The 72,089-nt window shown below is 38.5% G+C and overlaps 1 protein-coding gene and 1 pseudogene across 1 annotated transcript; both read left to right on the top strand.

Moving 5' to 3' along the window:
• Positions 1 to 48,495: 48,495 nt before the first annotated feature.
• On the top strand, positions 48,496 to 48,876 carry LOC129884307 (60S ribosomal protein L16, mitochondrial-like). The gene has a single exon (XM_055958627.1). The coding sequence runs from the start codon at positions 48,496 to 48,498 to the stop codon at positions 48,874 to 48,876; it is 381 nt and encodes a 126-aa protein (XP_055814602.1).
• Positions 48,877 to 49,107: 231 nt separating this feature from the next.
• On the top strand, positions 49,108 to 50,270 carry LOC129885043 (ATP synthase subunit a-like; annotated as a pseudogene).
• Positions 50,271 to 72,089: the final 21,819 nt, after the last annotated feature.

The following is a 72,089-nucleotide window of genomic DNA, read 5'->3' as shown; positions in this document are numbered from 1 at the left end:
GAAGATTGAGCAACTGATAAGTTTTCTCTATTTTAATCTTTATTTCATTTTTAGTAGATTCTTGAGAAAATTGAATACCATAAAAAAATAGTGGTTTTATTTATAATAGTTTTATTTTTGTTTTGAAAGGAAAAACAAAAATGATAAAAATATGATCTTTAATTTTCTTACACACACATATATATATATAATATTTGGTAGTATTTTATTATTGGCTGTTTTCAAAAGAAAAATCGAAAGATCGAACCGAATAGCATGTTCACGCATGAAAATTTTCATCCCAATCTTTATCAAAAACATAACACATTTGAAAAGGGAATATTTCACTCATCCTCCCCTATTTATTTTTGACCTTATCCAAAATCTATAAGGGCATTTCAGAAAGATTAGACTCAAAAATACACAACACTTTATCCTAAATCTGATCTATAAAACTAAAAGAAGAGACTCTAAGAAAAAGAGGAGCGGTCGCAGCTAGTCCAACAAAAATTCCTCAGCCACAATTACATAGCCATGTAGAACCATTTGATCATCCCAAAGAGACCATTTTAAAAATGTTTTGAAATTATTATTTAACTCTAGCTCCCCTAAAACTAAGACGCAACACAATAAATCTGGTTGCTCAAGATCTGAATGGAGGTAGAGTCGAGTGAGCGAAGTGGTTTGGTCGAACTCCGGACAAATTTTTGTTTTCTTTTCAAGTTTAACTGGCGATTCTCCTATGTAATTCTATTCTTGGAGATTTTTACTAATACAATGAAGAAAGTTTACTCCACTCAAGGTCCTTTCTCACCTTTTAATTCAATTTTTATCCATCTGTTTTAGTTGATTTTATGGATAGTGTATATCTATGTCCATGTTTTTATTTTAGCTAGTGTTAATGTTTGATTGTTCCTTCTTGAATTGCAATTGTTATTTTGTTTTGTATTTTTGGGTCTCATCACGTGAAATTTCCTTTTTATTGATCCATTTATTGGTATTTGCTCATGTTGGATATCAATTTCTTAAACTTTGTTAAGAGTACATATGTGCTCGAGCTTGATGTTGTATTTGTCTTTTATTTAACATTAAGTTGGATACCTTAAAATAATAACACTACAACAAAATAGATATTTAGTGGCAATAGATTTTCCTTTTAACGGCAATTGAGTTAATATTATTGCATCCATAATCGCTAACATTTAACGACATTTATATGAAGTGTTGATTATAACTACTTATATTTATTATTGGCCATAAATATAATATAGCAGAAATTACATTATTGAATCTTAATCATTCATCAGTTGTGTTGTAACACAATTGATTCTTGTCAAATCTTATATAGATACGAAAATAGATAGGGCAAAAACCGTACTTTCCATTCTATTATGACATATATATATAACATTTCTAGGATAAAGGTGAAAGAAAGAGAAAATTAAGAGGATAGACCTACTCTGAGTTCCAAGGAAACAAGGATGGAACTTTAAAAGACAAGTAAAACACTAATACAAGTGAAATAAGGAAAAAAAGACCCCTTTTGGTTGCAAGAGGAACCACATCAAAGAACAAAATCTACATATAAAATAAGAGAAAGTAATTAAAATATTAAAATCTCCTCATTCATAGATACAAAGGGTGTACACTAAATTAAAGATTACAATTTGGAACAAATTGAATCATGAAAATATTAAAATCTCCTCATATCCAGTTGCGTCTTGTGGGAGCACAAGAGTCATTAGCAGATTTAGGCATAAGATGATAGTCAACCATTACGTTCCTTCTATTGCCTTCCCTTTGCTCAACTAACATTTCCTCAAATTTTCTCTTGCTTGATTCAAACTTCATCATTATGTCTCTAATGCATTTTGTTTCTTTTTGCATTAAAATTTATGTTGTTTTCTGCATTGGTCTTGTAATTTAATTCTCTATCTATGGTGAACAATAAAAAAAATGTTGTTTTGATGAGGAGTACGCTTGGTGGCCACATTCTAAAATGTGTCTACTTGGCGTGCACCACATAAAAAATAACTTTGCTCTGATTTTTTCACCACATAAATAGGGCTCACTTCCAAGACGAATGTAAAAAAATGGCACAAATTTTTGCATAGAAAAAAGAAACACCAATCATCTGAGACGTGATAACGAAGTTTAAATCAAGCAAGACGAAATTAGAGGAAAGGTTAGGAGAGCAAGGGAAGCCAAAATAAGGATCATGATGGTGGTCTTTCATCATATGTCTAAACCTTCTAATGACTCTTGTGTTCCCATAAGACGTTGCTGAGATACAAGGAGGTTTATCCTCTTAGCTTGCTCTTTTCTTCTTACTTTTTTAAGATTTGACAAAAATCAATCTTTTTATTACTTTTTAGGTAACTAACTTTTGTATTCATCAACATAAGTCAACAATATAAACCCATAACTAGCATGTCACAACCTAAATCATCGCATATGGCACCAACACTAAATCCCTGTTGGGAAAACCAATTAACCAAGTCATCCTGTAACAACCCAAACAACTAAAACAACAGTTTTAAATAAGTAAACCAAGTTTTATAGTGAAAATCATTATACAAAACATTGAGAAATTAAACCACTCCCTCAAAATCTAAGTGTCATGTACAGTAAATCTACACAGTCTAGAATACAGGGATGCGATGCAAAATAAAAGAATAAAAGAGTCAGAGTCCAAACAGATGAACTAAGAATAATAGATGAATCCATGACAACCCGGAAGAAACAACTCACCCTTGACGTACGTTTCACAATTGAGGTTGAGTAACATCCGCTTGAATATATTTTGTACTCAATAAATAAAGAGCAAGTGCAGTATTATTATACAAAGTCAATAGTGTAACACCCTAAAAATATTATAACTTAGATCAGTCCCGAAGAAACTCGAGAAAACCTGAGTTTTTACAAGTTCCACTTATGATCCGTAGAAGCTTCTATGAACCATAGAAGGGAATAGTAGGTCACCCCATACTTAATGAAATTCTATGATTTTTGATATCCTTATACGGATGGCTTCTAAGGCCCTTAGGAAGTGTCCATAAAGGAGGTCCTAAGAACCGATCTCAGACCCCTTCCATGAGCCAATTCCTACTACCCGTAGAAGATACTCGTATACCCAACTGTACAATACCAATAGCCATTGTTAAGTTACCTAATTTCTAAGATCTATGACCCGTATGAGGCTCTAGGACCTGTAGAAGGGTATGTAGAGCCAACCCTCCAAGAATCTTAGTGCTTTCTTACGAGAAGGGTCAATGAATTATTGAAGGGTCTACGACATGTAGAAAGGGTCCGTAGAGCCATCTTGAAATTTCCAGTGAGTCCAATTTTGTGCACCCAGTTTCCACAAGGGTCTTCTACGGTCTGAGATCGTCCCGTAAATGGCCTAAGTTTAGTTTTAATGAGGGTTAGTTTGGTCCTTTCTCACCCTTTCCAAATGAATACCCTAATATTTTGGGACTAAGTTAAGTCCCTTCTCAGTAACCTACCATGTTTTTTTCTCTCATTAACACTTCAAACACTTAAAGAAAGGGTTGGAGAGGAGAAAAAACTAGGTTCAAGCATATTCATATAGTTCTTTGAATTTTGACAAAAACATCATTTTTCTAGATATGTAAGACTAATTATAGAGTTGGTTTGAGTTCGTCCTGGTGTCCTACATCTCCATTCAGTCAATATTATTTCAAGCTTGAGTTTAATCTTATTGTATTTTTTTGAACGAGTTCAATTCATTTCCTTGAGTTTTATGTATATTTATTTAAGATTGTGATCATCCCCATAATTCAAATTCTTGAATTTACTGTTCATGCTTATATTCCCATGAGCCCTACTTGAGTATTTACAATTGCTTTTTATTATGCATTATTTTGAGTTGAAGAATGATGTATTTTTATGTCTATATTGAGAAAAGTGTTTTGAGTACATCCTATGACTTGAGTTATGGAACTTTACATTACTGATTTTATGCATGACTTTTCTAAGTCTAAATGGGTTAGAGTATTAAGTATAAATGACATTTTGGTAAAGAGTTTGAGGGGACACGAGTAGTCTTAAATTCACATTGATTTTAAAAGGGAAAGCATAAAGAGTTGAGAAGAGTTTGAGTTTATCAAAGTAAAGTCCAATGAGACTAAATAAGATATATCTTGAGTATTTTCAATCATCTGAGTATATGAGCATTATTGCATATTTTTGAGAGTACTATTGAGCACTGATTTGGGTAAGTGTTTAGATAACTCAAATCCCATAATTATGTAGCCAGTGTATGATAGGATCATATAGTTAGTTCAGGTGACTCCTCACTTTAGTTTTGGTACAGACTCTTATATGGATCCATGAATTGAGTTTTCGTCCCTTATACTGTTAAGGTAATGGACGGCTTTAGCAATGTTAGTAGTACGTTGTATTATGACGAGGCTCATAGTAATGGTTGTCAGATAGAGAAACACCCCAAAGAGAAAATATTACTTTTACTTAAAGTTACATATACTATCTTATATTTTTGTAAAGCTTTGACACCTTATCGTACTTGCATGCTTTACTTAGGTTCATTTACTTTCAATATTTGTTCATGAGCAGTCAGTTCTATTCATTTCCCTTAAGCTATTGTAATACCATATATTCCATGAACTAACGTCTTTTGATGCTACATCATTTATGATACATATACAGGTGTTAGAGATCCTCAATAGGAGCATTGTTGAAGATCACTTTCATCCGACTTTTTGTGAGATCTTCTTGCTTTTGAAGGAACTCAGTTTAGTTCAGTTATTCTTTCTTTATTAGCCCTTTTGATGTAGTCGTAAGCCTATCTCGGTACGTATTTTTAGTAGTTTGAGGATTCATAGATAAAATATCGAGTTAATTTAATTTCCAGATATTATGTTTTAAATATTCCTTTATATATTTCAGAGTATTTTTGATATATATTTGAGGAAGTAATATGTTTGTACTTTTGCATGCCCTTCTTGTTAAGATATTGTATCTAAGTTGAGTCTTCCACTAAGTGGTTAGCCCGTCCAAGGGTTCACTTGGGACTAGCACTAGATCCTGAGTGCCATCCATTCCTAGGGTGTAGACTTAGGATCCGATAAATAGTGTACTGGTAGGATCATCAATCAGCTCCAAAGATATGAATGTAAGCAAGTAACTAGATTATAGTAAATAAAGGACAATTCATGTATCAAACAAGTCAGAAAATAACAAGACTCTCAGTCACTAACTGTCTTAACAATTACATGAAACATGTCCAACATGATCATGAATAAGAGCAGTTCACTAAAGGAACTAACATACCTACCCACAACCAAACATATATCAGGCGTAGTACACGAGACAACTGATAATAGATTCTATATCAGGCGTGGTACTTGAGCTAACCAATAAATTATATCAGGCCTGGTACTCGAGCCAACCAATGAATAGAAAATATCACACAAAATCACATTCACAATGAATACAATCACACATGTAAAGCCCAAAGCAATTAAGATAAATTCATTGCATGATATTGACAATAAGATATCATTTCACACTTAACATTTATGCTTCCCCAAACATGTATTGCACAAGTAATACTATAGAAATAATTAACATGCACATATTTTATAATTTGAAAAACAACAACCATCACCTACCTCGGATCAAGCCTGAGTGCTATATTGAACCTAAGCCTTTTCTTTTTGTTATGCCTTGGTTTGATCTTGAACACAAGGACCACAATCAATAACAAATGGCCCAAATATTCAAGTATTATAGCTTAATCAAAGACCCAAAGCCCAACTATCATGACCCAATTTCTCAAATCGTGATAACACCTACTATAAACCACAATAGATTAGCCTAACCCCAAGCCTAAAACCAAAAGTGATAGGATATTCAACGTGATGGAAACAAATGAAGCAGAAAACTATAATAGTGAGAAGAAGAGAAATAGCATAATTACATCAAAGAACAACTCCTAAGACCTGACATCAGCGGATATTTGAGCATCTAATCAAAATAAGAGTACAAGGCTTTTACAAATATATGGACAGTCTTCGAAGGCAAGTAAATACTAGTTCTAGCCCATGTAAATGGAAATCAGAAACTTCAGACGGTAGGAGTTCACAAAATCTCCAAATCAAAAGTTTCTCTACACAAGTCCGAATCATCGGCAATAACCCGTTTTATGATTTACAGGGTACAAATGTGTAGAATGTGGACCAAATGAATGGTACTCAGTAGGCATAGGAAAACTGAGCTAAAAAAATAAAACAAGTATAAATAGCATATAAACAAGTTAAGAACAACATAAGTAACCATAGCAGAGATACGACATGATAGACAAGAAATATGAGTGAAGTAATAGAGTACATTGAGAAAGGAAACAAAGTCAAGGAGAAAATCTAAAAGCGCAAGTCCAGCTACCTACTCGCAATAGAGAAGTACTCAAGAATAAACAAAACAAGGACATATCACTGATGATCAGCACTAAGTAACATAAAATCCTAGAAACTAATCCAACTCAACCTAATAGGGAATGCCAACAAGTCATAAATAATTCATACAACTAACAAACTATCAAGAAACACAAGGTAAACAGAGTTATAATTAGATAATAACCTATCATATACACGTACCCTTGGAAAGTACAAACACACAAAAATAACCCTTGGCCTCGATAAAACTTGTGGTTCAAAACAATAATCAATTATACTAGTAATAGGCGATGCATATGAATACAAGTTTGTAGTAAATCCATAGTATCATCTATATCCATCAATAACAAGTGCCATTTGTAACTAGGGCCTTTAACCCAAAGCTTATAGACCTACCTTGACCTGTGGCCAGCCAGGTAAGACCCATGCAGCTTCCTCATCCGGTACTGTGTTACTCTCATATAGAGGAGCTGATAGGGGATGCGGGTAGTCCGTATACACTGCCTAGGACCAAACTAGATATTAGATCAAGTCATCTTTATTGTGGTACTGGATGAATGAGTAGCCAAATCAAGTAGAAAATGGAGATGATGTACCACTAGTCACATAAAAGTTTAGTGCATCCCATATGCCTCTAGTCTCTTAAATTCAGTTTATGAAATGAAGAACTTCCTTGACGCCTTGTATACTTCAAAAATTAGTGTGTCGATGTAGCTTAGGTTGTATGACTCTCATTAAAACTAGTTTAATAGATAATTATTGTAAAAATATCATTTCTCAAAAATAGTAGTGAAAATCCAATGTATGCACTAGGATCATATCACAAAACACATGGAAATGCTCAAACAATACAAGCATGCCATCACCAGTATCCAAAAAAGTCATACACAATCAAAATTACAATACCAATCTGACCACGCTACCAAGGTAGAGGGAACTAACCTAGGATCCAACTACTCACTGAATATGGCCTCGGGACCAACAATATAATACTAGCTCAATAATAACATAACATTTCTAATAAAGTATAATAGGTCTACCCTTAATCGATAAGAGAAGGCATCAAGAGGAGCTCCAAAATCAATAAGGGAAGCCACATAGCTCAACGGTCGATGCCTTACTCAAAAAATATCATTTTATCCTATAATCAAGCATAACTAAGCCAAACATATGGCTACGACAAGACACTAAGGTCTTAGGCACTAGTAGAAGGCACATCATCTGAAACAAGCCTTACTAAAGGTTGCGCTAGCTAAAAGGGAAAGGGAACATATGGTAAAACACCTAAGTCTCAAACCTAGCCTAGATTTATAAACATCAATCCTAAATAAAAATGATCTCACTAATCCATACGGCAAACAAGGCCACAAGCCTAAACTAGGGATTTCAAGAGATAACACTAGTCTAAGGTTCAATTGGAGTCAAGAAAATAATATAGAAGGAAGATAATGTAAAACTCGACAATGACAAACCTAAATCAAATGTAATTCATACTAGACAGTATCTAATAAAGCTCACTCAAGATAGGGGACCCTAGCCTATCTTGAAGACAATCACGCGTGCTTTAGATCCATCAAAATTGAAGTTGCACCTTTATGAATCCCATCCAATCGCCATCACACTGTAAAATTATTTATCACCATGTTATTACAAATATTTTGATAGAAAAATCTCATTAATTGGAGACAGACTCAAAATTGGGTTTTAAACGAGATTGTAGGACCTACCCTGAAAATACAAAAAATGACTACGTAAAAAGGTTCATCTTGTCTTACTAACCTTGTGTCCCAAAATGGGACACTATTCGATTCCTTAAAATGAAGAAATCAACCCATGCAAGAAAAACTTCATTAGAGCTAAAGAAAAGAAGGATGGCAACCTATTCACGACAAATTTTACCTCAAACGATGAGTCCCTTTATGATCACCAATCATCCAATGTGTAGCCATAAACTTCATGAACAAGTTGTTATTCAAATTACCCAAATGGAGATCTATAGATCCCATATTAGATTTTGAAAATGGGGAAGAAAGCTTAAAATCGTAGGGGAGTGATCTTAAAAGTCTTGCTGTCACGAGCCCAATGGGTCGTGGCCACGATGACGAATAATGTTTTTTTAGAATTTTTTCATCACTATCGCACAACTAAGGGTCACAATCACGATGAAAAAAATGCTAGGCACCATCAAAGCCTAAAAAACCAGCTAATGGTCTAATGTTCGATTAGGTGCTTCAGATTATCTGAAGCACCTGTTACACAAACCATATATGGTATTCTATTGCAAACCTTACTTCTACCAAGGTAGGATGACTGTTTTCGAGAGACTCTCGACTCAATTGAAGCATAAAAAGAGGTCAAATAAGGCTAAGAAGTATAAGAAGTTCAAAGCATTATATGAAAACAAATAAAGAAAAGCAAATAATGAAAGCGTAATAAATAAAATAGAGTAATCAAAGTACAGAGAGTAGTAGATAGTAACAGAAATTAGAGCACAAGAAATTATAGTGTGCTAATGTGCCTACTAATAAGGAAGAATAACGAACCTTTGTACTATCCTTCTACACTAATATGAGTCCTCCGCACCCTCCTATCTAAGGTCATGTCCTCGGTAAGCTATAACTGCGCCATGTCCTATATAATTACCTGTCCCAAATATTTCTTCGGCCTAACCCTACCTTTTTTGAAACCATCCATGGCCAACCTTTCATACCTCCACACTGGGTATCTGTTTCTCTCCTCTTCACATGCCCAAGCCATCTCAGTCGCACTTCCCTCATCTTGTCTTCTATTGAGGCCACTCCTACCTTGTCCCGAATAGCCTCATTTATAATCTTGTCGCTCCTGGTATGCCCATACATCCATCTCAACATTCTCATCTCAGAAACCTTCATTTTTTGAATATGAAAGACCTTAACTAGCCAACATTCCGCCCCATATAACATAGTTGGTCTAACCACTACTTTGTAGAACTTGCCCTTAAGTTGTGGTGGCACCTTCTTGTCACATAGCACAATGGAAGCGAGCCTCTATTTTATCCACCCTTCCTCAATACGATGTGTGACATCATCGTTAATCTCCCCGCTACGTTGCATGATAGACCCAAGATACTTGACACTACTTTTCTTTTGGATGGCTTGGTTACCAAGCCTAACTTCTGCGCCAATCTCCGGAGGTATCTCACTGAACTTGCACTCTAAGTACTCTATCTTTGTCCTACTCAAGTTAAACCCTTTAGACCCCAAAGTATGTCTCCAATCCTCCAACTTAGCATTAAATCTGCAATCATGAGATAAATAACAAATCAAATAGGAAATGAATAACAACACAATGAAGTCACACAAATATAATCAATACCTGGAGATTCAGTGTCATGACCCGTACTAGAGCCTAGTCATAACATGATAATTAGAATCTTAGAGGACCCCAATATAGCCTCTTAGCATGTCATTCATGTGCATGCATAAGGTAATAAGAAATAAAGCTAACTGAAGATCCGGAAGTAAAATCTCAAATAGAACATAAGTCTCGAATGAGAAAATGACAACATAGACTCTTAGGATCTAACATGCCTCTACTAACTTGATAGGTAAATATAACAAGCTCCTAGCTCACCCCAATAGACAACATAAGAGTAATGAAATAACAATTCTCAAATATGAAATAAGTGTCACGTCCTCGAACTGTGAGGACTCACCAACAATAAGCTACCACCAAGCACTATCCATGAGTGGGACGAAGGATGAGCATGATCATCAGGCCCTACATTGTGATACAATATAGAAAAAAGTATGGATTAGTTCATGGAATTCACTAAGTATGTGAGAATATGCATGATCAATAAACATAGAACATAATCAATATGAATCATGGGATGCAAGACCAATATCTTTAATACATGATTAAAGTCATAAAAATATTAAAACATATAACTCATTGGTCAATGCATCAAAAACCTCATTATCATAAGAACTTAAAACATAACTAAAACTGGTGTGAGATAGGATCCTTGACCGATATATAAGATCATGTGAGCTATTATATGGAATTTGATGACTCATACATCAAGACGTGGAAGGCTAACTTCACAGCACATACACCATTAGTAACTCATATAACTTTTCTATGTGGATCAACTAGCTTCGCCATATTGGTAGCTGTAAAACTATACAGATAAGTAGGTTAGGACTAAAAGGCTTCTACTAGAATTCCCTTGGGGAGCTTCAATAGCATACCGGACCGAACCCCACCTAAAAGACCTCTATTGGAATCTTTTTGTTGACGACTTGGTCAGGGCGGTTCAATTCATGATTCCAGTTCAGAATTCATTCAATCGAAGAAAAGAAGGAAGCATTACGAACAGATAGGCCTATTCGAGGTTAAGGTCGATATTGTCAGGAAAATGGCGGTCCTTGATCCAGAAAGAGATTTTTCCTATCCTTTCTGCATAGACTTGCTTCGCACCTGTGTCAAAGTTCTTGGGAGTCATCATCCTGTTATCCTCGGTGTACCTTTGATCTGTTGAGCGAGAGCCCTTCCACACGGGATGTATAGTCATTATCCCAATGAAACTCTCATAAAACATGATCATAAACATCATAGTAAATATGATAATAGATATCAATCTACCTTTATAAAATAACATAAGAATAGATCATCTATCATGTAATCGTATATATTTGATCATAAAACATCTTTAGGGACTTAAATTTCTCTATCATTAACTTGCTTGAAAAATCATTGAATACTCATTCATAAACTTCTTTGCATAAAGCATTTTAAACTCACTCATAAAGCTTTCATTTAAATAACTTCAAAATCATGATCATATCTTATAAATCTTACTTGAAACAAGCATGCAACATGGGTCATTTAAATTCAACTTAAAATTATGCAATATGATGTGAATTATGCATAATTAGGCTAACAACATTGAAGTATATCATAATTAACAAGACCCAATACAAATCATGAAATTGGGGCTTTTACTTTCAGAAATCATAAGGGAAATTTAAAAGAAATCTTTCGGAATCCAGGGGTGAAAGGTACCCATAGATGAAATCCCACATACCTTGACCTTTATGAGTCCAAAATTGAAGAGAATGGAAAATTGACCTTGAAGAAATCCTTTGAAATGCTTGAGGGAGAAGAAGACTCTTGAGAGTAAACTTGGAAGAGAAGATTTTCATTTGGGAGTGTTTCAGCATATAATAAGAGGGTTAAAAGACTTTAGGATAGTTAATAGGTGAGAATATAGTTCCAAAAAACATCTATATTCATTAATAAAATATAGAGAATGACCAAAATACATTCATTAAAACTAAAAATTAGAGTTGCACATAGGACCCACTGTGGTGTGTGCATCTTACCATGTTCTCTGGTAGTGATCTTGGAGTTAGAAGGTATTGAAAGGGGTGTCCTCCATGAGACACACCATGGTACATTATGGGATCCACGGTCTGGGGTAGTCTTCTTTGGTGATAGGCTTCAGCTTGAAATTTAAGGATTTTCAAGGAAGGTTTCGGGAGTTCCTCCACGGAGACCTTCACAGTAGATGGAGGACACTATGGTCCATGGATCATAGTGGAGGACCTGATTGAGGCCTGCAGGGGGTGTCCACCACGAGAGCCATAATGGCCTGTGGTCCTCACCATGGCTGGTGGGGGGCCTTCATTGTCATCACTTCTGAAGCCTAATTGACATAACACGTACCAAGGTAGCTCTTCATGACCATAGTCCTCTTAACGGCCTAAAAAGGGTCATGCAATGACCACATGGTGAAAAAAATATGAGTTTTCTGAGAAATTATCCTTTGAACCTTGTTTTTTTGAATTTCTAACTTTTGGGGTCTTACAATATCTCCTCCCCCTTGGGAACATTCATCCTCGAATGTGACTTAAACTATCTTGAATAAAATAGGAATGGAATATAACATCCCAATATGAATGCAAAACATCTCAAAAATACATAAATCATGAAATTTTTAATCTCAAGCTAAAATATGACTTTAAAACTCATTTCATGAATTTGGATTCACATGAAACCATGAGAACAACTAAAACACATGATTAGGACTGATTGAATCATGAAGGCACTAAATACCTCAACTAGGCACGAAATAAAAGAGATAAGGATATCTCGATATTATATCGACTTCGGTTTTCCATGTAGCACTCTCAACCTCTTGGTTCCTCCATAATACTTTAACTAAAGCTATTTCTTTATTCTTTAACTTTCTAACTTGCGGGTCCAAGATTTCAACCGAAACCTCCTTATATGAAAGACTCTGTTTAACGTTAATGCTTTCTAAGGGCACAATGGAGCTAGAATAACCAACAAAGATTCTCAATAAAGACACAAGGAACACCAGATGCACCGATGCAAAATTAAAAGGCAAATCCAACTCATAAGTCACCTTACCAATATGTCTCAAGATCTAATATGGTCCAACATAGAGGGTAATTTGATTTCCCTTCTTACCAATGTGCATCACACCCTTCATGGGTGAAATTTTCAAGTAAACCCAATCATTAACCTCAAATTCAAGTTCTCTTCTTCTCACATCTAAATAGGATTTTTGTCGGCATTGGGTTGTTTTCAATCTTTCTCTAATGAGTTTAATATTCTCCATAGCCTCAAATACCAACTCGGGTCCTATCAAGGAAACTTCACCAACTTTGAACCAACTAATAAGAGACCTACACCTTCTACTATACAAAGCCTCAAATGGATCCATCTCAATTCTAGAGTGATAATTGTTATTATTTGCAAACTCGATCAATGGAAAATGATCATCCCAATATCCTTTAAAATCAATAATAGATATTGTCAAACTATCCTCTAGAGTTTGAATGGAATGCTTAGCCTGTCCATCCGTCTAAGGGTGAAAAGTTGTACTATGCTTTGAGTACCAAGACCCTTTTGGAAAGACCTCCAAAACTGAGATGTAAATTGAGTACCTCAATCCAAAATGATAGACAATGGAATACCATGAAGCTTAACCAACTCTCGATTGTACAACCTAGTTTAATCCTCAGTTGAATATGAAGTCTCAATAGGAAGAGAATGAGCAGACTTAGTCATTAGGTCAACAACCACCCAAATAGAGTTATGTCACTTATAAGTATAAGGCAAACTAGAGATGAAGTTCATATTCAAGGCTTTCCACTTCCTAATAGGAATCTCAATGCTTGAACCAAACCTCCCAATATTGTTGGACTTCGAAAGTTGAAAAGTTGGATGAAAGTAAACTCAATGGAATTTGGACAGTTCTTAAGTTCACAAGTGATTCAATGACTCATAGGTAACTTTATGAGTCATAGAAGCGACTCCTGACATTGAGTCTACGGCTGGAAACTTTAATCAGTAAAGATGCTAGTCTATGAGTTGTTTGACGACTTATGAAGGAGTCTACGACTCGTAGAAACCATTCATAGTGCAGGGTCTAAACCTAGACACTTTCATGGCCAGGTTTAAAGTCTATATTAGCTTAATTCTTTAAATTCCCCCGTATTACATTCATTCTTTAACATTTCCCTAAGGCTAGACACTAAATTCTCTCTCAAGCTTCTCCTACAAATTCAAGCTAGGGTTCCAGGTTCATCAAGGTTTCCTCTTTAATTCTAAGTCAATTTTACCATGGTATATGGGGATTGATCCATGAGTTCCTTTCACCCATGGAGTCCCAGGGTTTTCCCCAAAAATCTCATAAAATTTCATTGTCTTTAAACTTTAATTTTAATAAATTATGTTGGGTTGTTTCAATATATTTTTAACGGTCAACAATGACCATTATAAGTATGATTTGACATTAATAACATGATTTCAAGTTGAATTATGAATTTCCATGCATGAAGCTATTTATGATTTGGCATTAATAACATGATTTCAAGTTAAATTGTGAATGTCCATGTATGAAGCTATTTTCAATAATAATATACATGAATTATGATTATGAAGTTCAATGATTTCAAAGTATTTTCATGATTTTCAATAAAATTGACAATGTATATGAAATTTACTCTAAATTCAATATATGAATTATCATCATGGATTAAAATTATGTTCAAATTATGAATTCCATGCAAGTTATGAAGAAAGGTGACTTAGGATTCTTAATTTGTCATCTAAGAACCTAATGATATGAATTATGCAAGTATGATATTGTGATTTTGAAAGTCTTATACTAACATTTCAAGTATGACATGAAAATGAGCTACTCTATGTATTATGAAGTTTATGAATAGGTTACGATATATGTTAAGTATGATTAATATGTTATGTATTTTGTGGAATTTCACTTTGTCGCTCTGGCGGCCCCACTTAGGAGGCTCTGATCTAGCAGGATATATAGAGACAGTAAGCTCGTAAATAGTCTCCAAGTCTTCAATATCACAACATACCACACCCCAAGTCACCTTAAAAAATACCTTCCACGCAAGCCCAATTTTGCGAGTTCTACTCACCCAAATATGATTCCATAAAGCCTTAAAGGCTTTGTATCCTCTTGGCTAACAGCTAAGTTAGTCATATTTCCAATTTGATCCTCCACCAATAACAAGGTTACTCTAGACATGAACTGACTCAGAATTTATCTAAGTCTGGTCTAGGCTTAGTTTTTTCGTAATTACTACCCAAAGTTTTCTGGCCAAAATTCCTTCTCTATTGGATTATTATAACAATGATATAGGTCATTACAATTGATACCAATTAACCCATCACTCATCCTTGAGTGACCAGCTTGGAAAAATAGGGCTAAAGCAGAGATAGAGTTATACCTAATTCAATGAAGAACTGGATACTTATTTCGTATGTCCTTTTTGGTCTCCCAAGTACCTTTTTCTAGCAGACGATGCTTGCATTAGACTTTCACAAAGTTAATTTCCTTGGTCCTCAGCTTCCAGATATTATAATCTAATATTGCAATTGCCTCTTTCTCGTAATAAAGATCCGTTTCTAATAAAACTAAGTCCCATTTAATGATGTACTCACCAACTCCATGGTACTTCTTCAATATTGATATATGGAAAACCCAATCTACCCCCAAAAAGCTAGGTGATAAGGTCAATCTATACGCTACTAGACCTACAAAGTCAAGAATCTCAAAAGGGCCAATATAGAGAGGACTGAGCTTCCCCTTTTTACCAAATCTCATTACCCCCTTAATAGGTGACACATTTAGAATCACTTAATTACCTTCATGGAAAGACATAGCACTTATTTTATGGTCAACATACTCCTTTTGATGAGTTTTATCTGCTAGAAGCTTAGCTTAGATGCTTCTTGCCTTATCCTGAGCATCCCTCACTAAGTCTACCCCTAATGGCTCCACATTTCTGACTTCAAGCCATCTTATGGGAGATCTACACAACATCCAATTAAGTGCTTCAAAGGATTCCATCTCAATACTGGAGTGGTAACTATTATTATAGAAGAACTTACACAAGGGCAAGAAATTGTCGCAATATCCCCTAAATTTGATCACACACACTTTTAACATATCTTCCATCTCATGGATAGTCCTCTCGAATTATCCATCTATCTATGGATAGAAGGCCATGCTGAAACTGAGTTAAGTGCCCAGCTCTTCATGCAACGTTCCCAAAATATTTAAGGTGAACTGCATACCACAGTCTAAAATGATAGAAAGGGGCACCCCGTGTAGCCTTACTATCTCCTTCACATATATGTTTGCTAATTGGTGTAACCGAAATGAAGTGTGCCAACTTTGTTATCCTGCCAACCACCACCCAAATAGAATCATACTTCCCCAAGGTTTTGGGAAGTCCAACCACGAAATCCATGGCAATTCTTTTCCACTTCCAATCAGGAATGGGCATTCTTTAAAGTAAACCTGCATGTCTTTGGTTCTCATATTTCACATGTTGGAAATTGGGGCATTTAGCTACATATTCGGCTATGTCCTTCTTCATACCCAACCACTAATATAGACGCTTTAAGTCTTGATATATCTTGGTTACTCCAGCGTGAATAGAGTACCGACAACCATGAGATTCAGATAAAATGTTCAAAATTATGCGATCTACCCCGAGAACACAAATCCTACCCTAAAGTTAAACCCCTCCTACATCAATGACTAAATATTGGGCCTTACCCATCAAAATTTTTCTCTAATCTTACCCATAAAAGTGGGTTTAAAATCAACACTATCCACCCCCTCACCCTTCTCTAAGATTCATAATCTCTTGAACCTAGCCCCCAAGGCCTAAATCTCTCTTGCTAGGGACAGGTTGCAAGCTCCAAAATAGGCTTGACTACCCATGCTAACCGGTTTCCAGCTTAATATGTCCACTACCACATTAGCCTTAATTGAATAATATTGGATGGTAACATCATATTTTTTTACTAACTCCATCTATCTCTATTATTTCAAATTTAAGTATTTCTAGGTGAACACCTGCTGCAAACTGCAGAGATCAGTAAACACCTCACACTTGACACCATAAAGATAGTGTCTCTAGATTATTAGGGCAAACACTACCGCTTCTAACTCCAAGTCATGATTTGGGTTATTTCTCTTATGCACCATTAACCTTTGTGAAGCATATGCTATAACATTCTTATCCTGCAATAACACAACACTCAAATGTGAATGTGAAGCATCACAATAAATAATAAAATCTTTATGTTTGACTGGTAGGATCAAAATATGTGTTATGATCAGAAGGCATTAACTATATCATTGAGCGGGGATAAACATGAAACAATAAAAAGGCATTATTAATATCATCTTATTTAGTAACCAAACATAGTGTATAGATAGGTGTCACAGTCATTCTATACACGAATTATTCTAGTCAATTCTAGGACAAACATGCTCCCTATATTCTAATATTCTATCTCATTTCCTTCTTCTGAGTTCCTGGTGGACAAAAAATTTGTTCTAATGGTGATCAAGCATTAAAGCAATCAAAACAAGAATATAAGAGTAATCACATACAAAAACCCATTTTCAGCCAAATAAAATAAGATTTAAACCTTCATCTTGTGGCTACAAGAACTAGGTGATTTAGCAACTCATCATTTGTAACATAACTACATAAATCATTACTAACATAAAAGCTTGAAGTCAATTGAAAGAAAAGAAGAAAATATCACCAAAAGAAGTTCTTCCTTCATCTTCTTCAATCCTTTTTCTCGACAATCTGATCTACTTTTTAATAAAGTATGTAAAGGTGCTATATATAGAACCAAAAACACAGAGTTAGGCGCACTAAAGTACGCAATGTAAACTTGGTTCAGTTTAGTATAATATTTTCATTTTTTATGCCAGTGGAAATTTGTTCTATCCAGAACTAGGTCCGTGTCACAGACCTGGCGCGCACCACACCGTTGAGTCAAATAAATTGTAATATTTGGAATTAAATCACTGAAGCTCAGTGCGCGATGTGGACACACTTTATTATAGTGTATTTTCTTCACATTTTGTTCCCAACTTCTCCTTTGGGCTCCACTTTCAATCCGATCATATTTCGAATGTCCATTCTTTCTCAATTAACCCTGAAAGTGTTTAATCATGTTGGTTGGTTACAAAATACAAAAATATAATAAAATATGAACTAAACTTTAGGAATTTTCTCTCAACTTAACTAATGAATTATGGATTTGTTTGCTATTAGATACATAAATGTACCCAAGATCCCCACCCCACACTTATAACTTTATTAGTCCTCTAACAAACTCCCAGTCTTATTCCTAAAATAACAAATACATGATATATAAAACAATTCAACCAAACTGTAGTGATTGCACAATTATCTTACAATACACACACATCTAATTTTGTTCAAGCAACTGACTAACTCAGTACCACATAAACTAGAAAGTTGACTATGTAATGAAACAAACTCATATGGCTAGTTAAATTAAAATTCATGCAGAATTATCATTTCTTCATTAATCATGTGCTCTCACCAAGAAAGAATTACCCATAATCTCGCAATTACATTCCTTGTCAACAATAATGGGTATTTAAAGAAAATTCGCTCACTCTCTCAAATAAAATCACAAGTTTCTCAAGATGAACCATAGGCTTGCCCTTAATTTATTAAGCAGTTCTATTAAGGTAGCTAAGACTTAAGCTGGAAAATACCCACTAGGATTCATCCGTGTGGTGAATGAAAGAACATTCATTGAATAAGTTGACGCTAAGGATCACTTAGGAATTTTTCAAGTTGTAATGTGGGCTAGGAGATGCGTAGGTAGAAATTTTCTCATGTATAGTGACTTGGTTTCCAAGCGCTTTCAACCCACTACATTCATTAATTCCTTGCAGGTACTTCATAGGCTTATTCTTACCACTTTTTTTATTTCGTTAGTTTATCCTTTCAATTCATTTATATGTGTAGAGGAATTCTTTTTTTCTTTACGCTCTTCAACCATAATGTGGTTGGCATTCTTTCAACTTTTCACAAGATTTTTGTCATGACCCAACCCCATAAGTCGCAACTGGGGTCCAACCTGAAACCCCGTATATGTAATTGTCAAATATAGCCAAATTGAGCTATGCATAATGTGATACTACACCCAAAAAATTCCAATGGGTCAAAACCTTTTTTCATGTACATGTAGCCTCTTTGATTCATACCATATCATGGAAGGGCACACGAGCCAATAAGGCTGCCATAACATAACCACATTTACAACACGTCGTATAGGCACAATTGGGATAACTTACATTTAACCCACATACACATGACTACAGACCTCTAAGAATAGTAACAGTAACATATGGCGGGATAGGTCCCCCATCATACCCCTGAATAAACAATATTTACATCACAGGACCAATACCCAAAAGCTAGGCTCTAGAATAGTAGAGCACTTTCAACATAGCTGAGCAGAAATCCTAAGCTGGCGGATCTCCAAAATAAACACATGTACCTACGAGCATGAAATGCAGCCCTTCTGAAGAAAGGAGTCAGTACGATACATGTACTAAGTATATAAAGCATAAAATATCATAATTGACACAATAGTTGAAATAGGGATACAGGGGGCAAGTATAACATATAGGCATCTACCATAATTGCATCTTATAAAATAAAGGCATATATATTATCATCACGTATTGTATACGGCCCGTTTGGGGATTTGGTGTAACCACTACATCATTTTGTCATCATAAGCACATATATACCATTAGATCTATGGAACGTACAACTCGATCCATGTATATAGCAAGTACACACCGAGAAACGATGGCCCAATCCACATATGATATAATAATACCGAGGAATAACGGCCCGATCTGTGTCTCATATAATAAATCCAAGGTATGATGGCCTGATCCGTACATCGTATAATAATATCGAGGTACACCAGTCCGATCCGTAGATAATATATCATAATGCATATACGCGCACGTAAAACTCTGTAACATATCAAATATCCCTCAGATATCACCATAAAGCATGTTCAAGAGCTCCTAGGTATAAGAGCTTACATATCCCATCACTATTCAACCTATAGAAGGCTCAAGGGTCATAGTTCAACTACTTCAAGGCCCTTATCATTCAAAAGTGAGTACAAGTCATGAGTTACATCCAGAATCTATAAATGGAACTATCTCTAACTCATATCACATATTGTTTCACTTACATTAAGCTATTTCAAGAGAAGGGAGGGATAGGCTTCACATGTAATACTTTTCATCATGTAGAAGACTTACCAGACTATAACTCAGGTATCACAGGTGTTCTAACATTGAGAAGTGAATAAGATTTATGAACCATACTTGGGGTTCTATGAATGGAATTATGCCCATGTTACATATACCATCCACTTATGGCTAAGACATGACAAGAGAAGAGAAGAGTTAAGCCTTACATACCCTCTGCTTTTCATCATCTAGGAGACAGTAAGAGACACTAACTCAATTAGTATAGGAGCTTTCACTTCAAGAAGTAGGTAGGATTCGTGAATCATATTCAGAGATTCATGAGTAGATTTGTCCCCAAATTTCATATGCAGATCATACTTAAGACTATGACATGCCAAGAGAAAGGAAGGATAACTTTACATACTCATTACTTCCTAACGTATGGAAGGCTTGAGAAGCCCTAGTTCAATTACTTTAAGAGTGCTTTCATCAAGGAGTAAATAAGGACTATGATTTATACTTGGTATTTATGAGTATATTTACCCTCAATCTCATATCATTCATTACTTAACTTGAATACATGCCAAAAAAAGGAAGAGATAAGCTTTACATACCTGTTATGGATTACTCGCATCCGAGCTTACTTTATTACTCCTTTAACCTATTTAGCATGAAAGTAATACTAAGGTTAGTGACCTTCGACTTTCCAGTTTGTAATTCTACCACCAACTACCCATAGGAACCAATTCCTTACTTGCCTTTCTCGACTAGTCTCGACTAGTCTATTAGTTAGTTAGAAGTTAACGGAATTCGGGTAGCATCTCTTCTATAATGCGCCCTATCTGAACTCCCAATTACAAATTCAATTAGTACAGAAAACCAACTACCACAAACATCAGATAATACCCAATTATACCACTTTAAAACTACACAAAACAAGTCCCAAACAACTCGCCCAAAACCATGATATAAAAATAAGGTTTTCAATCGTTAATTCATAAAATCTTTAACCGCAACGGAGGGTAAGGTGGCTACAAAAGAAGAAAGCAAATATCTTTTTACCCACATTCCATCCTTTCAACACTCCTTAAAACCATCTCCAAAGACAACGCCACAATCACAACAACACTATGCAACCATAACAACTTTAACTCGACTAGAACAATTTCAATTTTGTTCGCTTACAACATTTGGCATACTTATGCATTTTGCTTACTTCCAACCTCATTTAAAACATGTAATCTACCCGGTAACAACATAATTAACTTCAATTTGATAGGAGGAACCTTACCTTGCTAGAAATCGCCAAAACTCACCTCGGAAGTTCCTTAATCACGCAGAAACTTAGCGGACTGTTTGTTACCCTTTTAAAGCTACTCCAAATAGAAAATTTAAATTATTAACACCCTTAATTCAGCGTAGGATACCTTAGATAATTAATTTAGGGAGAAAAGCTCAGAGGCTTACCTTGGCAGCCCCTAGGCCATAACCCGCCTCTCTTCTTTCTCTAAAGTTTCTCTCCAATTCTTCCAAGTGTACAACTAATGAAATAAATCCTTAGTCATCATAATTTACATATATAAAACTCCACATTATCAAGAAACACCTTAGATAATTAATTTGTGGAGAAAAGTTTAGAGGCTTACCTCAAACCCATGGCTGTCGTAGGTCCTTTCTCTCCTCCTTAATGTTTTGCATCATTTGTTCTAAGTGTAAAAAGGATGGAAAGTGAAGGATTAGTCATAAGACTAAGTATATATAGCCTTCCTCAGGGTGTGACAGATGGAATTCCCTAGGGGTGACACATGGCAGCCCCCTAGGGTTCCACCTCATCCATGCTTCCAATCCATAGATGCCACATGGCAATGTGGGGTCCACCACAAGTAGGTGAGTCGCCTACATGGTCCAAGTAGGTGCGTCACCTACTTGTCACTTACTTGTTTCATTTTTGTGGGTTCATAATCTTATCTTACTTTAAGAGCCTATATATTCCTTGCTACATACGCTCGACGTGTACTCAAGTAGATTAATTATGTAGAACATCTAATTTGGTAGCTTACGCAAGTAGATCAAGTCCTACAACCCATTACTTGGCCTTCAACTCCTTTCAAATTCTTATAACCCTATTTCTAATCTTCCTTATTATGGGGTATCTCATTCTCCTTTCCTTAGACTTATTTGATACGTGGTGGATAATCTAGATCACACGGCAGTTTTCAAGAGACTTAAGACAGTGTCCCAAGGTGCAAAATTATGGGGCATAACATCCTTCCCTCCTTTAGAACATTCGTCCTCAAATTTTAACTAAGTTCATTAGGTCGCACGAGGACCTTAGGAATTTTCCATAATGGTTGTCATCTATAGACCTTTTATTCATCGATTCAACTAACCTAGGAAATCAGAATTCTTATAGACATAAGGAGCATGTATGGGTATTTCTCTTCCATCTATTCTTCGGCCTCCAGGTCAAATCTTTTTTATTCTTATTTCATCACAAAACTTTGATGGATGCCATGTCCCTAGTTTGCAACCTTCTAATCTGCCAATTCAAGATGGAGATAGGTTACTCCTTGTAGGATAACTCTTTGTTACGTGGATCTCCTCTATAGGAACTATTCTGGAAGGGTCACTTATACCTTTGCGAAACCTTAACATATGAGGGACTAGGTGTACCGCTTCCAAATCTTATGGTAGGTCCAACTCATAGGAAGCTCTGCCTATCCTACAAATGATCTAATAAGGACCCACACATCCCAGGCCAAGTTTCCCTTTCTTGTCAAATTTTATTACACGTTTCATCGGTGACTCTTTCAAGCATTCTCAATCCTCAACTTCAAACCTTAAATGTCGATGTCGATTATCTGCGTATGACTTATGTCGACTCTAAAATCTACTGAGGCATGTCTGGGCCTATCCATTAGTCTAGGGTGAAATGTTGTACCAAGACTCACCTATGTTCCTAATCCCTTCTGGAATAATCTTCAGAAGTTAGCCATAAATTGAATTTCCCTATCCTAGATAATAGATATGAGAACTTCATGAAATCTTACCATTTCCTTAATATATCATCTCACATAACCCTCAGCTGAATATGTCTTCCTAACTGGAAGAAAATGGGTTGATTCTGTCAGCCTATCTACCATAACCCATCTGAACTCATGCTTCCGTAGAATGCGAGGTCAGCCTGTACTATAATCCATATTAACTGCTTTTCATTTCCAAGTCAGGATTTGCATTTCCTGTAATAGGCTACCAGGCTTTTGATGCCCAATTTTGTTTACGTTATCATACAATTTCTCTTACCCCAACTTCCAACACTCCAGGCATATTCTACTGTGCTTTTACTCAACTCTTGTTTCTAGTTCTCTTTCCCCACATCATATTGCAATCTTTACACGAACCTAAGTAGGTACTTAGATCAGCCTAGAAAATGCGTTATCAATGCCCCACTAGTCTTCATGCAGGCTCTATATTATCTCTTACCTACTTCGGTTGATGTCAGGGCTCACTATGGCTTGTGCCCTCAATACTAGTCATGTTTCAATAGTTTTGCTTCAAGCCGTCTTATACTTCCCTTTGATGTATCCGAAATATTGCAATCACCCTATTGTTATTGAATTCTTATTTTTTTTATGAAGTAATCACTTGATCTCACCCTTAATATACCAACATTCTGTAATACCCCTCAAAATTTTCTCTAAGATTCAGACCCTTTTTGTATTCGGGTAGGGTCAAACTCGAGTATTTTGGAGCATTTGCATGAGTTAAGATGAGTCTTTGAGAAATTAAGAAGCGTTAGAGGTGATGTAGGGTCATGAAGGACCCCTAGGACCAAATTAAATCCAAAAGATTCATCGTGGCTAAGTTTGAGGAGGAGTTCGCATAAGGGGTTGACTTCTAACGACCCTATCTTTTGAAGGATGACAATCTGGGTGGCCCACGACCTATTAAATTAAAGTTCATCAAGTTTTCCTTCCAACGCCACTAAGAATGTAAATTTTGAAGTTCGGAGTCAAAAGATATGGCGATCCTAAGACAAACTAGCATGGCAGGGATTTCAGGCCTGGGTTGCAATTGTTGGAAAACTGGGCTTGGCGCCACAGTGGCGTGATGCTCCACTATCGCACCAGGAACATGCCTCAGTAGTTTGGTCCTTGGCGCGGCGCACCACTATGAGATGTGCAGGGTTTTTCAGGCCAAATTTCCAGAACCCAAAAAATATGGCCTTGGCGCTGTAAAGGTGCGATGCACCACTATCGCGCCAAGAATATGCCTCAGTAGTTTGGTCCTTGGCCCAGCGCGACACTAACAGATGTGCAGGTTTTAGGCGTAATCGACCTGGCGCTTCAATGGCGCGACGCGCCACTATCATGCCAGGAGCGGTTTAACCTATTTTTCAGAACTTTTGAGAAAGGGCAATTTGGGAATTGTCCCAAATTATATATGTATCATCCTTGACCAATTTGGGAATATATTTTCAGCCCCCTCTCTCTCTCTAAAATACCTAGGAGTTTCTCTCTCTCTCTCTTCTTCTTCTTTTCCATTTCTAACAAGGAATTGCCTCCAAGAGCTCTAAGATTCGAGTTCTCCATTGAAGACCCGACATCAAGGTTTTCTCAAAGTATTCAGTAAGGTATGTAAGACTATCCAAAACATGGGTTGAGTCCACCCATGTGCCCTACTCTTGCTTTGAGGTTAGAGGTCTATGAGAATGGAGTTTCTTTGTATGGTTTATGTATGAATAAGTTTTGTCTCCTATTAATTTGACTTTATTGGTGTTGATGTTGTTGAGCTAAGAAGTTCCTAAAACCTTCATGTTAGTATGAGTTGATAGAGATGACTTGTTATTATGTTTTGTTGATCTCTTTAACCATGTGATTATGTTGCATAAGTCAATTTTTTTGAATGTGCTATTCTACTTGAATTGTTGGGTTAAAGCCTTAGAGTTGTGATAAGTCCTAAGGAGAGGTTATAAATGCTTATCTGAATGAGGCATGATTGAGTTGATTGGAGGATAAAATTGATGAGTGGACGAGGTCTTAAATGGGACTTGCCATTATGACTTAATTGAGTTGAAATGAGAATAGAGTTGATGAGTTGGAAATGTCCCAAATGAAACTAGCGGTGAGGGCTTGTTTGAGATGATTGGAGGGAGTCTTATGAGCATAAAGTCATAGAAGAAGTATCGAGCACCGAAGTGGGTAAGAGTATAGTCCATACTTGAACCCTAGAAACTACGCCGCCAACGTAGGTAGGGATAGAACCATTAAAGTCGGATGATTCCCGTGGGATCGAACCGTTAAAGTTGGATGTTTCCCATTTTATTGTCCTGAAATGATAGGACTTGACTAATTGATGGTATCTATTATTAGGGAGGCGTTCATGCCCTGGCAAGGTATGGACGGACGTAGCAACAACATCTGATTGTTGTACTATCACTGGCTCATAGGTGATGGTTGTCGGATAAGAGAAACTCCCATTTAGGTCTTGATAGTACTCCGAGTCAGTTGAGTCGAATGGCTTGTGATTGGTCCCGTCTAAACCATTTCTTGTTAGACTTAGGACACTTGAGTGAGTTGTTATGTATATATATTAGTTGAGATCCTGAGTTGATATTGATGTTTTCTTGTTATTCGTTTCATCCAGCCATTTTACATACTCGTACATTCCACGTACTGACGCCATTTGGCCTGCATCATTTCATGATGCAGAGATAGGTATAAGAGATCATCAACTGGCGCACCGTTGATTATCCACACACTTCTAGCTACTTGGTAAGTCCTCCTAGTTTTTGGAGGATCTTGAGATCCCTATGTAGTTTCGTTTTGTCTCCTTATTTTGATTGTTGGTAGCCATGGGCTTGTCATTGGCACCTCCTAGACTTTGATAGAGGCTTCATAGACTAGAGTGTGGGGAGGTTGGACTATTACCTTGAGAAGTCCTATTATACTTGTTTTGTTGAGTTGATAATGTTTGGCCTTTGGCCCCCATATTATGGATAGTATGTTATGATTGAACTCTCCTTTGAGTGAATGTGATTGAATGATAGTGTGACTGTATCAGGTAGTTCGCTTGAAGGTTAGAAATGGCTTTCGAGTGCCAGTCATATCTAAGGTACCCTCCGGGGCATGACAAACATGGTATCAGAGCCCAGAGTTCAAGAGTCCTAGGAGTCTATGAAGCCGTGTCTAGTAGAGTCTTGCTTTTGGGTGTTTGTGCACCATACTTATAATTTGGAGGCTATAAGATATTAGGAATTGTTTCACTTCTTTCATACTCTGAATTCGTGCAATAGAGTTAAACTGTATAAAACTCCTTTCTAATTCGTGCGTTTACACGTTACAGATAATGCCTCCTAAACGCACGGCTAGCCAGAGAAATGTTGATAACACCGAGGTACCTCAATCAGAGGTACGCCTAGCAAGGGCTATAGGACGACCTGCGAGATACTCGGAGGCACCTCAAGTGTCTGCTACTCCACCTGCACCCACATCAGAGGCTGAATTTCGAGGGGCAATTGCAATGGTCACTCAATTAGTGGCTGCCTAAAATGGTAATCAGAGTTCGCCCACTCTTAGCTCTAGTTCCCAGGAGCCATCTGCTGCCACTAGAATTAGAGACTTTCTGTGAATGAATCCGCCGGCATTCACGGGTTCTAAGGTTGATGAAGATCTCCAAAATTTAATTGATGAGTTGTGAAAAATTCTGAAAGCTATGCATGTTACGAAAATTGAGGGGGTTGAGTTGGTGTCTTATCAACTCAAGGATGTGGCAAACATTTGGTATAACCAATGGGAATAAGGTAGAGGTGAGGATGCTGCACCTGCTATGTGGGATGAATTTGAAGGAGCCTTTCTTGACCACTTCTTTCCCCAAGAATTGAGGGATATGAAAGTGGAGGAGTTTGTGAATCTGAAACAAGAGGGAATGGCTGTTAAGGAATATGGCCTGAGGTTCATCCAGCTATCCAGGTATGCTCTAGAGATGATCCCAGACTTGAGGTCGAAGATGAGGAAATTTATCTCCGGTCTGGGAAGACATGTGAAAAAGGAGTGCAAAGCGGCATTGTTAATCTCCAACACGGATATTTTAAGATTAATAGTGTACGATCAATAGGTAGAGGATGAAAAGAGGAAGGACAGAGAGAAGCATCTGAGCAAGAAGGTAAAATCAATAGGCTATGAGAATAAACAGAGGCAGAACAAGGGCAACATGTCCTTCTTCCAAAAGAGGCCACCCAATTATGTCTCCTCTACTGCCAGTGCACCTATGCCACAGGATAAGTATGATCAGCAAGGATAGAGTTCCCAGAATTTCAGACCCCAGGGCTCTCAATCCCAGACTAGCGTGAGTTAAGGTTCAAAAGGAAAGCCACTATGCGGAAAGTGCGGTAGGCTCCACTTGGGGGAGTGCAGAGTGGGAAGGGTTGGTTGTTATAAATGTGGCCAAATGGACCATTTTCAGAGGGAGTGTCCAACAGGGGGAAATAGGGTCCAGCATTCTACCACCGCACCACGGGCTAGAGGTAATCAGAGGGGCACTACTTCAGGCACTAGCAGAGGTACAAACCGCTTATATGCTATGGGTAGTCGCCAAGATCAAGAGAACTCTCCAAACGTCGTGACAAGTATGATTCGAGTCTCTTCTCTTGACTGCTATGTTTTGATAGATCTGGGTACCATGCTATCTTTTGTGACTCCTTACGTGGCTTATAAATTCAATAAAATTCCTAAATGTCTTCTTGAACCATTCAGTGTAGCTACTCTTGTCGGTGATTTTGTCTTAACTGAGAGAGTCTATAGAGATTGCACTGTGTCAATTCATTACAAAGATACCTTGGCTGACTTGGTTGAGTTGGACATGGTCGATTTTGATGTAATCCTTGGCATGGATTGCCTTTATGTCTGTTATGCCTCTATTGATTGTAGGACTCGAATTGTTAAGTTCAAATTCTCGAATGAAGCTGTCATGGAGTGGAAGGGTAGTCCTGTTATGCCTAGGGGTAAGTTTATTTCTTACCTTAGGGCCAGGAAGCTAATCTCAAAAGGGTGTATCTATCATATTATCCGAGTGAAAAACAACAATGTTGAGTCTCCATCCCTCGAGTCGGTCCCGATTGTCAATGAGTTTCCCAAAGTCTTCCCTGAAGACCTGCTCGGAGTCCCTCTTGATAGGGAGATCAACTTTAGGATTGATGTTCTTCCTGATACCCAGCCTATCTCAATCCCTCCATATAGAATGGCTCTGGCTGAGTTGAAAGAGTTGAAAGAACAGTTGAAGGACTTATTAGATAAGGGATTCATTAGGCTGAGTGTCTCACCGTGGGGTGCTCCGGTCCTATTTGTGCAAAAGAAAGATGTGTCGCTTAGGATGTGCATTGATTACAGGCAGCTAAACAAGGTCACCATAAAGAAAAAATACCCTCTCCCTAGAATAGATAATTTGTTTGATCAACTTCAGGGTGCCACCTATTTCTCAAAGATAGACCTAAGATCGGGCTACCATCAGTTGAAGGTGAGGGAGTGTGATATCCCAATGACAGCTTTTCGGACCCGTTATGGCCACTTTGAATTCTTGGTTATGTCCTTTGGGTTGACTAATACCCCTGCAACTTTTATGGATCTCATAAACCGAGTATTTAAACCGTATCTTGATATGTTTGTGATTGTATTCATATATGATATTTTGGTTTACTCCAGGAATGAGGAGGAGCACGCCCATCATCTTAGAGTCGTCTTAAAAACCTTGAAAGACCAGGTATTGTATGTAAAGTTCTCTAAATGTGAATTTTGGCTTGCATTAGTGGCTTTTCTAGGCCACATTATATCTGGAGACGGTATTCAGGTGGATGATCAGAAGATTGAGACAGTGAAAAATTAGCCCAGACCCACATCCTCGACAGAGATAAGGACCTTCTTGGGTTTGGCTGGCTACTACCGAAGGTTTGTAGAGGGATTCTCATCCATATCATCACCATTGACCAAGCTGACCCAAAAGAAGGCTAAGTTCCAATGGTTTGATGCTTGTGAGGAGAGTTTCCAAAAGTTGAAGACCAAGCTAACCACTGCTCCTATTCTAACTTTGCCCAATGGAATAGAGGGATTTGTGATCTATTGTGATGCATCTAGGATCAGTTTGGGCTGTGTGCTGATGCAGAGGGGAAAGGTGATAGCCTATGCTTTAAGATAGCTTAAGGTTCATGAAAGGAACTACCCAACTCATGACCTTGAGCTGGCAGATGTGGTGTTCACGCTTAAAATTTGGCGCCACTACTTGTATAGAGTGCATGTTGATGAGTTCACCAATCACAAGAGCTTATAATACGTCTTTAGCCAGAAGGAACTCAACCTGAGGGAAAGGAGATGGCTCGAACTACTCAAAAACTATGATATTAGCATCCTCTACCATCTTGGTAAAGCTAATGTTGTTGATGATGCTCTTAGCAGGTTGTCTATGGGTAGCACTGCCCATGTGGAGGAGGGAAGAAGAGAATTGGCGAAGGAGGTACATAGATTAGCCCGATTGGGGTTTGCCTTGAAGAGAACAATGAAGGTGAGGTTAATGTTCAGGATGGGGCTGCATCCTCAGTCGTGACAGAGGTAAAAGAAAAGCAAGACGAAGATCCCATCCTTATCCGATTGAAGGAAGTTGTTCACAAGCAAGAGGTGATGGTTTTTACCAAAGGGAGAGATGGTGTGTTGAGGTATCAAAATAAATTGTCTGTGCCAGATATCGATGATATTTGAGGAAGGATTATGGACGAAGCGCACAGTTCCAGATACTCTATTTATCCCGGCTCTACAAAAATGTATCATGACTTGAGGGAAATCTATTGGTTGAGTGGGATGAAGAGAGATATTGCAGAATTCGTTTCCAATTGTCCAAATTGTGAACAGGTGAAAGTTGAGCATCAAAGGCCATGTGGCATGGATCAAAATATAGATATTCTGGAATGGAAGTGAGAGATGATCAACATGGACATTATTACAGGTTTACTGAGGTCTCGAAAGCAACATGATTCGATTTGGGTGATTGTGGATAGAATGACGAAATTAGCTCACTTTTTGGCAGTTAAGATTACTGACACCGCAAAGGATTATGCAAAATTATATATACATGAGATCGTCAGATTGCAGGGGGTCCCTTTGTCTATTATCTCAGACAGAGGAGCTCAATTCATTTCCCAATTTTGGAAATCCTTTCAGAAGGGACTAGGTTCGAAAGTGAATTTGAGTACGGCCTTTCATCCCCAAACAGATAGCCAAGAAGAGAGCATTATCCAGATATTGAAAGATATGTTGAGGGCATGTGTGCTTGACTTCAAAGGAAATTGGGATGATCACTTACCTCTCATAGAGTTTGCATATAATAATAGCTATCATGCAAGCATTCAAATGGCTCCTTATGAAGCTTTGTATGGGATGAGGTGTAGATCGCCAATTGGATGGTTTGAAGTTGGTGAAGTTGAGTTGATTGGGCCCGATTTTGTTCACCAAGACATGGAGAAGGTGAGAGTTATTCAAGATAGACTAAAGACAGCCCAAAGCCACCAAAAATCTTACACCGATGTGAGGAGGAGAGACTTAGAGTTTGAGGTGGGTGATTGGGTATACTTGAAAGTGTCACCCATAAAGGGCGTCATAAGGTTTGGAAAGAAGGGGAAGCTTAGTCCTCGATATATTGGTCCTTACCAGATTTTAAGGCATATTAGGAGTGTTGCTTATGAGTTGGAGTTACCTTCAGAGCTAGCCTCTATTCATCCGGTATTCCACATTTCAATGTTGAAGAAGTGCTTAGGCGATCCCTCATTAGTAATCCCCATTGATAGTATTATAGTTAAGGATAGCTTATCCTATGAAGAGGTTTCGGTCCAAATTCTTGATCGCCAAATTCGCAAGTTGAGGAACAAAGAGATCGCCTCAGTCAAAGTCCTGTGGAGAAACCAATTTGTTGAGGAAGCCACATGGGAAGCGGAGGAAGCCATGAAATCTAAATATCCACATCTATTCGTGCCTACCGATGAGAATGTTGAAGGTAATGTCCATTTCCTTGACTTGAATTCATTTGTGTATTTTGAGTTTGATTGGTAATTGTTTGAGAATTTGATTGGTTGAATGGCTGAAATTTTGATTGTGATTTATACCCTGAGTCCATTCCGAGTTACTCATCATTCGAGGATGAATGATCCCAAGGGGGAGATAATGTAACACCCCTCAAAATGTTCCCTAAGATTCGGACCGTTCTTATATTTGGGTATGGTCTAACTCGAGTATTATGGAGCATTTGCATGAGTTAAGATGAGTCTTTGAGAAATTGAGCAGAGTTAGAGGTGATGTGGGGTCATAAAGGACCCCTAGGACCAAATCAAATCTAAAAGATTCGTCGTGGCTATGTTTGAGGAGGAGTTCGCATAAGGGGTTGACTTCTAACGAATCTATCTTTTGAAGGATGACAATTTGGGTGGCCCACGACCTATTAAATTAAAGTTCATTGAGTCTTTCTTCCAACGCCACCAAGAATGTAAATATGGCGATCCTAAGACAAACTAGCACGACAGGGATTTTAGGCCTGGGTTGCAATTGCTGGAAAACTGGGCTTGGCGCCATAGTGGCGCGACACCCCACTATCGTGCCAGGAATATGCCTCAGTAGTTTGGTCCTTGGCGCAGCGCGCCACTACGAGATGTGCAGGGTTTTTCAGGCCAAATTTCCAGAACCCAAAAAATATGGCCTTGGGGCTGTAAGGGCGCGATGCGCCACTATCGCGCCAAGAATGTGCAGGTTTTAGGTATAATTAACCTGGCGCTACAATGGCACGACACGCCACTATCGCGCCAGGAGCATTTTAGCCTATTTTTCAGAACTTTTGAGAAGGGGCAATTTGGGAACTATCCCAAATTATATATGTATCATCCTTGACCAATTTGAGAATATATTTTCAGCCCCCTCTCTCTCTAAAAGCCCTAGGAGTCTCTCTCTCTCTCTCTTCTTCTTCTTTTCCATTTCTAACAAGGAATTGCCTCCAAAAGTTCCAAGATTCGAGTTCTCCATTGAAGACCCGACATCAAGGTTTTCTCTAAGTCTTCACTAAGGTATGTAAGGCTATCCAAAACATTGGTTGAGTCCACCTATGTGCCCTACTCTTGCTTTGAGGTTAGAGGTCCATGAGAATGGAGTTTCTTGGTTTGGTTTATGTTTAAATAAGTTTTGTCTCCTATTAATTTGACTTTATTGGTGTTGATATTGTTGAGCTAAGAAGTTCCTAAAACCTTCATATTAGTATGAGTTGATGGAGATGACTTGTTATTATGTTTTGTTGATCTCTTTAACTATGTGATTATGTTGCATAAGTCAATTTTCTTGAATGTGCTATTCTACTTAAATTGTTGGGTTAAAGCCTTAGAGTTGTGATGAGTCCTAAGGAGAGGTTATAAATGCTTATCTAAATGAGGTTTGATTGAGTTGATTATAGGATAGAATTGACGAGTGGACGAGGTCCTAAATGGGACTTGCCATTATGACTTAGTTGAGTTGAAATGAGAATAGAGTTGATGAGTTGGAAATGTCCCACATGAAACTAGCCGTGAGGGCTTGTTTGAGATGATTGGAGGGAGTCTTATGAGCATGGAATCATGGGAGGAGTATCGAGCACCAAAGCGGGTAAGAGTATAGTCCATACTCGAACCCCAAAAACTATGCCACCAATGTAGGTAGCGATGGAACCGTTAAAGTCGGATGCTTCCCATAGGATCAAACTGTTAAAGTCAGATGTTTCCCATTTTATTGTCCTGAAATGATAGGACTTGTCTAATCGATGGTATCCATGATTAGGGAGGCATTCATGCCATGGAAAGGTATGAACGGACGTGGCAACAACATCTGATTGTTGTACTATCACTGGCTCATAGGTGATGGTTGTCGGATAAGAGAAACTCCCATTTAGGTCTTGATAGTACTCCAAGTCAGTTGAGTCGAGTGGATTGTGATTGGTCCCATCTAAACCATTTCTTGTTAGACTTAGGACACTTGAGTGAGTTGTTATGTATATATATGAGTTGAGATCCTGAGTTGATATTGATGTTTTCTTGATGTTCATTTCATCCAGCCATTTTATATACTCATACATTCCACGTACTGACGCCATTTGGGCTTCATCATTTCATGATACAGAGACAGGTACAAGAGATCATCAATCGGCACACCATTGATTATCCACACACTTCCAGCTACTTGGTGAGTCCTCCTATTTTCTGGAGGATCTTGAGCTCCCTGTATAGTTTCATTTTGTATCCTTATTTTGATTAGTTGTAGCCATGGGCTTCTCATTGACACCTCCTAGACTTTGATAGAGGCTTCATATACTAGAGTGTGGGGAGGTTGGACTGTTACCTTGAGGAGTCCTATTATACTTGTTTTGTTGAGTTGATAATATTTGGCCTTCGGCCCCCATATTGTGGATAGTATGTTATGATTGAACCCTCCTTTGAGTGAATGTGATTGAATGATAGTGTGACTGAATCAGGTGGTTCGCTTGAATATTAGAAATGGCTTTTGAGTGTCGGTCACGTCTAGGGTACCCTCCCGGGGCGTGACATATTCGTAGGTTGCATAACTATTCTGGTATAATTTGTACCAAGTATGTTCCATTCTAATCATCGTCTTTCTTTTTCATAGCTTAATCTGCTTTACATATTTTATTTTCGTTACCACTTGACCTTTTATTATGAACCTTCCCTATAAATATGTGTAAGTCTTTCTCATTCATTTTCTATTTGCTTTCCTATTCTCCACAAACCTCATCATATCCTTTAGTTACTTCCTTACTAGGCTTTACTTATTTTTATATCAATCCTCGTTATATTCACGTGATATCTTGTTCTTATTTAGTTCCATAGTATAACACCTCTTAACCTTTTTCACAATTCCTACTATGGGTAATTAGGCTCGGTGAGGTTAACGCACTTAACCTTTGTCTAAATCATCCTTTAGTCTCACTAGTCTTTTCCAGATTCTTTTTCCATACCAGTATTGACCTCCTCGTTACGATTACCATTACTTCAGTCATTAACTTATTTCTCAAGGTCAGCCATACTCATAGTTTAGTCATATCTCATTCTTATTCTAGGCACGACCTTTTAAGACATACTACAACAGTGTATCTTATTCTCTCTTTATTCCTAGGAAAATTTAGGCAGAGTTTCCTTTATATTTCTCCCTATCTCAACACCTGCACGTAGGAAATACCAACAATGCCTCACAGGGAATGCATGTATATATTCAGATCATATCAAATCGCAGCCACACAGGGCACCCAATATCAATAGTATGAAAATGGACGTACCTCATATGTCCACTCGAACTGCACCTGTTGCACTTTCCTGTCTATTTTTTCTTTTCATTTTAACTTTACATGTCAATCATACTTTAATACCTTACCTGCCATATATCTTTTGTGCCTTTGCTTACCTGCGTGCTTTGTAACTCCCAATACCGTTAGTTACTTCTTCTATCGATGTTGTCCTTCTGCTGAAAGCACAGGTTAGTATGAGGAATTTCATTTCCTATGACATGGCTCTATCGCACGATCTTAGATATGAAAGAAAGGTAATATCCTAAATATCCTATAGCCTCCTGTTTATAGATATGGTGCACTAGACACGGTCTGTAGACACTCCAAGGATGAGCTGCTCTAATACCACTTCTATCATGACCCAACCCCATAGGCCGCGACTGAGGTCCGACCTAGACCCCCGTATACGTAACTATCAAATATAGCCAAATTGAACTATACATAATGTGATACTACACCCAAAAAAGCCCAATGGGTCAAAACATTTTTTTCATTTACATGTAGCCTATTTCATTCGTACCATATCATAAAAGGGAACACGAGCCGACAAGGCTGCCATAATATAACCACATTTACAACATGTTGTATAGGCACAATTGAGATAACATACACTTAACCCAAATACACGTGACTATAGAACTCAAGAATAGTAACAACAAAAATATGATGGGAGAGAGCCCCCGTCGTACCCCTGAATAAACAAATATATACATCGCAGGACCAATACCTAAAATCTAGGCTCCAGAACAGTGGAGCACTTCCAACATAGCTGAGCGGAAATCCTAAGCTGGCGGATCTCCGAAAAAACACCTGTACCTGCGGGCATGAAATACAGCCCCCCCAAAGAAAGGGGGTCAGTACGATACATGTACTGAGTATATAAAGTATAAAATATTATAACTGATATAACAGCTGAAATAGGGATGCAGGGGGAAAGTATAACATTTAGCCATATACCGTACCTGCATCTTATAAAATAAAAGCATACATACTATCATCACGTACTGTATCCATCCCATTCAGGGATTTGGTGTAACCACTACATCATTTTGTCATCATAAGCAAATATGTACCATTAGCGCTGTGGAACGCCTGAGTAGGGGAAACGATTACCCTAAGGCAAGGTTTACTTATCCCACTCTAGTGCTGGTAGGAAACCTCCTTTCGAGTAGTCTCATAGGTCAGGCCATTTCAACCATTCTTGCTAAGGCTCCTAGCGAAAGATCAAACTTAAGAGTAAGAAAAATATCTTGTCTTAGACTTTGATAGTAGTTGCAAGTTTAAAGACCAGCAGTGAGGGGAAGACTTTTGTAGAGAAGTTTAGACAGGTTGACTCCTTTTTTGGTTGGTACCAATAGACTTTGGGTGCTAAAAAGATACCCTTCTCTATTTAGTCTTCTAGCTTCAATTTACCTATCTCAAAAGGAGAAAGAACATCACATAGGAGAGGATGCTTAAACACAACAGAGTCTATGTCCGTGTAGTAAGCATCCTCTCTTGAGATATAGGGACAAAGGTATATCTTAGTGTAAGCAGTTATTGCTGCTGATAACTGGATTGCCGTATTCTTTTGTAGCGCCATTCCCTCGAGGTCGAGTTTGTATTCTTAATGTAAGAAACGAGGTTTAGATTTTATCTAAGGGGCTCACTATATATGAACTTCTCACAGTTTGAACCAAAACCCCGAGGCAAGCATCATCGCAGATTTGGTAGTAATTCTTCCAGGGTTTATACCAAATTAACTATAGAGATAATTCATTAGTATCTTGTATACGTAGTCCATCGCTATATTCCCTTCTTTCTTCTCCTTTTTCCTCTTCTCCGAGAGAGATTTAACAAAGTCTTTAAATGGGCTTCCCTCACCCTTCTCAAAGAGGTATCCACTCATTGGGACTACAGTGTAGCCTATTTTTTGGCATACTTGAGTTCGTCGCTAAAGTATACCCCTCAAACTTCACTATCAAGAAGACCAAAGTCCTATCTTCCATTCGATAGGGGACAAAGGGCCTTTTGAAATTCTTCATCCTCGGGCAGATCACATCTGCCCGGATAAAGGCAAAGAGGCTATCTATGTCCCACTCATGCAAATCCCCATGCTAGACAGGCCGCCCAGTGGGCATGATATTTTCCTTCATTAAAAAAGAATAAAGTGAGTTTACATCATAGTAGTGTAGCTTCTCACCTATTGGTATATACATATCCATATACCACTGAAGTAACCTTCTCTCAGAAACCTGTCCTTATTAGGGTTTGGGATGTACATGGGCCATTTATCTGGTTCATAGAACTTCTGACGAAAGAGGTATGGTGCCAATGTGCTAAGGTTAAGCTTTTTCTCTATGTCAACCTCGATTTGATCTCAAATTCACTTTTTCGCCTTTTGCATCACACCGCCAAGAAGAAGGGCATCCTTCCTCAAATAGTCTATCTATTCCTCCCTCATACTTTCCAGATTCTAGAGAGTCACTTTCTTATGATCAACAAACCCTTTATGCCCAAGTTCAAGGAATAGATTCTTTGAAAGTGAATCAAGCGTACACCTTAACATATTCAATGAGTCACAGAAACAGAATAGAACTCTCTTCCCTGATTTGACACTAATCTTGTAGATGTGGTTGTTTTGCATTATAGTTTTTACCTCACCCTTCCAATTAGATGTCAGGTGCTTTAGCAAGAAAATCCCATCGAATCTTCCTAAGTTATGGAAGTAAATTATGAGGGCGGGCCGAAATCCTTTATCTATATGCTCAATTCTGGACACAAAGTCCTCAAGCACCTTACTACTCGACAAGAGAATCCAGGCTATTCAGGAAGAATCGCAGTAATTCCCCAATCCTAACGAAGTAGTTCCTCAAGAATCCAATGAACAACAATGATTACTTAGTATCAACTTGTGAATTTGTAGCACCGTAGTAGAATGATTACCAATGGAACGTTGTGCGCCTAAGTGCGAAAATACAGTGCAAGATTTGTTATACCGAAACCTAAATGTTAAGTCAACAACACTTCTAAATTCCACTTCTTCCCATTGCATCCATCTTCAGGATGATATAGCCATAAAGATGCACGTCTTAGTGGGGAAAAGATTTTTCCCTAGTGTAGCTCGAAAGCAGAAAGAGTAGAATTCATTTGAGAGAGCTTGGTGGTCTAAAGAATGGTTCGAGTGGGGGATTCTCTTAAGAATAAAGAATTCGAATAGAATATAATTCCTGTTCATGTTAATAGAAGAGCAGATCCAATACCAAGATGCTTGAGGGAAAAGTCTAGCCTTGTATATAAGCTATTTCTGTTTATGTCAGAGGTGCCCAAAGCTAGAAGAAAGATTTCTAGTAGAATATTCAAAGCTTTTGAGTAAGTAAGATAGATGGATTTGGAAGCAAGTGAAAAAACTAGTTGCATAGATATACATATAGAGAAAGTCTTTTTTCTGAAGATGGTGATATTAGGGTTTTGAGATCGGTTATGACGTCAAATAGGTTTTCGACCCAAAAAGCTCCAAGAGTTGTCGTATGCGGGTACTATGAGGCCTACGACTTTCTTGATCACCTCATTCGGGTTAAGATGTGTCTAAAGTCTCTCTAATAGTAGCGTATATTACGCTCGAGGTCTCTCGAGCCTTATGTTGTACCAATGTCTCCGTTTTAGGATTTAAGGAATAAGGTTATAAAATTTTGATATGGACTTTTGTTGTTGTTACGACAGGCGGAGAGTAGTGCCTTATTGGTCTAATTCTTACTTCCCCTTGGTATCGGTAAAGGTGATGGTAAGCGCTTCCCAAATAGATTCCTTTCTCTTTCTCAAAAACCGAACAAAAGGAACCCTGGCTTCACTTGTAGAATAATACCACCCCTCTATAAGCTTTCCCTATCGCTCTAATGAATATCTTTCCGCCTATTTTTTAGAGTTCAAGAACAGATTCTTGCCTATCCCTTATTTGTCCATTAAATCCATTTTCTGCTAAAGGCAGTATTCAAAACACCTATATTGTAATACGTAAGAGGAAGGACGACAAAGCAACTATGCTACTATTGGCACCTCAAACTAAAAACTACAAGTGGAAATCCAACTTTAGGTGGTCATTATGATCAAAAACTTACTCTCTAGAGAATTTTATTGACCTCGCATATAACATGGGGAATCTGGTTAGCATCCATATTTCAGAATAAAAGAACAAAGACTTAACTGGACAGTATTCACGAGCAGGTGACAAGCATGAGTAAAGAAGGGTCTTAGGTTACCATTTTTGGTACTAAAGAAGATGTTCTTGTTCTTCCATTCCCCAAACCCACTTCAGCTTTCAAGATTGGGTTGGTGTTCCGATAGGCAAGAGGTGTGAAACAGAATCATACTAAAGACAATGTTTTTTTTTGAAAATGATAGATTTCCAAAAAATAAGTAAAAGCAGAATGAAAGACAGTCTTATATTGAAAAGGACGAGCTTTTTCACGAAGAAAGCTTCGCGCCCAACTGCTTGTATATGATCGGAAAGAAGCAGCTGCAAATGCTATTAGTGGTTCTTCCTTCCTATCCCATCTATCTATAAGAGTTGCTTGATTCTCCCTCATCTTTAATAGGACTGGACTAAGTTTAGGCAGATATCCGTCCCATTTCATGGATGCATCGCATTGAGAATTGACTCATCGGATTAATCACTTAGACGGAGAGTTCCCCGTATTTTATTTCATTAGCAACTGAAATAGATCAAAACAGATTGTGCGGTACCCCGAACCAAAGAAATTTCCAAATGAATTGAAAAGAATATCAATATAAGGCCTAGATGTAACCTGTGTGGAGCAAGCCTACACTGGCCTATAACTACTTTGTCATTGGCTCCATTAGGGTTCGTAGTCTCATCTTGAAAAGTTTTTTCTCTTTCCTTGGATATACTCTCAACTTTCCCTACTATCCTATCAACAGGTCAGTCAATATCAGTAGTGGAGGAAGAAGAGTAGTACTCCTTTTTCAGTTAGTCTTAATAGATTAATAATTCCACTAGTGGATTTCTTGCCTAAAAAAGGGAGTCAGCCCAACATGGGTAATGATAGACAGACCAAAGATTTATGCAATCCTTGTGTGCTTGGTTTGTGCACCGACACAGTAGAATTCGAAGCTGCTTGGCGTACTAGCCCTATAATTGAGTCAGACCCAACCACCTCTCTTAGTATAAAATGGAGCAGGACCGTTGGCCTGATCTGACTCCCCACCCAACCGCCCTGGCTTATGTTTCTGAATCAACTTCATCGTAAGCTGCTATAGCTCTTGCCAACTGCCCTGGAAATAAAAAAGAAACTCTATCCTCAACCCTTCTAATCCTTAGTTCATGGTGGAAACTTCACCCCGTGCATCCTTTGGTTGTGAGCCCCACCTAGAGGAAGCAGCTAAGGGAAGGGCGTAGCGTTAAATCTGCCTCACGTTTCAGAGGTTTGGAACCCTTCTATTGAGCACCAATTGGAAATCCAATCTGACTTCTAAAATAGAAGTGAGCACAAGGGAGAGGACCCTACTTTCCCGCATCCCTCTCCCCACGAGTAGAACACTATAGATGCATAGCACATAAGCCTTGTCTAATGAATGATGACTTTCGATTCTTCACTTCAAGGAGTATAGTCGCTGCCCAACCCTACCTATATAAAAGAAAAAAAATCATTCACTAGGTCCCGAGCAATTCTACCTTCTTTCCATTATCCAATGCTCATGCGTCCCCTTTCTTATACTCTTTTAAACCTTTCAATAAAGCCTTCTTAGCTGTAGAAGAAGCAACCGGTCTATTGGAAAGTTCCTGCATAAGTTATCGGATCCTCAAAAAAAAGCTTTTTTGGGGATGCATTGTTCAAGTCGAGTTTTCTTATTGTCCCTTCCAAGACATCCCTTCTAACTTCCCTATTTCCAAATGAAGAAATAAAGGTCGAAAGCTCTCTTTTGAGAGCCTCTTTTGTTGGGCTTAGCGGCCCCAATCGCAAGGTTAGATCCAGATCCCCTATAGCCTGTCCAACATGAGGAATGGCTGGTGGAGAATTAGGATTTCATTGATCCATTCTCAAGATCTCAGGCCCCCCTACCAACTCGCTCCCGGTGACATTAAGCATTATCTCATTTGGGCTGGAAATAATATAACTGTCCATAAAACAAATCATTGTTGTGTTTTTGGTTTCATTGAATAAAATGCAAACGAAATGACTTACTAGCCATAGTATATCCCCGACACAACCTATATTCACATACGATAGTTGTTTAGAAATTGAAAAAAAATTTGAAACTCTAATGTAATGATATGTATTATGTGAACTTTTGGGATTCTTATAGTTTCTATTATATAATAATTGGGATTATAGAGAAAAGAAAATAACAAAACAAAAAGTACAAAGGAAAAAGAATCGAATCTCACTCATTTTCAGGTAAGATTTACTTAGCTTGCTCCTTGCTCGCGGAGTGGCATACCAATAAAAAGAAAAGAGTTATCAGATTGGAATTGATGACTTAAGCCTTTTTCTTAAAGGCCTTTAAAGACCAGCCATTATCGGACTCTTCTTATGCTTTTTTTTCACTAGGCTTGGATCGAGGAAAGTAGGCTTGACAGGCCCGAGTTTGAATTTGTAGGACTTTGTGGGATGGACGCATGCATGTAGGCTTGGGTCTTCTTAATGTACGTCATTTGACGACTCAGTACATGGATGTCACGAGTCCATTGGCATAGGCTTAGGCCTATTTTGTAAGTGGGCAGCCTTTGGCAGGCCTGGAGATTCAATTAAGGGGAGTAGTGTAATAAATCGACTGTTGGTGGCATCACTCTATCTTAGATTAGGGATGATAATTCAATATATCGGAAAGATGCTAGGGAAAAAGGTTAGTAAGAATAGGAATTGTTAGATTTCCTGTATCAGAGAGAGAAGCTGAGTCAGGTTGAGGGAATTGTTTTTATGCCTTTCTCAAATAATGCGGGTTAAGAGTGAAGCTATCGTACCTAAGGCGAAAGGCTCTGTTTGGCTCGATAGGTGGCAGGCTTAGAACAAGAGGATAAAGACAAGGGGGAAGTTTAGTTATTAAGGTCCTAACCGCCCAAAAGAAGTGCATGGTAAAGGTCCTACCTCATCTGAGATGGCAGATGAGCCTATGATTTGGCCTTTCTTTTCTCTATATAAGTGATAGCCGTGTAGCATACGAGGTGAGGCTGCTACTAGCAAATAGATAAAAGAGACCCATATGTACGAAGTTGGGCAAGAAGATCATAGGCAAGGGGCATCCCCTAAGGCTAGTCTGGTCCAAAGGAGAGCAAATGACATAGAATAAGATGTCATCTCATGTACTCTTTAAATGGGGCATGAAGCCTTAAAGAAAAAGTAAGGTGCGAAGGTCACTCCTTAAACCGCTTTATAGTTGAAGATGGAGGTGAGGGAAGACAGAAGGAATAGCATAATTAGTAACCTCTTGCAGCATTCTTCTTGTATTAGTATGAAATAAGACTATAAATAGAGAATTACTTTTGGTTAAGATAAAGATTAATGGATAAAAAGATTCATGGGTCGAAGCGAAAGGAGCTCAGCTCAGGGGCTTGTGTGCCTTGTTTCCAAGATCCGGTGGATGGATTTCATATTCCCTAGGGCTTTCATTTAGATAGAGGGGCAGTCTTAATTCATCAACCAAAGATGAAAGTAAAAGAGGGAATTCTGTTGATTCTTTGATGAGTTAGAAGTCGGATTTGAAGCTGGACTATCCCTATACGATATTTCTTTAAAGTCCGATTCGAATCTTCCAGGTTGACTTATTTTATATTATGGTTCTAGAGAATAAGTCGGTCCCTTGCTTCCATTAGTTAGGCGCAGGGATCTCATCTCTGACGCTATCATTATTCCTTTTGCATATATAGTCGATAAAAAAGAAATGATTTGACTTTCCTGTAGCTTTCTTCAAAACTCTTTCTTTTCTCTTTTCTTCTCACCTATGGTTTGATGACATGTTGACTAGATTTGACCTCCAACATATCCCTATGGCGATAGAGAGGTACTGAAAGACATGGTTTGGTCGAGATCTTTTACTAGGGAAACTGACAATTACTTTTGTGAATTCTGGGTTGTACCTCAATCCAGGCTCGGCAGTGAGCCATCACTGTCTAGTCTTATCCGAACAGATTCTTTTTATATATTAATGAAAAATACCACAAGACACAATTTAGAAAAAGAAAAATAGTAAGAATGATTTGAAAATGTAATTTGATTTTCAAATTTAGATTTGATAGGGACTTTGGTAATGTAATAAAGTATTTAAAGGATTTGAAGACTGGAAAGCTTCCTTCTATGATTCCAAACTCTAAAACAGAGTGAAAGAACCAAATCTCTGAAAGAATCATTCAACTTCATCAGTGCAGCTAAGCTTTGAACAAGAAAAAAGTATACGATACGCGCGAGAAAAAAGAGAGTGAATTAGATAGAGTTACCTATAGAAAGACAGACGAAGGATGAGAAGGAATGGGGGATAAAAGCCACCTGAATAAGAAAGATAAAAGCTGAAGAACAAGTGCAAAGGTCATTCGGGAAATAAGATAAACTTTCCTTGCTTGGAAGCTTCTACAACAAAGACTGATTATGGACCTTAGATCACTAAAGGATAAGGCAGAATCTATCAAATCAAGAGAAGTCTACACTTGCGTATTTTCGCGCTTGGTTGATGGAAGAGATGTCATCTAAGTTACAGGTTCCTCTTAAGAAGGAGAATCCATAATGAATGCAGTTGGACACAATGAATGCTTGGGAACAACTCTTTCTAATGGGATTGGTGACTCTGTCCCCTCTTAATTGCCTTCGTAACCCACCTTCCACTTCTCACTTATTTCTCGATAGCAGCATAGTAGCTATTTTGAAGTAATCCTTTTTGCCCTAGTATATGGCCTTGGCATGAACTCTATCCTAATCTAAAATAAAAAGTGGAAGGTGAGCTAGATCAGCCAGTTCTAATATGACCAAACAAGCCGGCGCTGATGATAGGTTGAGATTGCCCTTAACCACACTCTGGAGAATACACGGAAAAACCCGCTTGTATGCCGGGGGTATACTTGGATATTTTGGTAACAACTGTCCCAACTATTCAATTAACCAAATCGACAATGAACGGGCCCTCTGTTATATATAGAATATGAGGTGGCTATGCGCTACCAGTCCAGGTGGGATTATGACTGAACCAAGAACAAAATTATTTCAACCAAATACCAGCTTGATATGGTTTCTTCATCACAATCCCTCATCTTCATTTAGTATACGAGCTTTCTACTAAAGAAAGGAAGCCATAGAGAATGACTAATGGACAGACCAGACCACATAAATACTAATGGAATAGAAAAAAAAGAAGGGATTCACAGGCAGTGAAGGAAACCAAGGGAGAGGAATCATTCTATTCAAATCACTAGCTCGGGAGCTTATCAACTACACAACCAGACCCAGGTTTTTCCAAGATCAATAGATTATTTTCATTCATTCAATTAATGAGTCATGCTTACCTTTCAAGTAGTTGTAAAGCCAAAGAAGAAACCTCACTTCGTAACTCAATAGTGAGTAGCTTCATGGGGGCGAGATAGGAAAGATCATTCTTGACTTGCCTATCCACCTACCCTTTCCACGGACATGAACTGCCTTGGCCATAGATAGAGGGATTAGGACTTTTACACACTCATACCGGGCTAGCTTTCCTTTTTGCCAAAGAAGAATGATAATTGAGAAAGTTTTCTCTGCCTTTTTCTCTTCAATAGAAGAAGAAAAAAAGTCAAATCCATGCAGCTTTCATGCCCATCCCAGCCTAAAGATCCTATCCTCTTGCAGATGGAGCTCTTGATGGCATGGGCAAGATAGTTCATGAATGAATGACGAGTTTTCTACTTACTAGAATATCTTTCATGCGAAGGAAGCTTCTTTTTATAAGGGCTAAAATCACTTATTTTGGCATTTTTACCCCATATTGTAGGGTGGATCTCGAAAGATATGAAAGATCTCCCTCCAAGCCGTACATACGACTTTCATCGAATATGGCTTTTCGCAGAATTCTATATGTATCTATGAGATCGAGTATGGAATTCTGTTTACTCACTTTAAATTAAGTATCCGTTTCCCTCCCTTTCTTGCTAGTATTGGAAATCCTATATTTTACATATCCATATGATTGAGTCCTTGGGTTTCCGAAATAGTGTAAAAAGAAATGCTTCGAATTATTTCTATTTGACTCGGACATGTTCTAAAAAGTCGAGGTATTTCGAATTGTTTGTTGGCACGGAAAAAGTCAGGGAAAACCTCTGAAATTATTTCAATATTGAACCTTGGACATATAAGAGTTCCGAATCGAACCTCTTTAGAAAGAAGATCTTTTATCTCATGGTAGCCTGCTCCAGTCCCTTATAAAACTTTTGTTATTGGGTTATCCATACACTTCACATATTTCTAGCGATTCACATGGCATCATCAAATGATACAAGTCTTGGATAAGAATCTACAACGCACTAGAACGCCCTTGTTGACGATCCTTTACTCCGATAGCATCTAGGGTTCCTCGAACAATGTGATATCTCACACCGGGTAAATCCTTAACCCTTCCCCCTCTTACTAAGAATACATAATGTTTTTGTGAATTATGGTCAATACTGGGTATATAAGCAATGATTTCAAATTTAGAGGTTAATCTTACTCTGGCAACTTTATGTAAGGCAGAGTTTGGATTTTTTGGGGTGATAGTGGAAAAGTTGATAGATAAGTCACCCTTACTGCCACTCTATAGAACCATACATGAGATTTTCACCTCATATCGCTCCTCGTTCAATTCTTTCGAATTCATTGGATCCTTTTCCGCGCTCTCTGTCCCTTTTTTTGTTATAGGTATTGTTCTAGTTCGGAAGACAAACTATCAGTCAATGACGTGTTTGTTGCCAAGGTAGATCTTTTTCTTTGCCTTTCAAGATATTGCGTATAAAGAGAGAGATAGCCAATCCTTTTGGGCGACTGAGAGTGTTATGTAAAAAGGACCAAGGAGGATCCTATCCTAAAGGATAAGGAGGAGGAGTAGGAGCTAGCTTTAGGGGCGGAATCAAAGCGAACAAATTAGTTCATGCCACGATGATTTATATAGAAGGGCAGTTTTGTTGATGCAGTCCTCTTGAGAATGAAGAAAAAGAGAGATTTTCTTTTTAATAGGAAAATTTGGTCACGTAGATCTTCTATTTTGCCAGAATTCGTTGATTGCTTTGTACGAATTTACAATGGAAAAACTCCTATTCATTGTAAGATTATTGAAGGAAAGGTTTGTCATAAATTTGGAGAGTTTGCTTCTACACAGAAACGAAGACCTTCGAGAACAAATATTGGACCGGGAAGAAAAACGGGAAAAAAGTAAAGTCTAAGCGCATATGGCATGAAAAGGAAATCCTATTTTGGTAAGACTTGATCTGAATAGACATTTAGATTCAAGTTGGTTTAGTGAGGGCGACCGCGAAAGTCACCAAATGGGTCAGTCTTTTAGTTCTCCCAGATTAGAATATCAAAAGAGGATGTTGTAGATGCCCGGGGAGGACACGACTTCTTCTAAGGCTAGAAGACCACTAGAAGACACCCAGGACAATAGCATATCATACAAGAAGCACACTGAATGGGCGTGCTTCGACCGTGTCTCTGGGGTACAGTTGAATGTAGATATCATGAACGTGAGGTGCAGGATACCAGGCCGAGAAACCCGAGCAACCATTCCCTTATATGCCAATCGCTAGCGCATCCAGGACCCCAGCGCCCAGCTCAGCTAGAGAGGCCTAGCCTGATCTGAGAAGTGCTAATTCGGTTCGGATATACTTCATTCAAGAATGACACCTCCCCGGGAATCAATAAGAAAACAAGTGCTAAGTTTTAGATTAGTGAATAAACCAAAAGGAAAGAAGAGACCTTTCTCGCTCAGCGCCTAAAGCACACTATGCTCCACTTCAACAAATGAGAGTTTTTTGTAGAACTGATGAACCACGCGAGCTGGTTAGATGCATGGGATAGAGGGCTCATAGTATCTGCTAGCGCGACTATGCAGTCGAAGGGAAGGAGCCTAATTCGACCCCCTTCTTTTTTCTTTGAAAAAAGTAGTAAGGAGTAAGGAGATTAAACTCTTGGATGAGACTAAGTAGCTACCGACTGTTCCGACGCGCCCTTGACCTATTTTGATTAAGACCAAAAATCTATTTCTAAAGTGGAGCCTAGTTTAAGCTATCAAACAAGTGATGATTGAATGAAAGAAAAACCACTATTAAATAGAGTTATAGGATTCGTAAAACAGGAGAAGAGCATCTGAAAGAATGGGGCAAAGGATGTTGCATTTTGACTTTGTCTCCCGGGATCCACCACAAGTTGGGTTTGAGAGCCGTGTGATGGGTGACTATCCAGCACGGTTCCGAGAGCACTTTTAGTCTGCACTGGTGAATGGAAGCCCCCCTATCAAGCAAGAAGGAAGTGGCTCTTCCTACGGCGGAGTCACCATTGACTCTATTTATTATTATGGTAAATCAGTGTATCAAGATGTCAATCTGAGATCTTATTTTGGTTCGATACGTCCACCTACGAGACTCACCTTTGGCTTTCATCTCTGTAGGTGTATTATTATACATTTTCCTAAAAGAACATTCATTCATTTCTTTCTTCTCCATCGACCATGATGACTGAAATGATGTGAAAAACCCAGACCCATAAAGGAGAAGGGCCGGTAGGGGGCATTTGGGAAAGTCGGGACTATCAGGTGTATTTATTCAAGCAATGGTATAGAAGAAGAACGAAATGAAGTGAGAGGCCGGCGGGGCAGGTAAAAGAGTCGAGTCGATCAGGCTCGATGATTGGGAGAAGCAAAACGAAATTAGGATTTGGCTGAGAAGGAATAAGGCTATGGATACCAAGACCGATCACCATCCATAAAAAAAAATCTTTCTAAATCACTTCATGTCAGTGGGGCCTTCAAGCATTCGAAATACGCCGGGGTTGAAAATGACATAGCGTTCCTGATAGAAAATGACGACTCCTTCAGAAAAATAAACTTATTCAAGTTCTTTTTCCTAAAGAAGTCCCGTTCCGACCGCCCGATGAGTCATATACTTAAAAGGACCCTTCCCGCAGTTCTCTCTTCCTTGAATTATTCAGTCATGCAATACTTATTGAATACAAAGAAGAAAATGCATTTTCACCCCATCGTAATTCTCAATCATTTCATGGATAAACCATCTACGATGGGGGGAGCTAATGCATAGGGAAGAAGCTTAGATAAAAGAATACGTTCTTGCATTGCTTTTTTTGTAGAAAGCTCGACAAGCGAGAAAAAGTGTTTGGCCGAAGTCAAAAAGAGGGCGACCTACTTTATTCACCAAATGAATGATCTTTGCTTCGCGGGAACAAAAAAAACCACCATCTCTCTTTCCTTTCTTCGGTGCTACCTTTTATTCTATGTGATGGGGTGTATAATAACCTTTTTTTTGTGGATGCCCGGGAACAACTCCTAGGTCAATTAAGAAAAAAATGTTGGAACCTCATGGGTAAGGATAAGGTAATGGAATTGATAGAGAAATTCATAGACCTAAATAGGATAGGAGAATTGATAAGGGGAATAGAGATGATGATAGAGATCATACTGAGAAACAAAATAATTCTATACGGGTACAACTATTATTTGAACAAAGTACAAAAAATGCGATCTTTGTTTTATAATAGAACAAACACTAATACCTTAATTGAATCGGTCAAGATCAAATCTTTTTATCAAAGTGCTTCTCCGATTGCTCAAGACATCAGTTTTCAACTGAGGAACAAAATAAGATCATTTCATTCCATTTTTAGTAAAATAGTGAAGGATATTCCATTAGTAATGAAAAAGGGGGTGGAGGGGATCCGTATACGTTGTTTAGGTAGATTAGAAGGTGCATAAATAGCTAGAACTGAATACGGAAAGTATGGAAAAATATCTCGTAATGTACTTAACTAAAAAATAGATTATGCTCCTACGAAAGTATCTACTCATTATGGAATCTCAGGTGTCAAAGTGTGGATTTTATATAGTAAAAAAAAGGGGGACGTGCTATATCCAAAATGTACGAAATATAGTAAATATCATAAAGGCAGATGTAGTATGGGTTGCAAACCGGACGGTACACAACTTGGTTTTAGAAGATATGACACTCAAACTTGTAGAGCTGGTCGTCTTTCATATCGAGCCATTGAAGTAGTGCGTCGTACTATAATCGGACACTTCCATCATGCTATGAGCAGACAATTTCAAAGAAATGGTAAGATATGGGTAAGAGTTCTCGCAGATATCCCTATTACCGGGAAACCTACAGAAGTAAGAATGGGAAGAGTAAAAGGAAATCCTACGGGTTGGATTGCTCGTGTGTCCAGGGGACAAATCCTATTTGAAACGGATGGTGTGAGTTTGTCAAATGCTCGACAAGCTGCTACATTAGCGGCGCATAAACTATGTTCATCAACCAAGTTTGTTCAGTGGTCGTAAGCTTATTAATCTGACCCAAATTGGTACACGCCAATTCCATTTCACCGGATTGAAAGAGCCATCAATCACTATGATCTCTTTCTTAGAAAGGAAATTGCGTAAATTCTTCTTTTTTTTCTCCCACTCTTTCTGTTGGTCAAAAACCAACTAAATCTAAATCAATTCACTACTCCTATAGGCTTGACGAAGTTAAGCTATATTGAGGGAATTATTTTTTCTAAATTAATTAATATGTTTCCACAAATTCCGCTTATCTTTTCCTTTAATGAAGAAAGTCTCAATTCCAGTACTCCATCCGCGATAACTTTTCTTCAATTGTCTGATACTAAAGGTTTTCATAATGTTATTTATGAGTACTTTCCAGGTCTTAACCCTTCCAGTGAACGTATAGTGGAGCTTCAATCAGATATATGGGAGAAATTAGAAGAGTTGATGCCTAACAAGAGTGCCCAAGAAATTTTGGAAGCGGCTGAAGTTTTACATGGCAGAAGCAATGATATTGACTTTCTTGACTCCCTATTGAAATATTTGAATCAAAATGGAGTAGCGGGTGAAGCCTATAAAGATGCAGTAGATCTAGTGAAATATCTCATCTCTATCCCACATGATTAATTTGAAATAATCCCATTGATTCCTATGAAAATAGGAAACTTATATTTCTCACTCACAAATCAATCTTTGTTTATGCTACTAACTCTCAGTTTGGTCCTACTTTTGGTTTATTTTCTTACTAAAAAGGGAGGAGGAAACTCAGTACCAAATGCTTGGCAATCTTTGGTAGAGCTTATTTATGATTTCGTGCTGAACTCGGTAAACGAACAAATAGGTGGTGTTTCCAGAAATGTTAAACAAAAGTTTTCCCCTCGCATCTGGGTCACTTTTACTTTTTCATTATTTTGTAATCCCACGGTATGATACCTTATAGCTTCACAGTTACAAGTTATTTTCTCATTACTTTGGGTCTCTCATTTTTGATTTTTATTGGCATCACTATAGTGTGATTTCTAAAAAACTAGCTTCATTGTTTAAGCTTCTTATTACCTGCAGGAGTCCCACTGCCATTACCACCTTTTTTAGTACTCCTTGAGCTAATCCCTTATTGTTTTTGAGCATTAAGCTCAGGAATACGTTTATTTGCTAATATGATGGCCGGTCATAGTTCAGTAAAGATTTTAAGTGGGTTCGCTTGGACTATGCTATGTATGAATGATCTTTTATATTTAATAGGGGATCTTGGTCCTTTATTTATAGCTCTTGCATTAACCGGTCTGGAATTAGGTGTAGCTATATCACAAGCTCATGTTTCTACGATCTTAATCTGTATTTACTTGAATGATGCTATAAATCTTCATCAAAGTGCTTATTGTTTTAAAATTGAACAAAAGCGAGTCTGAATGGGTATACTTAGTCGTGGAGCATTCTGAGTCTTTGCTTTAGGGATCTTTCCTGTGCATCTCCTTACTTTATAGCAGTTATTGCTCCAGTTCCAAAAGGTATAGCTCTCGCCTCAACTGTTTCTTTGAAATTGGAGACTGTTCAAATTTCCTACTGAGATAGGCAAGAAAAGGGAGAACTAGACGTATCTTGCTAGGCAAAGACAGGTTAGAATGGATAGCTCGTGGGTGGGATTGACAAAATAGATCACTATTGTAGAAGGAGGTAGAACCGGGGGAAGAATTATGGCTATAAAGGTCCTCTCCCTCTTAGGCACATAGTTCTAAAGATGAAATCTCAAAGAAGTACTAAAGATTAAGCACAAGAAGAACTATAACTAGAATTCTATGCCCCTCCCCTTGTACCAAGAAGCAAGTTCAGAACATAAGGATAATGGGCTCATCTATTATAAGTTATTACGTTACTGAGCTATCTTAGATATCTCGAGTAAGGAGATCGGATGGGTTTGATAGTTAGAGTTCTATTTCTAGGAAGGAAGAGACAATCGGGAAGCTCCCTCTCGGTTGGGTTTGAAACAGAGGATAGAACGTAATATCTCTTATTGGTTCAGCTCATCAAGCTATTACAAAAGAGTCCTCGAAGAAAGAAGCCATTTTTATGGTATTTTTGCTTCTAGTCCGTAATTAGATCTTTAAGCTTAGTCTAGTTCAGATCCATCCTAAACCAAAGAGCAAGGCTAAGTGAGGGGCATACCGATACAATGTTCATACTCAAGTTGCTCAAATCTAGTAGAAATATCAGGAATAGTAGGATCTAGTAGGAGCTTTCCTTAGAATGTAGTGAGGGAGCCCAAAGCTATTAAATTATTTCATAACCCAAGGAGAAGAATAGGACTCTTTACCAGTATCATAACCTCTCGATGGAAAATTGAACTTAGATCACGATGTGAACCTACTTATGAGTAGAATTTCATTGATAAGGAAATTCCCCAGAAAAAACTACAAACTAGTCAAAGGACAGCCTGCCTTATTCTTCTCCCATTAGGGACCCCTATTTTCTCGGAGATTGCCTAGTCTGAGCTAGAACAGCAGATTCGTGAGCAAGAGCATATTTCACAGCTGATTCAACAACAACAATTTTTTCTAGGGAGCTTTCATATGAGTCTATTCTTTTTTTAATCTACTATAAAGGTTCTAAATTGGCTCCTTAATATTAAGGACAATTACAGTCTTGAAAGGATCAAGGGCTCTACCCTCTCGCATAAAGTCTTACGTTCTTATCGTCAACCTTCGTGGCTTTTTGCTAATTTAGTCTCGCTATTTTATTCCTGGTTCTCTCTTTCAAGCTTCTTTCCATCCTAGGGATTTTTTCTCATTCCATCCGTTCTACTAGCTGGTGTCTCCCTCTCTCTTACTTGTCTATTCCCTTTCATCTTTACCTCTCCTACTCCACTACTTCCCTCCTTCAAGGCATGATTAATGTGCCTTAAACCTCTCTCTTGAAAAAGAGCATTCTTTAGTGGAGCCTTAGCACGTGAACCCATAGGAACAGGGGCCCTCTTCTTTGCAAAAAGGCTTCTGAATTATCATCACATCAGTAGGTGCAGAAAGAAAATCTTGGTATTGACTTATTTAAAATCTCTTTGAGATTGCTTAGACAAATCTTTTTGTGTGAGTCTGCTCTTCCCCACCTTTCCTACCTTGTTTTTTGGGCTTCCAATTCTGTGACTCATAAGCCCTCCGTATCTAAAGATAGATGACTAAAGGGCGGGTTCTGCAGTTAAATAAGAAGGTGATTAATTGTCTTGGAGAGGAAAGGAAACTCAGGACTGAAAACAAAAAGGATAGCAATGAATTGAATAAAGAAAGAATATATAGAACCTTGAGAATTTTCTCTTCTCGGCAATGATTGAGAGTAAAAAAGGGGTATCCTCATAAAAGGATTGCTGGTATACCGGGTAGATGTTTATCTTTTCAACTTCAGCAAAAATGTTCAAAGAACCACCTTCGTCAATTATCTTGATGTCAAAAGGGAAGAGGACAGGGTCTTACTTACTTAAAAGTCAAAATAAGGGGAAGTTTCCTGTCTTAGTTTCACTTCCTTGAACTGGCTACTATCGCACAACATGCCTTTGCTTGGTGGGTTGTTAATTAATCAGTTTTACAAAGAGGGATGGATTTCGACCTTGCTTTAAGTCGTTAGGCTAGTAAAGTGCTACTTCTAAAATTATCATTCAGGTCATTCACTTGATTCCCTCGGTGGCTTTACTATCGATGGATCAAGATATGATGCCTGCCTATCATGCCAAAGGCGCTGCTGGTGGATATGCTAAAGATGCCCTAGATATGAACCGGGTACTTGAAATGCTAAAGGTACTTCTTATGGTCCTTCTTCAACCACCCTTCCTTCACTACCTTTTTCTTCAAAAACTTAAGCTACTCAGACTGATGCTGGCGATCTCGAAGGGAGATATCTTGACCTGGAGCTACTCGTTTTGATCTTTATTATATTAGGATGAGAGGAAGGGGAAAGAAGGTGATAAGCAAGAAGAGGAAAGAAGAATGTTAAAGAAGTCCCTATAAGTACTTCACTTAGCCTTTCTATAGTTTTTCTTCCTCTCTTCCCTCAAAGAGCGCTCTTTCATCCATGCGCATGGTTCTTACTTTCATTTCCCCTCTTCTCACATAGGAGCGTATCTTGTTTTCAAAGATGAGTTGTAGATGACTCGGTTTGATCATCCCATATATTGACGTTTTTTTAATACCTTATCCTAGGCCCTTCTAGTTGATTGACGGATAGACGAGTATAAAGAAAGGATGGAGAATCTTTTATTTGATATTGATTTGATGTATATATTATGATGCCTTCATATGAAAAAGGATTGGGGGTACGATAGATAAGAAGAGAGAACCAAAAATGGAAAGAAGAGTATGAGGGGCAGCGGCTCACCGGTAATAAGAAGAACTCACATTCTCATCTTGACAAATGACCAACCTATTAAAGCATCTTTCTCAATGACCATCCTCTCCCATTCCAGCTCTTTTCTCCTTTTTAGGGGTAAGTTCATTTTCATTCCCTCGATATGGCCAGGTGTGAAGGAACTTCATGATCCAATGAATTCCCTAAAATCGGATGACACAAGGCAAACTAGAATAGACTGATTGATCCAGGTAGCGACAGAGTCCAATCAAAAGGAACTGCACGTAGGCTAGAAATACATATTGGCAAGCCTTTCTTTATGATCATATGGATCGCTTTTTGTGACTTTTCTTTCCATAGGCATAGATTGCACTCTAACCAGCTTTCTTACTTTAGGGGACCAAGAATCTGTCTTTTGATCCTCCTCGAGCCTACTCTCATCTTTCTAATTAAGCTTCTGATTTTTTTGGTGCAGACCCTGAAGGATCAGCTGATACTAGATAGGAAAGGTTTTTGATTGAAGCTCTCGAACCTGTTCCGAAGTCACTTTAGGATTCAATTTCCAATCTGGTTGATATTTTGACATCCCAAATCGAGGTGGCTCTAAACTCAGGTTCCCTACCTCTCTAGTTACAGAGAGAGGAGAGGGGCTTCGAAGCATTAATTCAAGCTAGAAATCTCTCTAGAAAACTAGCCATATCGATCTAGGTAAGTGGTGACTACGAAAAGGCTTTTAAGCCTGAGGGGCGGTGAGCGAGGTAGGATAAAATGGTATTTGAACTAGGGTGGGCGGTCCTATGTATTCTATCTTTTCATGGGTAGTGGGCAGAGAAAAACGCCATTCATTAAACCTTTTGGAACTAGAGACAAAGAGTCATTTAAAGACCTTTTCAAAATCCACTTTGTAGAGGGCAGGTATCACGCTCAATAGAACCAATCATTTCTATATCAATAGTCAATAGGAGAGAGAAAGAAAGAGAACAACAAGAGGAGGCCTTTTTCTTTATATTTCAATATTTCGAAAATCGAATCATCATGCACTTTAGGCCCTTCTGAATGCCATGAGGTAGGGTCACACAAGTAGCGAAAGACTGAGCTTGCTCATGTTCTCATGCTTCACACAAACCCAGGCTACGAAGCTTGAAAACCATATCATATCATATGGATTTCTAAAGTCCGATCAAAAAATAAGAAAAAAGGATTGGGAAGGCTTGAATAGATGGCTTCCAAGGCCAGGGCTCGATCGTGCACAATTCAGACCAGTGAGTATCTATTTAATTTACTTAATGCACTCACAAGCGTTCGCATTGCTGCCCTAGCTTTGTGTTAAGGGCACAACTTAAAGAACAACTTACTCTATTGATGTAATATTCATTCATAGTTGCCAGGCGGACTATTCTGAAGACGGAGGGCCCTATGAAACCCAGAAAGAAAAAAACCAATAGAGGAACTACAACTAAGAAAGAAGAAGAATAAGCAGAATTGCTTAAGTAAGGTAGTCGCGATAAGGCTTCTTTTTTTGTGTAAGTAGTGCACGCCTAGCCGAGGCTGCTGGATCAACAGATTGTTGGACTGGCTCCCCAGATGAGAAGCTCTACCACATTACGAAAAAGTAACTCAACCGAATCGCTGAAGAAACAAAAACCCTAGCCAAAAAGGTTATTGAAAGGGGTACTTTCTTCGGCATGGGGTAGCTAGGCTTGCCCCAAGAACAAAAGAGCAACATAAATCTCATCCTCTAAAATGAGATAGAAGAGCTTGATCTTAGGCAATGCCTCAAAAGGATCCAAAAATGGAATAAGGAATTCGAAGTAGGTTCCCTACAGAGTGGGTTCTGGTTGATGGTATTCGAAAAGACTATTAGGGTTTGGGGCTTAGGATAATATTTTCCATGACTATAAGGAAAGAAAACATAATTGTTTTCATTCTTTTCTTATGAGGTCATGTATAACAACCTTAACCACACAAGCCTGGGCTGGGCCTACCTCCATCCCTAGAGGAGCCTATGAGGCGGAAGCTCCACATATAGTTTTAAAGCCGAGCCTTTCCAGCAATGGGGCTTAGGGACCGATATGATGATTGGTTTAGTTAGAGTAGCTGGCCTACTATGGGCACCTGTAGGGATTAGTGTGTGAGACCGCAATCCACAAACTAACGCATGGGACTCACCCTTTACTTAGGAATAAAGAGGGGAAACATAGCATGTCACAAGAGTGAGGAGAGGGTTGGAACCCTACTATGAGAGGGACGCCTCGTGAGATGGGCTTTTAGAGATGAGGTTTTTTGGAGAAGCCAAGTAAATTTCGGGCCATCAAACCCTGCAATTGATGAGAAGGCCCATAGAGTAAAGGGAAACGTGTACATTTTCATACTCTCTACCTTCCAAAGGTACTTAGAGGATGGGCCAAACGTAGTAGAGCGACGACCGAGGAGTGGGTTCCCTACTTGAAGGGGGACAAGAGACGGCCATCTCAAGGTACATCACGACTGACAAGCAATACCGGCGAGACCTAGGAAAGCAACCCGATTGGGTATCAGAGGATCCATAGTACCTGCAGCCTCTCAGACTTCATATTTATCATTTTCGAAAGCGAGGGAAAGGGATCTCTTTTCTATAATAGAAAAAAGGGGAGAAGATTTAACCTGGCATAACCTAACGATACATCCAATACAAACGTTTTCTCTAGAAAGCTATACAGGCAACAACAAACGTGCTTTGTCCTCGGGCTTCCCTTTCATTACTTCTTTCAGGATGAGAGAACTACGTCAGCATCAGTCAAAGTGGTGGTTAATGTTCTTTAAATAAAGCTCCGTTGAACCCGTACTTGAAAGGGAGAATAACAGATTTGTTGTACAACCTAAGGTCTTTTTCTAAAGAGAAAGTGGTTAACTACCTGCAAATTATAACCTAGACCCTTCTATTGCAATTATAAGCTTCTTGATGTACTTTATCATATAAAGGCCAAAGTATGCCGAAACGGACAAATTCATTGTAAGTATTTTGGTGTCTTCCTTATGTTCGATGCATGTGTCCTGTTCAAATAGACTATTCTTGTCATTTAGTAGCATTCGAATGGTTTATCTTGGAAATAAAATTCCTGAGGATTGGGCTCTTGCTAGCTAATTTACCGAGTAAGTTAGTAAGTGATTGAGGGCTACCTCTGCCCAACTCTTACCACAAGCTTTCTTCGACAGATATTAGAGTGAATCCGATTCTTCAATTCAATTACTTTTCCAATTCCAACCCCGTGTGTGGATGTAGAAAAGTGTGTGAATGGCATACGCAAGATTGGGGATGGACAATGGAAATTTATTTAGTATAGTCAGCTAGGAAGCACTAGCTAGGCAAGTCATACTGGGAATGGACTCCACCCCGATTAAGATCCTCTAAAAGGGTATAGAGCCTCTCCAACAACTCTTTCCTAGTGGTGGTCCTAAGATTATCTAGGGTGCGAGCCCTACCTTACTCCCAATCACCCTCCGGATCAAGAGGCATCATCCGCCTTATTATGTCAACTTTAAACTCGACTGAGCCACCAGGAGATTGGTAGTAATACTAATAGCTTGAAGTCGTGTCTTGAAGGCTTTCCCCCGACCCCCAACCTAGGAACAACACTAAGATGCAGCTGCGGAGTCCGCTTTCCCTTGAAAACACTCCCAGAAGGGAGGTTTATAGTATAGATGCACGCTAAGGAATATTATTAGTAAGACAAATGTATAAAGTGCATATGTACTATAACGTCAAAAGAAAATAGATCCTTATTCGGTTGTTCTAGTGGTGCCCCTATCTAGTCTACTATCGTCTTTTCACCGCCGGTAGACTACTTTGGCCCAACCACAGTAGTTGGCATGGCTCCCTCTTGCTCTGGTCTATACTCCCCTTATGAGTCGCCACCCTCATGTACTACTCTACTATAAACAAACAGAACTACTACAGATATACTAGAACATTTCTTATGTCAAACCATTGGATTGAATGCAATCTCTGATGTCAATGACATGAAAAATGGATATATACAATGAATGGAATATACTGCTGGAGTATTTGAAAGCATCTACAGAGCCAAAAATAGGCACAGTCGATCGTAGATCCCACATGATGCCTTGTACCCTCACCTAACCTTGTCTTTCGCTTGTCGACTTAAGTTGAGCTAAATTTCGATCGACGACTATCGGTGAAAAGTGTTTGTAGAATCAATTCCTTTTGGTGTACATCTCACCCAAAAAATACCAGAAACATAAGCTGTCAGCTCATATCTATCTCTGCCCTTTGATCGAATAAAAGTCATTTAATCTTATATAAAAATGCATACTCATTGTGGTCATCCCTCAGCCTCCCACACCCATATTCCTAAACATCCCTTGGAGGAGAATAAGGATAGCTAGTCATCGATGATTTTCTCACCTATATGGTATATGAATCCAAGAATTCCTAGCTAGAGGCTAGACGGTATCAAACCATGGGACAGGGAAAAAAGAGCAGCTTTCTAGGTTCTATCATTGTAGGGTCAAAAATAATAAGAAAAAATGAAATAGAAGCAACGCTTGTTTCACCAAAGTACCGCTGCAACCAGGGCTTACATCCTCCTATCACCTACTTGAGGCATGTGTTATATACCTACTGCTTCTATTGATAGAAAGACCGAACAACCTCTCCCTATAGCTTTGACTACTAGAGGTCGGGAAGAAGGGGGGTGACTGGGCCCTATCACAAAATGAGCAAGTTAGCGACTTATCAAAGCTTGGTGGCATGTTTTGTCAGAAAAAGAATGTTTTTTAGTGGGAGTCTTATTTGGGTGGCTAGTTCAGTCACTTTAGAGAACTCAGATTGATGGGTAGTGAGATAGTATACTCGTATGATTGATTTAAAGTTGGCCACTGATAGATGGCCTTTGACTCTTCGGACGGGTATGCTAGAAAGGATGTTTGGATGTTTACATAGATCATACGTGTATAATATGTTTTCCAAGTAAATATTTGATGTTCCTTTTCTGAAGAAGCCTAAAGGGTTTCCTGTCTTGTTTAGGACTAGAATACTTTTAGGTTATTATGCCTCTTTGGACCACGATAAATAAGGGGAAGTCAACTGTTGCCTCAAAAAGGGCTCGGATACTGCCTAAACCAGTGCAAGGTGGTATTCCCAAGGAAGCTAGCATAGCAATAGGTAATCCATCTAGTATTTACTAAGGAAAGATAGTGTTGGGGTCCCCACTAAGGTGAATGTTATTGAACCCAAATATTAAAAGCCATGCAAAGAATTCCTTCTATGTCAATTGCTACTATAAGACCACCAACAGGGGGAGATGAGCAATATATGGGGCCCATACACTTGTAACAGCCGCACCAAGAGTTTGCACAGGACCAAGAGTTAGGTTCTTTTATCTTACGGAGGATGATGAGGAGGATTTACTCACTTATGAAGATGCCATAAGCCAATATAAGGAAGAGTTTTTTTGTTCGAGTTGGAGTAGAAGCAATGAAGGGGGCGAGTTCCCTAACCTACGCGGGCCTAAAGAGAAGAGAGTTTAGTCTACAAAGGATTCGGGTTATCAGTCCAAATCAGTCTCATGTAGGCCGTAGAGAAAGAGATAAGGAGGAAGAAGGGGGCACTACGGGAAGATCATCCAAGACGCGCTAAGGCAAAGGAATAGAGCTCAAACACAGGCTTAGTAAGAATAAATTCCTTAGAAAGAAAGACTTCCTCTCTTAAAGATGCTTTCTTCCTATAATAGAAGTCAAACTCAATAACTCTAGCAACTACTTATGCACTTCCAGTCCACCCAGACCGGTAGTAGAACAATGGCTAGACCAATCAAACCATATCGTATCGATTCATAGCGGGAGTGAGGAGCACATATTCTTTATTACTGACTTTTTGTGGTTGATCGTACCAACAAGAATCGGTGCTTATGAGTATAAGAAAATTCTTTATTTCAAGATGTTCATCCACCCGCTGCCTTCGTTCAACTCAAACAAGAGGCCAGGAATGACATTGTTAAAGGCTCACTGAGTGCTTCTAGGTTAAAGGGAAGCACTAGACTCACTCCATAGGAACTCGCCTTTTGGTTTACTTCATATTTGGCATTCATTCCCCCTCCCCTTCCTGGATTTCACCTTATTGTCTGCTATGATATCCTATGATGGATGAAGGCCTTTCCTTTTGGCTCTGTAGGGCTACCCTATGGTATGGGGTGTTATTTCAAGGACCTTGTTAGGCTCTTATTGTTGGAGTATCCTAGCTCAGAGGCTAAAATTTTCTCTTTTCTTTTGGTAGTGCCTGAAGAGACCTGCTTACTGGAAGATACCATTCACAAAGAATGGTGAAATAGTTACCTACCTTATGATCCTCCTTATCTTACAGAGGTTTACCATGAGCCATACCTATAGGTATGCCATACCTATAGGGATACATATTACCCAAATGGAACCTAAAAGATGGGATGGGTGATCCATAAGATCATTTGGCGAGGTTCAGCCGGATGTTTCTGGAAATAAAAAATGGTTTTGTTGAGAAACGAAGTAGCTCATCGCTTACCGGCATTTCTCTTGGTATACCCATCTGCATGCCTCCTAATTCCATGAATTCCTTAGAGCATGTGCGATTTATTTAGAATCCTTGTCAAGAAAAAAGTAAGTCCCTTATTCTTTATATTATGTTAAAAGGTCTGGACTCGAAGAGGGAGTCGATTCATGTACTTCACCATTTCCTGGGTCCTTATTGCCTTTCCCTAATTTAGGGTATGGGTTCTTTCTCTGAGTTGAAAGTCCTGGTGTGAACGCCTCTACTGATCTGACTCCTACAGATTCTCGAGAAGAGAGAAGCCATTGTATTCCCCTACGAACCGCTTGGATCCCATAAGTGAATTGAAAGTTGGATTTTCATTGGATCTCACCCGAATCGCGCCATCAATCCTCCTGAGAAGGAGTTTAGTTTCAAACCTTAGTTCGAACAAGAGAAGTACGCCATGCTAATGTGCCATGGATGATCCATATCTCAGAGTCAGGAGCCGATGAGCACATTAAACTATCCATATGGCTAAGAGCCCTTACAGCCCAGGAACAACGATGCAATTATCAGGGGCGCGCTCTACCATTGAGCTAATAACCCATCGTACGAGCCTCCCACTAGGGGCCTGCTATGCCAAAAGTGAGAGAAACTCCATCCCTCTCTTTCCTTTTTTCGCCCCCATATCGCCACATGGGGGGAACATGGGGACGTAAAAAAAGGGGTCTTATCAACATATTTTTGTCATGACCCAACCCCATAGGCCGCAATTGGGGTCCGACCTAGACCCTCGTATATATATCTATCAGTTGTGGTCAAGTCGAACTATAAACATGCAGTGTATATAAATCAAGTGTAGTCAAATTAGACTACGAACAACATGATACATACATGAGAACCCCCATGGGTCATAACATTTTGTATATCTGTAGTCTCTTTCATTCATATCATGACATAAAAGGACACACAAGCCGAAAAGGCTGCCATAATATAACAACATATATAATATATTACACAGACCCAGCTGAACCAAACTGACATATACAACCTACATATATATGTCTGCAGATCTCTAAAAATATTAATATCAATATATGGCGGGACAAGGCCCCCGCCAAACCCTTGAATAGATAAAACAATTTTATACATCAATGGTCAGTATCAAAAACTAGGCTCCGATACAATGAATCCTCCTCTAGTTGTGCTGAGCGGAATCCTAAGCTGACGGACTCCCAAAACCGATACCTGTACCTGCGGGCATGAAACGCATCCCCTCCGAAGAAAGGGGGTCAGTACAACATATGTAGTGAGTATGTAAAACGTAACATAATACAACTGGAGGTATATCCGAAATTGAGAATCAGGGGAAGAAGTTATCAAGTCAGAAACTTGTACCTGTACTTTATGAATTACAAAAGCATGCATGTTCGAATCATATCATATAGACGGCCCTTTCGGGGGTCTGGTGAATCACCTCTCTAAAACCATCATGGCACCAGTGCCATCACCACCTTATTACAACACATTATCATACATATACATACGTACCCGGCCCTCTAGTGAGGGGCTCGGTGGATAATGTAGTGAATTATGAATGATAACGTACCTGGCCCGAGACTCAGTGAAAGAAGGGTTAACGTATACACGAGTAGAGTAGTGAATGACTATATGCAATTTAAATTATTATCAGAGACTTGACAAAATAAGAAAGTTAAGCTTTTGTTTGAGAACCCGAGTAACGGTGTAATCATATCGAGTGTCCTCTAAATACCATTATGGGCTGCCTCAAAAGTGATCTCGGGGACCATAGACATGTATTAACATAGGGCCAAATCATTTATGAAATCAGAAACACTTAGTCTCGTATAGAAGTTTCCATGGAAATAGTTTAACTACTATCACAGTTTGATATTCAAAAGTAAATAGGAGATGTTAAGAATGGAGTTACTCTAGATCTCACATCATATTTAACTTTCAACTAAGACATGCCAGAAAAAAAAAGAGAGTAGACTCTATATAGTCTGTACTTTCTTTTAGGTGGTCATTATATACATATATCGTACCCGGCCTATCCTGGGCTCAGTGAACAACTATGGCCTCATAATCTCATTTTTATACCAAGTATATATCAAGAGAAAGGCAAGATAGTTTCCCATACATTACTCTTTAGCACGTAGAAGCCTTAACAGGCAATGATCAATTCTTGTAGGGGTGTCAACACCTAACTGTAGTTAGGGATTATGAGGCGTACCTGGAGTTATGGGAATGGAATTACCCCCACATTCCACATACAATTCACTTATGTCTAAGACTTGCCAAAAAGAAAGAAAGATAGTTGTACGTACTTATACCAAAATATGCCAAGAGAAAGCTTTACATACCTTGTACGAGTCACTCTTTGTCATATTTGCCTCATCTTCCTTTGAACCTATTCAACATGAAAGTAATACGAATATCAACCACTCTTGACTTTCTAGCACCTTCAGTTGCACCTTAGTATTCATGGAATCTATTTCCTTGTTCGTTTGCTCGACTAGTTCTTTAATTAGTTAAGGCGTTAACGGAAATTGGGCAGCACCTTCACTATAACGTTCCCTATCCAAATTTGCAATTAGATCCCTAAACACTACAGCCAACCAACAACAACAACCTGTAGAATATGTTTAAGTAGTTAACATCAACAATATACAACATAAATTCCAAATGACTCGCTCGAAATTACGATATCAAAATAGGGTGTCTACCCTTTACTTTGTAACACTTTTAATTATATGAAATGAGGGGTCATGTTACGACCCAACCCCATAGGCCATAATTGGGGTCCGACCTAGACCCCCCCCCCCCCCCCGTATACCTAACTATCAGCTATGGTTAAATTGAACTATAAATAAAACAATATCATATAATAGAGCCCCATTGGGCGATGACATTTTCATACACCTGTAGCCTTTTTTGTTTGTGTTGTAACATAAAAAGGCATGCAAGACAACAAGGCGGCCATAATATAATAACATATACCCTACATCATGTAGACCCAGCTGAAACAAACTAATATACACAATCCACATTTACATATCTACAGACCTCTAACAATATCAATGACAATATATGGCGGGACAGGGCCCCCGCCGTACCCCTGAATAACAAAATAATACTATACATCAATGGCCAATGCCAAAAACTAGGCTCCGATACAATGGAGCCCTTCCAGTTGAGCTGAGCAGAATCCTAAGCTGACAGACTCCAAAACCTATATTTGTACCTGCGGGCATGAACGCAGCCCTTCCGAGAAAAGGAGGGATGCATATCTAAAATAGACAAGTAGGGGATAAAATATCAAATCAGAAACCTGTACCTAGAAAAGTAAAATCATGCATGCTCAAATTTTTAATATAGCCGGCCCTATCAACGATCGGTGAATCATAACTATAGTAACATCAACTCCTTATTACAACACATCATCATATGATCATATATATACATATGTATCAGGCTCTCTAGTGAGGGCGCGATGAAAATACAGTGGAATTGTGCACGATTACTATTTCTGGCCCAGGTTCGACGAAAGAAGTGTTATAGTATACATGAGTAGAGTAGTGAGAAATAAAATACAATTTAAATCATTATATGAGACTCAATGAAGTCATCAAGTGAACTGTCACTAGGATATAATTGAAGTACTTGCTAGGTGTCACGGAGGACTATATGGAGCGTCAGGAACCATAGACATGTGTCACAATATTTCCAAACAGCTTATAGGATCCAGACGTCTATCCTCGTGGAGCCCTTAAAGATAGAGGCCTATACCTCTAGTTACTATTTAACCTATCAAAGACTCAAAGATAGTAGCTTACTACTTTAAAGTTTAACATTCAAAAGTGAGTGAGGGTCCTGAAGTCATATTCAGAACTTGGGAATGGAATTACCCCCAAAGCTCATATCATATCCTGCTTACATCTAAGAGATGCAAAAAGAAAGAGAAAAGATAGGCTTTACATACCTATACCAAAACATACCAAGAGAAGCTTCACATACCTCTTATGAGTTACTCTTTATCCCGTTCACGTCATCGTCCTTTGAACCTATTCAATACGAAAGAAATACGAATATCAACAACTCTTTACTATTCAACACCTTTAATTATACATGAGTATTCACAGAACTCATTTCCTCGCTCGTCTTCTCGACTAGTTCCTTAACTAGTTAAAGAGTTAACAGAAATCGGGCAGCACCTCCCCTATACTATGCCCTATCTGAATTTCCAATCAGACCCATAGTAACTACAGTCAACCAACAAAACAACCTGCAACATATATACAAGCAATTCACACCAACATTACACAATACAAACCCCAAACAACTAACTCCAAACTATCAAAATGTGAATTCTGGACAGCTTACTATCTTGCATTATCGCTTTGTTTCGAAGGAGTAATTGAGGAAAACAGGCTTTATGTACCATGAAAGTTATAGACATGTGTATTAGGGGCGCATACAATTTTGAATCACCCCTACATCAATTTGGTACAAAAAGATATTCCCAAAATACCAACAGCAGTCCGTGTAAGATGTCCAAAACCAAAATCTGGGCAGTACCTCCTCTATACTTCATCACTCTTTTCGAGTATATAAACGAAAAACTGGATTTTAAAAGCTAAATGAAAGTTATAGACCTATGCAATACCTTTCCAAAACATATTGAATCACTCGAAAATAAGTTGTACACAAGAAGTTATACTAATATTACTAACAACAGTCCCTTTCAAAAACGGGTTTGTTAACAAGCTTTTAACTTTTTCTCTCTTTGTTCTTTCAACTTTCTCTCAAGTTTCAAAGTGTAAGGCTGAAGTAATGACTTATTATTCATCCTAATACACATATAAACACCTCCATATACTTGAGTAATACTGTAGATATTAATTCACGGAGGAAAACGTTGGAAAACTTACCTTGAACTATTTCAAGCCATGACTGCCTCCTTCTCTTCTCTCACATTTTTCCTCTTCTTTGGCTGCTGTTTTTGGATGAATAATGATGTTACGAATCACTTAAAATGTATATATATGTTGCCTTAGGGGGTGACACATGTCAGCCCCTAAGGGTGACACGTGTTCATCCCCCATTGGGCGAATACATAGATGCTGCCGATAAGGGGCTGCCACGTGGCAGTGGGGTCCATCTCTCCAAGCCGGTGGGTCATCTACTTAACCCCAAGCAGGTGGATGACCTGCTTGCTTGAGGTGCTGCCACATGTCACTCCTCTATTAGCTGCCACATGTCGTCTTTTCCCCTTCCTCATGGGTTCATAATCTCGTCCTATTTTAGGAGCCTATGTAATCCGTGCTACGTAAGCTTGGTATGTCCTAAAGTAGCTCAAGTATGTAATACTTCTAACTTAGTATCTTACATAGGTAAGTCGAGTCCTACGACTCATCACTTGGCCTGCAATTCCTTTCGGATTCTTATGACTCTATTTCCAACCTTCCTTACTATAAGGTATCACATCCTCCCTTCCTTAGAGTCGTTTGATAGTGTCGTAGCTTATCCGGCTCACATGATAATGTCTAAAGAACTTATAAGATATTCCGAGTTTGAAAGTATGGGGTGTAACAAGTCGTGTGGCTGCAACAAGCAGAACCCAAACCCATTTTAGAACACATTTAGGCCGTGCAACAAACCACCTCACACCTGCAGCAGTAGACCATAAGCACAACACTTTACTTCGACGACAATTCAACTATAGTGACTCCAATTTAGTTTATTTCGAACATCAAGTGTTTCTATGATGTTTTCACATTTCCATACACTTAAAAAACATATAATACACTTTCTAACAATACCATAAACTCCAAATTAAGAGGAGAAACCTTACCTTACCCGAAATTGGCTAAAACTGCCAAATTGCAACTCGAAACTTCTACAAACATGCAGAAATTAAGCAGGCTGTTTTATTTCCCTTATCCGCTGCCCCAAATAGGAATTTTTGGTTATCAAACACTATTATATAAACTTGGGACACCTCAAATAATTAATTCATGGAACGAAACTTGGAGGCTTACCTTTGCAGCCCCCAAACCCGTAGCTCCTCCCCTTGCCCTCCAATGTTTTTCTCTTCTTCTTTCTTACTTTTCCAGGTGTAAAACTGAAGAAATAATTACGTAGAAATCATAAGATACATATATACATCTTCATGTTGTTGAGGAACACCGTAGATAATTAATACATAGAAAAAAATTGAAGAACTTACCTTTAATTTCTCAAAACCATGGCTGCCCTTTTTTTTCTTCCAACGTTTTCTATCCTTTTATTCTTCACATTTTTTCCTTTCTTTTGACTGAAGAATTGGATGATAAATGTGACTAAGAGTCACTTAACACATATATATATCCCTCTTTAGAAGGTACCACGTGGCAGCCCTCTAGGGTGACACATGGCAGCCCCTTAGGGTGACACGTGGGAGCCTCCTAGGGTTCCACCTTAACCTATTCGGCCAATCATATGCTACCATATGGTAGTGGGGTCCACCCCAAGCTGATGTATCACCTACTTGACCCTAAGTAGGTGCATCACCTACTTTTCCAAGTAGGTACATCACCTACTTGCTTCGAGTAGGCGCGTTATTTCCTTATTTCTTTGTCGTGAGCCCGCAATATCATCTTACTTCGAGAGCCTATGCACTCCTTGCTACTTAAGATCGATGTGTACTCAAGTAGCTTAAGTGTGTGGGACTTCTAAGTTAGTAGCTTACGTAGGTAAGTCGAGTCCTACGACTCTTTACTTGGCCTCCAACTTCTTTCGACTCCTCATAACCCTATTTCTAAGCTTCCCTACTTTGGGGTGTCACATTCTCCCTTCCTTGGAGTTGTTTAATAAAGTTGTAGACTATCTAGCTCACATAGTAACTACTAAAAAGCTTAAGAGACATTCCGAGCTCAAGAGTGTAGGGTGTAACATCCTTCCCCCTTTAGAATATTCATCCCCGAATGTTTAAATAAAACTTCCCTCAAGACTTTATACCAACTGTAGAGAGATTATTTTCTATTGCGATCACACATAATTTCATCCAAGTAATTAACATACGAATTTCAGGAGTTGGGGTTACCTGTAGACATCGGGAATAGGTACGAATACTTGTGTTTTATATCCTCTTCAATTCCTCAAGTCATTCCCTTTTATGGTTTTGGTTTTTGCTATAGTATCTTGACAGAAGGCACATCTTTAGTCTACAATTTTCTAGTTTGCCGATTTAAGATGATGATAGGTTGTCCCTCACATGATTCCATTTCCTGGACATCATCTATGGAACATACCCTGGGTGGCTCGTCAGTACCCTTGCAAAGCATCCCTATCTAATGGACTAGGCATATAGTTTCCAAATAAGGTGTTAAGCTCAACTTACCGGTCACTTTGCCCACTTTACGAGCAACTTGATATAATATAATATATTTTGGGTTAAGTCCTTTTATGGGTGACCATATTATGAATATCTAATCATCAATTTGAATTCTGTATGTCGATGTCGATTATCTGTATATCATTTCTGCTGACTCTGGGCTGTTAGTCAATAGCTTGCTTAATCATATTGGGGCCTTTTTTTCCTTAGTCTTTCTAGCATCGACCCATCCAATAGGGGACTTACACGTCTTTCTCTACCAGTGTTGTACGGGGCCATTGGGATACTGAAGTAGTAATTATTATTATAGGAACCTTGATAAGTGATGGATAATTATCCCAGCTACCTTTGAAGTTAACAACACCATCTCATGACGTATCTTCTAGCGTTTAAATGGTACGCTTTAGACTATTCATCAGGTTTGAGGGTCAAGTAGTGTACGAAGACTTATGTGTCTTCCCAATTTCTTTGCAGACTGATTCTCGATGGTTAACTATAACTTGGGCTCCTTCATCTGGGATAATAGCTATGGGGACTCCATAAGGTCCTACCACTCTTTTACCCTATAATTTTACACCTTCTCGACTGAGTAGGTAGCCTTTGATTAAAGGAATATGAGCTAATATCATTAATCCCTAGGTAACATTCCCTCCAAAGTTATCTGTCGAGGGAGTGCGAAGTACGTCTAGTAGCCCTGGTCATATGGTGGAATTTTTGACCTCGTGTATTACTTCCTGTCTTCCATAAATTACATCAACTGGTACCCTTACCTTTTGGGTTTTTCTTTTTTGCCCTCAGAGTTGGCTGTCAAATGATGTCGAAATTTCCTCGCCCACTGGCCCATATAGCCTCTCTGTGATTTGCCACTCATTAACTGGTACTATGTTAAAGAACTGTGGCATTCGAGTGCGTCGTCAGTTAGCAATTAGCTAATCCTTTTTATCTTGCTTAAATCCTTTTTACAATACCCTCAACATAACTTATAGTACTCTAGGAATGTAATCTCATGTCGTTCCTCTGCTGCTAGTTTAGATTCTTCCATCTCGCATGATCAAACCCGCACTATCACACTAAATTCCACCAGAATTTAGAAGTTAAGCGTGCTTGAGCGAGAGTTATACTGGGATGGATGACCTCACTGGGAAGTCCTTGTGTCTCATTTCATGGTAATCCTTGCAATAATGTGCGGGGCACTCAACTTAGCCCAAGATTTATCTTAACGTCATCTCATTAGTCTTTATGTGCTTCCTTGCCCTTTCCTCTGTTATCTTGCAACCGATATAGGGGTAGATATTTAATTCCACTATGACCATGTCCCTTTTTGGTCATTTTGGTTTAACTCCTCCTATTGTATTCACCATTTTTTTGTACGTACCCCTTCATTAGGGTTGGCTATTGAGTAGCGCTAAAGTTCGTTCATATAGTGACCTTTAGAGCTACTTTGAGTTCTGTCTATCATTAGTTGGCATAGTTTTAAAGGAATTTGTCATATAAGCTTGCCAATCCTATAGTAACCAGCTAGTCCTGTCCGTCTTATTTAAACTATTTCACAATTTTTCCTTACCTCCGCTTGTAACCTTCTTGACACATTCTTGTGTCATTCTTTACCTTTATGAGAATAGGAGAGAGTGCAAGAAATACCTTGTCGCACTTCTTTCTATTTTCTTATTTACTCCTTGCTCATCTTATCTCCTACCATAAGAGTCTTTCTATTTCTTTTCCTTGGTTATTTATCTATCGCAATATCATTTGCGAGCAACTCTACAACCAACATTTGGCTTTTGACCCAGAATGTTGTCATTATCCTTTGTAGTGTCTCTTGAGTTATTCTATATTCTTTTATTACTATACCCTTTTCTTTTCATACGCATTTACCTTCTAGCGTTACGTCATTCAAGGTCTTGTTGAAAACTTCTTAACTCTATCTTGCATAGCATTCTGACTTCTATCCAATTATTGACGACTTCCAGATCTTCTTAACTTGGTTTAACAAAGTATCTTATTGAAGTTTAAGTATCCATCTCAATTATGTTACCATATCAATTGCCTCCATCTTACCCTTGCAGTTTTCTTACTTGCTTCCCCCCATTTAGAGGGTACTTATACTTTTATCTGCTTATACCTTGCTCTATGTCTCAATGCCCAGTTTCAAATTTGTCCAGTCTCCTTCACTAGTCTATTTGGTACTGTATCATGTCCCCATCTTTGTACATTTTTTTTGCCAACCTGATTATCCACGTACGTAACCTTGGCTAAATCACAAAGCGACTGGAACCTTTCCATATATAGTGCGACATCTCCTCTATTAATCTTTACTTAAGTAATGGGACCTATGGAACAACTCTCCCAAGGCCACATTTTACTTATCCTTATAAAATTTAATATACACTTGTAGTCGTTCTAAATTTTCTTTTAACTAGGCAACATTTGTACTCCAACATTCATTGTCCAACAGTTGTGCCATTTATTCCTTAAGTTCGCCATCTTTGTCTCTTAAGAGTTCCATTATTTTTGGGGCGACGTTGTGTACCCGTGTCATTCCTTTATATCTTAAGCTACATGTTCTTGCTGCGTACTCAACGTAGGCTTTTAACTTAGTTAGCATCTACCAAGTGCATCTTATTAGTGGTCTCACTTTGTCCCCATACTGCTATACCATACCTTTAAATTCATACTCATATTCAGTTCATGACATCTCTCTAGGGCGCTTTTATTAGAATTTATTTCTCGAATTAGTCAATGGGAAACTAATAAACTGTTATCACAAAACACTTTTCAACCACCATTAAAAGAAAACTAGAGTCCTTTAAATATCACAATACTTCTTAATGTTTGACTTCCCTGGTTCCCTTCTAGGTTAATCCTCAAGTTGTGGACGAATTATCTGGTTCACAGCTACGGGTTGAGGTCATGGTACTTTTCATCAAAAATGAGACCCGATCATTAGACATTGGCCCTTCTTAGTTTGTCCCATCCTCAATATCTTCCAGGTTGTCTTATTAGTACTTCATATCAGTCACAATTCTATTTCCCTTATCTTAATCATACCTTTATTTCTTTTAATAATAGCCTATCACAGGTTATCCGTGTATCTCAAGTTAGTCGGTGCCTTAATATGTTGTTCTATCCAAGTCTACCTATATTCCCTAGCTCATCTCCTTAGGTTCCTAAGTCTTTTCCAACTTTAGTTTACCACATCAATATTGACCTTCTAGTTTCTTAGGAAAATTTGGGCAGAGTTTCCTCAATATTTCTTCCTATCCCACAACCTGCACGCAGAAAACACCAACAATGCCTCACAGGGACAACACAAATATATATATATATATATATATATATTCATATCATATCACCGTTGCACAGGGCTTTCAATATCATCTCATATCGCAGCCACACAGGGCTTTTAATGTTAACAATAATATAAAAATACTGGACTTACCTCGTATGTCCAACTTCAAAATGCATCTGTTGCACTTCCTCTCTGCTTTCCTTTCAGGTTTCAACTTTACATTTCAATAGTACTTCAATACCTTACCCAACAGATATCTTCCGTGCCTTTACTTTACTTATATGCGTGCTTCGTAATGTCCCATGTCGTCAATTACTTCCTTTGGTTAATGTCGTCCTTCTGTTAAGATCGAAGGTTAGTATAATAAATTGTCTTATGACTCGGGTCTATAGCATCATCTCATATGTGAAAGAAAAGTAACATCCTAAATGTCCCATAGCCTCTTGGTAATAGATGTGACGTACAACACATCGATAATCAAGACTCTACTAGACACGGTCTGCAGACACTCCAAGGACGAACTGCTCTGATACAACTTTTGTCATGACCCAACCCCGTAGGTCGCAATTGGAGTCCGACCTGGACCCCCGTATACATATCTATCAGTTGTGGTCAAGTCGAACTATAGACATGCAGTGCATATAAATCAAGTGTAGTCGAATCAGACTACGAACAACATGATACGTATATGAGAACCCCCATGGGTCATAACATTTCATATATTTATAATCACTTTCATTCGTATCATGACATGAAAGGGCAAGCAAGCCGACAAGGCTGCCATAACATAACAACATATATAATACATCACACAGACCCAGATGAACCAAACTAACATATATAACCCATATATACATGTCTGCAGACCTCTAAAAATATTAACGACAACATATGGTGGGACAGGGCTCCCACCGTACCCCTGAATAGATAAAATAATTTTATACATCAATGGTCAGTATCAAAAACTAGGCTCCGATATAATGGAGCCTCCTCCAGCTGAGCTGAGCGGAATCCTAAGCTGACGGACTCCCAAAACCTATACCTATACCTGCAGGCATGAAATGCAGCCCCCTGAAGAAAGGGGATCAGTATGACATATGTACTGAGTATGTAAAACGTAACATAACACAACTGGAGGTATATCCAAAATAGAGAAGCAGGGGAAGAAGTTATCAAGTCAGAAACTTGTACCTGTACTTTGTGAATTACAAATACATGCATGTTCAAATCATATCATATAGCCGGTCCTTTCGGGGGTCTGGTGAATCACCTCTGTAAAACCATCATGGCACCAATGCCATCACCACCTTATTACAACACATCATCATACATATACATACGTACCCGGCCCTCTAGTGAGGGGCTCGGTGGATAATGTAGTGAATTGTGCACGATAACGTACTTGGCCCAGGACTCAGTGAAGAAGGGTTAACGTATACACGAGTAGATTAGTGAATAACTATATACAATTTAAATCATTATCAGAGACTCGACAAAATAAGAAAATTAAGCTTTTGTTTGAGGACCGAGTAAAGGTGTAGTCATCTCGAGTGTCCTCTAAATGCCATTATGGGCTTCCTCAAAAGTAATCTCGGGGACCTTAGACATGTATTAACATAGGACCAAATCATTTATGGAATCAAAAACACTTAGTCTCGTATAGTCTTTAAAATTGGAGCCTGTACATTTGGTACCTCCTTACCATATAGAAG

Source organism: Solanum dulcamara, chromosome 4, assembly GCF_947179165.1.
Source record: "Solanum dulcamara chromosome 4, daSolDulc1.2, whole genome shotgun sequence".
Lineage (NCBI taxonomy): Eukaryota > Viridiplantae > Streptophyta > Magnoliopsida > Solanales > Solanaceae > Solanum > Solanum dulcamara.
Note: the sequence above shows the minus strand (reverse complement) of the source record. Positions and strands in the feature narration are given on the sequence as shown.

What these genes read in the sequence shown, in the direction of transcription:
- LOC129884307 (XM_055958627.1), top strand. Translation starts at nt 48,496, where the DNA reads ATGGGTTGCAAACCGGACGGTACACAACTTGGTTTTAGAAGATATGAC.